This window comes from Phoenix dactylifera, unplaced genomic scaffold (assembly GCF_009389715.1).
Source record: "Phoenix dactylifera cultivar Barhee BC4 unplaced genomic scaffold, palm_55x_up_171113_PBpolish2nd_filt_p 000007F, whole genome shotgun sequence".
NCBI lineage: Eukaryota > Viridiplantae > Streptophyta > Magnoliopsida > Arecales > Arecaceae > Phoenix > Phoenix dactylifera.
The window spans coordinates 521,039-593,127 of NW_024067666.1; the positions used below are offsets into that span (position 1 = coordinate 521,039).

General features: G+C 43.6%; 3 protein-coding genes across 4 annotated transcripts; all 3 read right to left on the minus strand.

Annotated features, from left to right (window-relative positions):
* Positions 1-488: 488 nt before the first annotated feature.
* LOC103705400 lies at positions 489-1,522 on the minus strand. Its single transcript, XM_008789096.4, has one exon. It carries the CDS (start codon positions 1,253-1,255, stop codon positions 644-646), a length of 612 nt encoding a protein of 203 aa, XP_008787318.1. The 5' UTR covers positions 1,256-1,522; the 3' UTR covers positions 489-643.
* Positions 1,523-2,269: 747 nt separating this feature from the next.
* LOC103705399 (DExH-box ATP-dependent RNA helicase DExH6-like) lies at positions 2,270-32,692 on the minus strand. Of its 2 annotated transcripts, none has more exons than XR_603786.4 (15): positions 32,396-32,692; positions 27,665-27,755; positions 25,139-25,454; positions 24,943-25,017; positions 23,205-23,249; positions 14,259-14,349; positions 14,107-14,165; positions 12,391-12,552; positions 8,635-8,687; positions 6,885-6,918; positions 6,666-6,755; positions 5,573-6,577; positions 4,419-5,495; positions 2,720-3,523; positions 2,270-2,634 (listed from the first exon to the last, which is right to left on the minus strand). XR_603786.4 is itself a non-coding variant. In XM_026803991.2 (15 exons), the coding sequence occupies exons 1-15, from the start codon at positions 32,514-32,516 to the stop codon at positions 2,553-2,555; spliced, it is 3,708 nt and encodes a 1,235-aa protein (XP_026659792.2). In that variant the 5' UTR covers positions 32,517-32,692; the 3' UTR covers positions 2,270-2,552. The 2 variants fall into 2 exon arrangements, 1 of the variants encoding a protein (XP_026659792.2); XM_026803991.2 differs by having other exon boundaries at positions 3,117-3,523.
* A 5,387-nt stretch (positions 32,693-38,079) lies between these two features.
* Positions 38,080-40,979, minus strand: LOC103705398 (fe(2+) transport protein 1). The gene is made up of 3 exons (XM_008789093.3): positions 40,246-40,979; positions 38,723-38,872; positions 38,080-38,612 (listed from the first exon to the last, which is right to left on the minus strand). Exons 1-3 carry the CDS (start codon positions 40,876-40,878, stop codon positions 38,307-38,309), a joined length of 1,089 nt encoding a protein of 362 aa, XP_008787315.3. The 5' UTR covers positions 40,879-40,979; the 3' UTR covers positions 38,080-38,306.
* Positions 40,980-72,089: the final 31,110 nt, after the last annotated feature.

Genomic DNA, 72,089 nt, shown 5'->3' on the forward strand with positions numbered 1-72,089 from the left:
AATTATAAAGCAATCATATAGTCCTCATGAATAGTACTCCGAATATAGCAAGGCACTCTTGCAACAAGAATACTAGACTTTTAGCTACATGGCTTATACTTTTGCTTTAATAAACTCCTTTGCATTTCAAAGGAGATGCTAATAGACTTTTTTATTGATTTTGATGTTTGGCCAACATGTGAAATGCTCAGAACAACACCTATGGAGAAAATGGTGCCCAATCTCCATAGCTCAATTGTCCAGGCATGCATCAGATCAAGTGGCAGTGCTGCCCAACTTAGTCTTATTTTAATCGAAGTGTTACCTAACTTATTAAGAAAGGCTATTGGTGATTGTATGGGTGCATTTAAGTTAATCCTGCTGCCATTCCATACCCAAGAAATCTAACCAAGGACAAAGCTTTTTTCTTTCTTTCTTTCTTTCTTTTTATTTATTTTTTCAGAATGTTCTTAGACAATTTTGTTCAACAAACTCTTCCATGTAATTTTGAATAAAAAATAGAAGGAAAGAAGACCAAGTTACAATAAAAAAGTTTCTTTGCGAGGATTAATTTTTCAATAAAAAAGTTTACAATCGGGTCACGTGACACCTCACATCCACCCCAAAGATTAAACCAGGAAAAAAAACGGGAAAATCTCCGTGTTTAGCCATGAGCATTAGACCGAATAAACTCCACGACCGCCGCCGAGACCTCCTCCGCACCGGCGGCCGCCAAGGTGGTGTCGACGACGAGCCTCGGCACGTCGCCGACATCATAAACCGTGCAGCCGCCGTACCCCTCCACCAGACTCCGGAGCTCCGCCCAGCTGGCGGGCTTGTGCCAGCCGCCGTCATCCGCCGACGCGGCGGCACCCCTCGACTCCAGGCGGCGGCGCCACTCGGCCTCGTCGGACGGCCGGCACTCCACGACGACGACACCGGCGCCGGCGCGGCGGGCCAGGTGGAGGAGGCGGTCGAGGTGGGTCCGGCGGGAGAGGGGGGAGTCGACGACGACGGTGAGGCCGAGGCGGAGCTGTGTCTCGGCCATCCGCCACAGCACCGAGTAGGAGAGGTCGTTCAGCAACGCGGCGGCGCCGCCGGCGGAGGAAGTGGCGGCAGCGAGGGATTGCTGGACGGGGAGGGTGCAGTCGCGGACGTCGTCCTTGTCGAGGAGAGGGCAGCGGAGGGCGGCGGCGACGTCACGTGCGAGGGTGGACTTGCCGGTTCCAGGGTGACCCTTCATCGCCACGATCAACGGCCGGCATTTCTTCTCCATCTGTCTCCAGTCTCCACCCTTTACCCCTCTCTTTCTCTGAGTATCTATCTGGCTTTATTCCACCCACTCTCCCCTTCTTTAGCGTCCACCGCACAAAAAAAAAAGAACGGGTTTTGCGAGAGAGTTTTAAATGATATTCTGTTTCAGCCGTCCACCAACCTTTTACCGGCTAAGATTTGTTGAGACATTAATATATGGTGCAGTATCAAGATGGCTAAGATTAGCATTTGGTTGGGGAATAAAGCAGATATAAGACCTGGAATAAGTCTCTGTCAGACAATTAGAAAGCAGGCATAAGTAGAGAATAGTTATACCATGCAAATTTATTCATATCAGGCATAATTATTCTAAGAAATAGCTGTCATAACCTAGCAATATATATATATATATATATATATATATATATATATCGTTTATAACTTAGTTTATTTTTTTTATAAATAAAAAATTAATTCAAAAACTATTCTAAAAATTGGAGCTGAATAAAAATTTAAACAATTCATGACATAATTGTAGACATAATACTCGAGCATGCCATTATTTACATAGACTTGAGCTTGTTTGTATACCTTATGCAATATGTGTTAACACAAGCAAGGATCAAGTGAAGATAAAATGGGATTTGGAGTCAATATATGTCTTCAGGAGTGCAAAGTGAGGTCGCACAACTCGAGCAGCTTCCTTTCTTAAATTTTGTTGTAAGCTGCCCCACCTACAAACATCTACTGCATATGAGAGTGTTGATCATGGGTCAGGCTTAGGCACAGAAAAAGTCGAATTTTAAATAAGCCCAGCCTGAAATTCGATAAAAAATGAATAGAATTTCGACATTTCGGCCTAGAGCCCGGCCTGTGATCAGCTATATGCATGAGCAACTTCAAGCTTCCATGTTTCCTGGTTTCTTATAATGCACATAACATGGTCCAGCATTCATGTACACACCACCTGCTTATGCAAAGCACTGACCAGAGAACATCTCTATATGGCTGGAGCATCCCATGAACACAAGGTTCATAATTTGAGAGGAGTGCAGATGATTCCAATTGAAAACAGTCATTCAAACAATCTTCATAGACATGTCTAAATCAAGCTTTAGCCAAAAAATTTCTAGGTTAATAAATAGTTAAATACCATATTAAAAAATCACCTAGACAGGAGAAACATTTTATAAAAACTAGCCTAATGAAGGAATAATAAATACATAGTATTCTGCAAGTATTTCTTCTTTTTTTTCCAAATGAAATTAGTCCAGCTGAAATCAACAATTGCCCTGTTCTTTCTTCTGGTCCTTTCTGTTTCAGTACTTTGTTCTTTCCTTCATGAGATGGTCAAAGTCTCCATATCTGTTAGCAAACCTTGCAAAGATGTAGATCATGTCACTGCATCAACAAATTGATTAGTGTTAGAGATCCCAGCACTTTCTCAAATAAGGTGGACAGCTCGACCAACTTCACAATGTAAGACCTTTAGCATGCTGCCACAAAACATTCTTGACCGACGCAATCAAAATCACCAGATCAGTAGAATACAAGCAAGATAGGGAAAAACCAATTGCTATACAATACGACACACTGGTGAATCAATGTCAAAGGCAATCGCTTATGTTGCAGCATGCAAGTCTCCTGAACAACTTAAAGCATTTACCATAACCATGTTCCTTCAATCATTGATGCTGAATTAAGTCCTGCTGTACCTCAGAAGATAACCAAAGAGATTCATCAGATATGGTGGAATAATCCATTGCTGAGCCTTAGACTTATCCAATTTTACATCCTGTGGATCCCTCAAAGGGGCCTAGGCATCAAGCCAATATATTCGAAAATGACTAAAATGGGCCTAAGACCTATAACTTCCTTCTCACCGGGACACATTTTCACGCTGCCGTTTGGAAGGCTGGATCCTTGGTGTGGAACCACCTGAACCTGGTCCATTTAAGGGAGGTCTTTGTTGTTGGAACCTTTCAACCGGGGCATGCGGTGCAGAGTATGGCAAGATGGCACTACCATGCATTGATGCCCTCATCTTATGGAAATTAGATTTATTTTGGGCTTTATCTGACACCAAAGATCTAAGGAACTTGCCAGGAGAAATATAGCCAATTGCTCTTCTTCCCTGCTTCATGTCAGTAGCATCTGCCTTTGATGTTTGGGGTTCCATCGATTCATCGACAGGGACTATACTCGGCAATCCATCATATGAAAGAATACAAGCAATGGTGTACATAGATGCTCCAAGAGCAGGAGGCAGAACTTCCTGTGGATATTTGACCTGCAAAAGTGTACTTTCAGTGAGGATTCAACCAAAAGGAGAAAAATAAGTGGGTAATTTTAAAGAACTACACATAGAAAGGCCAAGAATATTGTACCAATATCATGATATGCTGAACCGGCCCGTACCAGCCGATTCAGCCCATACCGGATCGGTCCGGTCCCTGACCAGTTCGGTTCGGCCATGAAAAACGGCACCTGCCTATTCCAGCTTGTACCAGCTAGGCTAAATTTTTTTGGACTTTTGGAGGCCAAACCAGTGGTACCGGTTTGGTACCGGATCGAACCGGTCCGAACCAGTTCGGTGGCCGACTGGTATGCCTAACGGTGCCAATTCGGCGATCCTTGACCGATATACACACAAATTGAATTCATCAAAGCATACAAGTCATTATTACAACAGAAAGGTCACATGCTCATTAAAAACTTGGTGCCATATGGCCTCATTGCTATGATTGTCAGCTTCATACTAAGTGACAAATATTACAAAGAGGTTCAAACCAAGCTATGCCATCCAAAAAGTAAAATAAGACTGGGATGCGGAACATCCTCCATGATGTAGGAGTGTGATCATTAAGGCATCATCCAATTCACACTTCCAAAGCACAATTATTCAGGATAAGTTGTCATAACTATTTTTATAACGATTCATGGAAAGGTGGGTCTAAATGCAACAGGACCTAAAAGTACATTCTGGACTTTGCAAATAAACAGAACATTTTATAATTCACTAAAAAAAAGTGACAGGATTTTAGCAGGATTTTTCTAACATTCACTTTAGCCGGTCAAAATCTAGAAGTTCAAAGATGTTAGCATCAAGCAAAGAAAAGGGCAAACTCATAGATCCTTGCATCCCTAACGAATGCAAAGTTATTGACAGATGAGTGAAATCTTACTTTGAATAAGATAGCAGCAGATAGCCGTTCTCGTAAGCAGTAAATCTGAGCAACATCGAGTGCAGTTGACTCAAATCTTAGCCATCGGTCAGCAATGACTAATACAGTGTTATCAGGAGAAGACATAATCTCCTCTCCATGCTGCTCAGATAATGTGTTCATCTCCATCTCATCTTCCTCACCACTGGAAGATTCTTCATCTTCATCACTTTCAACATCATCATTTGCAGGAGCAACAAAAATCTCCATTGCAAGCAACAACAATGGATATGGCCCAACCAGAGAACAGTTTTTTATGTACATACCTCCATCTCCGCGGGTAATCTCATCATAAATTATAAGTGGGCTACCAGCAGATTTACTAAACGATAAGTTGAAGTTGGAGGAATGTGGATGCAAGCGTACTTTGGCGCCGCTAGCTGTCTCCACAATAGCTCTTTTACCACCATTCTTGCGACGGGGGAGCAATCTTCCCACCATTGGATAAGTACCAGCCATGAGGACAGCCTGCAGGATACCTGGATCTCGAGCATTTAAACTACAACTGGATATATCCGAAGGAATAAAACCATTTTTTGCCAGTTCGCTATGAAGCTGCTTCCGCATGCTAGACAACATATTCATGGTGTTTGAAGAGACAAAATACTTAGAGCAGAACTGAGATTCTTGACCTCTATCTTTTGCACGCTTCCAACAATCAAATGCTGCAACTACTGCAAGCTGATCACTATACCCACCATACAAGGAAGCCAGCTCAAGTTTGGCCACCGCAGCTCTCTTCCTCTCATCTGGAGCCATTGGCAGAATAAAGGGCTCCCTATAATCTGCTGCGCATGCTAGTGTTAATGCAGGTTCTAGGCAATTCATCAAGATAGCAAATAATAGCATCTTGCTAGTTGATGGATGAACAGGAAGGGAACCAAGCTTTTCCCCAAGATCTGTAAGCTTTTCATCATCCGTTAAGGCACCAATGTCTTGAAGAACAATGATTGCATTACGGATAGTTTCTGGAACTGGAGGGTCCAAAGTTCTGTGCAAAAAATTTACTATTCTATAATCGGGATCAAGCAACTTGACCTGCCAGGAGAAATGATATAACCAAGTCACTTTATATCAATCATAAATGGAAAAGGAAAAATGAAGTAAAAGCTTGCCTGCAAACAGAGTTCCTCAATTGGCATCCGCTTTATTTCAGGAACTTGGTACTCTGGCAGAGATGCTGCACGTGTTCTCGAGTACAGATGGTAACAAGTTCCTGGCTGGCAACGACCAGCACGTCCCTCACGCTGCCTAGCACTAGCTTTTGAAACCCAAGAAGACTGCAGAGTAGATACATTGTTATAAGGATCATAACTTTTCTCTTTCATCCGACCACTGTCTATGACATATACAACATCATCAATGGTAACAGCAGTCTCTGCAATGTTAGTTGAGAGGATGATTTTACGAACTCCAGCAGGTGGACATTTGAAAACTTTCTTCTGCTCTGCAGATGGAATCATAGAATGGAGAGAGAGTATCACAAACTTTGATGGATCTCGAAAAAATGGAGATGCAAGCAATCTCTCTCTAGTTTGATTTATGTCATCCCATCCTGGAAGAAAAACTAGGATTGCTCCTTCCTTGGAATCAGTACATATTTTTCTTAATAACCTCTCTATTAGTATAGTGTCAATGTGCACTGGGTTAATGCTTGCTAGGTATTTGCTCAGTAGCTCCTCCTCCTCTGCTGACTTCGATAAAGCTTTCTCCATGTGTTTTTTAATAATTTCACAGACATGGAGATGATTCTCTTGCTGAGCCCAATCCAGTGCAGTGCTTCCATCATTGGCACATAAAGAGCAGTCAGCACCAAATGACAGGAGCATGCATACATCTCCTACTCTACCTTTCCCCGCAAACACCATCAATGGTGACGCACCAGTCAATGAATGCTGGTAGTTGTAGATTTTTGGTGTTTGCTCGGTAGAAATCAGTTCTAACAGTGGGTCAAATTCTTCATTTGCTAAAGCTAGATTGATTGATTCATCTAGGGCATTTTTGTAGTCTTCTGTCAATGGAGTACCTTCCTCCACACCACTTATGGCCACAGGATTCAGATGATTATCATCTGTAGATTTTAAGACAGAAAGCACATCCTCCAAATAGAAAGTTTTGACCTGAAGCAAAGGTACAATAAGATCACAAGATACTAATATATAGCCTCAAGCTTGAATAATAGTTGAAAGGCACATCACAGATTCTTACAGGATATGTGAACCCCGGGACCTGAATAATGGGGCATCCACTGAAGTACTTCGAAAATCGTTCAGCATCAATAGTAGCACTCATGAGTACCTATGGCACAGATCATTTATCAATGGTACACTATATTCAAGACATTTATCTTTACAAAAATAACTATAATTAAATTATGCAATGAGCTTATCTGGTAAGAAAATTAAGACAGAAAGAAATTGTGCTCACCATTCGTAGATGAGGGTAAGAAGGCAGGAGGTCTCTGCAAATAAGCCCACATGGCAGGGAAAGAAGTTAGGGAATAAGTATTTTTGTTATCCAGAAATTTGAAAATACTGCCATTTCTTGTGTCTATTACTCAAATTGATAAAATATTGTGGTGATAACCATAGTTTGAAGTTCCACCTGAAATTGTGGAACCAAAACAAACACATTTAGGTTTCGCCTGAAACTGATCGATTTAAGTTTAGACTGAAACTAAACTATGAGGCCAAATTCTTCGTAATATTATCTATGCCATTTTTTGCCATTCTCCATTTCTTTCAATCTTTAAAGCATTTTCTCTATATTATACTTAGATTTTGCAGGTTTTGAGAAGACTTAGAAGCAAGATCCGCCGTACTGGTACAGCAGTCGTACCAGCCGGTTTTTCAATGAAAAGCTTCCGGTATCAGTCCCTGCCTGAACCGGTTCGTACCGGCATACCCTGCTTAGAAGCATTGCAATATCATGTTCCAAAAGAGGTTTCACGGGAAACAAAATTTTTGACATAGGTTTGGCTATACTTAGGCGAAAATCTTATTGCCTCAACTTTCATATGTTAGATTGTCATCAAAGATTAAAATGATATATTTTATTCTCTATCTGATATTTTAGCTTTATCTTTCAAAAATAGTAATGTTTGACTGTCTTGGTATGAAACCATCGAAAAATGATGCATTTGAAGGTCTGAAACAATATAATGTGTTCAAACATATCTTATTTATTTTCTTGACTTTCTTAATTGTTTCTAACCATTTCCCTCATATCAACTGATATTTTAAAAAAAATCAACCAAACTGCCGAAAATGAAAATGAAACCACCGGACTCATTAAAGCCAAAACTTGTTTGGCCCAGTCTGAACCAAAAAATTGGAACAAGTTTCCAACCTTTAGTTAAAGAAGCGCCAAGCAAATCAAATAATGTGTACAGAATCTAAACCAGAACTCATTTGGCCGAGTCGGAACCAAAATTAAGACAAGTATTCCAACCTTTGTGCTAAATAAGTGCCTAGCAGATCAAAAAATAGGTACACAATATAGTATATCGGGATGCTTAAAATGATAAACATTAACATCCACAGTTACATTAAGGCCAAATGGGTCATGCATGGTGTTTGAATGCCTGAAAGTTCCAAAAATCACCCTCCCAGACTATATTGAATAGTAAGGATTAATGGCACAAGTCTTTGTCAATGTGAATTCAATGATCGGGAAATAGATAGATTAAATACACTTTTATCATAATTATAAAAAGAAAAACATTGCCCATATATTTTTTGGATAGCAATCCAAAAGGATGCCATTATGGTACAGCCATCCTAGGGGGTACTTAAATTTGTCATCCAGACCTTGGAATAAGCTCAGCAAATTCCTAGGTAAGGAATTCTTGCCTGGTAGATGCACGCTCCTAGGGCCTGGTGTTTATCACACTCTTGTAACGTTGGAACACAAAAATACAAAATAGGAAAGGGAGGGAGGGAGTGGGGCATGCATGTATCTTAAAAAATAGTGTATTTGTCAAACCCTATTAATATTAATTTATGTGATTATATTCCCTTTTATTCCTATAAAGGACTAACTAAACCTCAGAACTTCTAAAATTTCTACATGATAATGCTAAATTTATGCTAAATATATATTGCACATGATATAAACTTTAGACAAAGTCTGACAGCTATACTTGTATCTTTGGTGAAGTAACTTGATTTTCAAGTACCTGAGAATTGCCAGCATAAAATCAGAAAACCTGTCCCTTTCATGAATTTCATCCTGGAGGGCAAAAAAAAAAGAGAGAAAGAGGAAGAAAGGGAGAGATCAGCCATGGTCAAAGAATATTGCAAAGTGAGATAACAAAGGATAACAATAAATGCATGATATTTGCAAGGAAAAAGGTGGTTTAATAATATGACCACTTCCAAATTACGAAATACAGGGACCATTGCTTGGTGCCATAGTAAAGGCTTGGGCTAACAAGCGTGTGGCACAGGTTCAAGTCTTGGGCTTCTGCAGATAAATATCAATGGCTAGGTCTATCTCTAGTTCGCCCCTCCAAGGACCCTGGATTACTAGAAGCATGACTTGGTAAAGAAATTTTTCTTTTAACTTTGAAGTTACAAAATGGATACAAATCTCCTATTGTTAACATGAACACTACCACTTCACAAATGCAAAATTATATATCAATGCCCTATCTATATCTGCATGCAATTGCGCAACCATCGCCACTAAACGGAATTAGGGATTGATAATTGCACTCCCATTTTCTGAAAAAACAGCTCACAAAGGTGCTTATGTCTTACAAAGGACATGTCTCTCTTTAAAAAGGAAGTCTATTTTTAACTCTCTACTTATTATTGTCAAGTGAGACTTCCCAAGATAATCTTTTCAATCATATATATATATATATATATATATATATATATATATATATATATATATATATATATATATATATATATATATCATGAGAGCAACAAGCCACTGCACAAATGTTCCAAGGACTTCTACAAACAAGTCAAACACCACCGAATTGGATACATATGTACAAAATAAATTAGAAAGAATGGTTGGTTGTGCTGCCCAAACTGCCTAGCTCGGGGCGTACTGAACCAACATGGAACCGGGATGGTTCACCTTATCAGCCCGGTAAATAGGCCAAACTGGCTCCAATTTGATTAACCCCTCCTAGTTCAATTTAAAGCCCATCCGGCTTAGTTTTTCGACAAACCCCCTCCCCCCCTAAAGCTCAGTTCACGATCTTTCGAGAGGCCCCTCTCCCTCGCCACTCGCGATCGTAGCCCCTCATCCTTGCGTTCGTGCTCGACGTTGCTCACCCTCCCCCGCCATTCGAGTGTTACCAATAAGAGTCCCTCCCTCCACCCTTCTATGTCCCCCCTCTCTCTCACACACTACTAGGGTTAGGGTTAGGGCTAGGGTTTCCCTCGCCCCCCCCCCCCCCCCTCCTCTCCCTCTCCCTCCCTCCCTCGCTCCCCCAAGAAAGGGAGAGATCAGCATGGTCTAAAATATTGCAAAGTGAGATAACAAAGGATAACAATAAATACACGATATTTACAAGAAAAAAAGTGGTTTTATAATAATATGGTGACTTCCAAATTACAAAATATAGGGGCCATTCTTGGTGCAATGGTAAAAGCTTGGGCTAACAAGTGCAGTTAAGGTTGCAAATGGGTCGGGTTGACTCGCTTAGACCCAACTCGTCCCGCTTAGACCCGACCCAACCTATTTTGAAGGACCCGTGGGGCGAGTCGGGTCCTAAAATTGGACTTATTCCATTTTTCGGATCAAGTCTGGGTTTACTAAATTCAGACCCGACCCGATCCAACCCATTTGAAATTTGGATAATTTTAGAATTTCAATCCTACGACCCGACCTGACCCTGATCTATAAAATTATTTGAGCCCACAGGGATGCAAACAAGTTTTGAAGCCATGGATGGGTTGACTCGGCCCGGATCCGAACCAAATCCGAATTTTTCGGGTTAGGTTCGGGTTATACATGGAACCAACCGGACCCGAATGACCCGTTGGATCCAAAATTGTAGTGGTGGACCCGACCCGACCCGACCCGAACTTCTATTGGGTCGGGTCTGGATCCAAAATTAGGATCCGAATAAGGAACCGAGTTGGGTCGGGGTCACTCATGACCCGATCCGACCTAATCCATTTGCACCCCTAAGTGCAATCGCACAGGTTCAATTCCTAAGGTAGCTACCTTCTGTAAAAAAAATGCCAATGATTAAGTCTATCTCTAGTTCACCCCTCCAAGGACCCTGGATCACTAGGAACATGACTTGGTAATGAACTTTTTTCTTTAACTTCAAAGTCACAAAACAAATTCAGATCTACTACAGTTAATTTGAACACTACCACTTCACAAATGCAAAATTATAAATCAATGCCCTGTCTGTATTTGCACACATTTGTGCAACCATCACCACTAAACGAAATTAGGGATTGATAATTGGCCTCCTATTTTCCAAAAAAGCAGCTCATAAAGGTTCTTATGTCTTACAAAACAACATTTAAAAAGGAAGACTACTTTTAACTCTCTAATCTCATCATTGCCAAGTGAGACTTCCCAATATATCTTTTCAATCATATATATATCATGAGTGTAACAATCACTGCAAAAGCGTTCCAAGGACTTCTACGAACAAGCCAAACACCACCGAATTGGATGCATATGCACAAAATAAATTACAAAGTATGGTTGGTCGTACCACCCCGAACCGTCCAGCTCGGAGCGTACCGAACCAACGGGAAACTAGGATGATTCGCCCTATCGACTCGATAAATAGGCTAAACTAGCTCCAATTTAGTTAAACCTCCCTGGCTCGATTTAAAGCCCATGCCGCCCCCGCCATGTCGCTTGCAATCGTAGCCCCTTCCTCCTGCGCTCGCCACTGCTCGAGCTTGCTTGCCCTCCCCCTCCCTCTCCTCTGAGCGTTATCGGTAAGCGTCCCCACACCCTACTCCACCTGCTCTCACTCTACTAGGGTTAGGGTTTTCCTCGGCCCCTTCCTCCTCCTCCCTCTTCCTCCCTCTCCCTCTATCACCCCCCCCCCCCTCTTCCAACAACAGCCGATGAAGGATTTCGAGCCCTCTCTCTATAGCTCGTTGTCCCTCCCTTTCTCTCCCTCTTATTTTTCTCTCTCCTCCCTCTCTCCATCCCTCTTCGACTCCCTCTGTATCAGTACACCCCGAAACAATATGGTACAGATCCAGAATGGCATGGTACAAACCTGCACCATGTCGAACCGATCACAGGCCAATACAACCTCCAGTACCAGTTCAACAAACCTTGTTACAAAGTGTATAAAAAAGATACATCATCAGTAGCAAAATAAGAATTTAACTCATCTAATATATACTCATGGTAAGGTGCTCTCTCACTCTCACTCGCAGACATGCACATACCCCCACACCCACACCCACCACATGCCCCCAAGCAAATGTGAATCAGCTGGGGTTAAGTTCTGAGTGGCTGTCACTAGATATTATAGAGCTTTTGTGTTTCCTTCTACAATGGCACCCAGAAAAGAAAAGAACAGGGTGCAGATATTCCAAAGATGATATCCCAACTTGTTTCAAATGGGCCTCGCCCTTCTATTGCGAAGCTGTAAACAGGCATCTACTAGGGTGCAGGGAAACAACATAAAGCAAGTATAGATTATTACTTTCGCTAATTCTCTGTTTTATTGTCACAAAAGGATAAAGTGACAGTTTTATTTAGAAGAGTACCATATGAATTCAACATAAAGACTTAGTGAAACAGAAGCTCCTCTTTGTTTATTTGCATATTATAAAAGAGATAGATTTCCCCCATTAAGTTCCAGTAAATCTGATCAATCTAAATCAGACTAGCTCTAATACTCACCCAGATAACATCAAATATACAAGTAGCTTCATAAGGAACAGATTTCACAATTTCATGTGATAGATATACAACTTACCACAATAATGTGTGTTATTCCCATGAGACTATCCTCCAATGACCTGTTTCCTGTTTCTGCCTTGGATGAATTTGCACCTCTGCTAACCAATAATCTCAAAAGAACTCCATTAGTGCAGAACATTATTGATGAGTTTTTCCCGCCTTTAGACTCCAGGCGTATCTGAAAGTTTTGCAAAAAATATTGAACCGTTGAGCATATATCAACTGCATATTCATGCTGTTATAAAGTCCTCATCCTATATGAGTCTTGAGGTAATGAAATGTAACTACAATTACATGCTAGGTACCTCTTTTTAAAAACAAAAAAATCCAATCAAAGGAAAAGACAGGATGCAAAAGATACCAATTCTTAGATATTTGAGTAACCAACTATATCATATCAGCGAAGAATTAGTATGAGTTAAAGAAAAGAAGTTTCACAATCATAAGGGTAATGCAACAGTTAGGAATCAAAGTGCATTTTATGTGCCTCATGCCAATGCTTAAAATTCATGGCAGTTGATACAGGAGTTGTTAGCCATTAGCAACTGATATAGAATGGCATGCTCTTGATTTAAAATAGTTCATGGAGCCCAGTAGGTGATACAGGAGAAGTTAGCCATCGACTGGAACAGACTGGTACCAACCAGGATGCCTGCTTTACTAGATCCTGACATCCTGGATGTGTCCCAGGAGTGGTTCCTCATCGGTGCAACCTAGAACAGATTGGAAGAACCAGGTCCACAAACCTTGGTTATAACAAATACATTCTTATTGAGATGGCACGTTATACTTAATGGAGTACCTTATAGTTAATCAAGGAGTATCTACTGTCAATTTGAAAAGTTGAGCTTCAGTTTCTACATTACTCCCTAAAACTCAGGGCAACTTATAGAATCAAGAGGCATATGGTTATGGTGCTTAAGCAGAAGCAGGCAATTGTAATTCAGTAATGTGTGCTCGACTACAATTTCATATTATTTTTTATTGGATAATAATCTACATCACTATGGGTGCAAGAGGATTATAAGTTAGTTGTTAATGTTTTTAGACTTAATTACATAGTTCATACATTATATATCAGACCCTGGTCCACTATATAGATGCCCCAGGTGCGTAAAGCAGCCTGGTGTGTGCCTCTGTCTTCAATCCTCTCTTTTGTTTTCTCTCCTTTTATTCAATCCATCTACACTACTTTCTTCCATCTAGCTTGTCCTTGAGCCACTTTTGAACATTAAACCCTACAGACAGGGATCTTTGAGTCCCTACACTTCCTCACAAAGCTTTCTTTTGAATGTGATGTGATAATGGGGAACCGGTGATCCTTGTGCTCCTTGCTGTTTAGCTGCCAAGTTGATAAAGCCATCTGGATTTGCCATATAAAATTACCTGACTAAACAGTTTCAGCCAAGTAAAATTGCTATCTAGTCATTATATTTGACTTTTTACCATGCACTTTAATGTGATAAATGTATGGCATAACTTGGCACCATTATGTTCATCAACTCTAGCTGATCTTACTTGATGCAGGTTACTTACTGTCTTTATTTTTAAAAACAGATCAAACTTTCATCACTTGGACAACTTCCAAGAATGTTTGTGGATGGGTATCCCAAACAATAGATAAACTACAAACCGGAAACTTGTGCTAGAGACCCCTTTTGATCAGGACATAGACAAGTATAATGATCATTTAATTAGTACTTCGAAGATATATTTAAGTAAAATCAATTACCTTATATCCAACATTTTCTCCAACAGTTTCCCCTCTTTCATAAGCAATCCTCTCAGCAACTGCACATCCAATTACCAAAGATAAACACAAGATTCACTAATCAACATGTAAAAGAGAATTATTTTGAACACAAGATGGTGAGGTGAAAGCACCGGAAATGGCTGATATGCGCCTGGGTTGTGTGCACACAATTTTACAAGCCTCATCTTTTCCCCACATATGATCCAAGATATATTGAGGGACCTGCATTTTGTTGGAGATAAATTACTCAGCCTTGCAGGAAAATAATGTCCAAAAGGAACTACAGTCATCATTTTGCATGGGGGATGGGGCGCTTAAAACATATCCATGCAATAACCAAAAAGCAAAAGATCCATTAGTGCTTTCGTTGTATTTTAGCATATTTGGTTATTGTCATAGATATCAAGTTACTACAATCAAAGATAAAATATCTATGATACTAAGAACAAATATATAAAAAGCTGAGATGTTTTAGGCACATCCATAAGTGACAGACAAAACCTGCACATGAAACATTCAAACATTTTTAGGTCAATACTAGATTCATTATATAAACTGGTGACAACATCTTCTCAAATGAAAGATTCACTTAGAAAAAATAAAATTTATGTCGCAGTGAAAATATGAATATAGCATGCACCAAGGTATTTAAATAAAAGCAAATACCTCTGTTACGGGGGAACTTAGCCACCATGCCCCACGTGACCGGCACGCGCGCCCAGGAAGACTACGGCAGCCCCTTGATCCAGCAATCCGACCCCGAGTCGGACATCTTCGGCTCCGCAGCCCGACCCCGAGTCGGCTGCCCCTTGATCCAGCAAGCCGACCCCGAGTCGGACATCTTCGGCTCCGCAGCCCGACCCCAAGTCGGCTGCCCCTTGATCCAGCAATCCGACCCCGAGTCGGACATCTTCGTCTCCGCAGCCCGACCCCGAGTCGGACATCTCTCGACAACGACAGGCTATTCCCCAGAGGCACGCCGCGGCCCTCTGCTCCACTACACCCAGCAACGGTCGTATCCGGCGCTGCTCCACGATCCCCTGTAACAGCCGTACAAAGCGGAGCTCCACTACGCCCTGTCATGGCCGTACCCAGCGCTGCCCCACGACGCCCTGTAACGGCCATGTCAGTGGCAGCTCCATCGTGCTACACGATGACCAACCCCCCAAAAGGACCCCCCAGCCTGGTATATATGCGGCTGGGGGGAGAAGGGGGGGTAAGCAAGAACTTCCAGAGCATTCTCTTACTTGCTACTATTATCTCTCCTTCTCCTCCAATCTCCTCTGACTTGATCGTCGGAGGGCCCCCACTACCCCAGTAGTGGTGCGAGGCTTGCTTGCAGGTTTTCCGGTGGAAGGTGGAGCGCAATCAACACCAACCAAGGCAACTCAAACGGAACCCCGTTCACACCGCTGTGCCAATCGTTCTCGGTTTGGACCACCAGCAACAGTTGGCGCTAGAGGAAGGGCCCGAATCTCAGAGCGATCGTAATGGCACGGCGAGGTGGTCGTGGAGCTTCCAACGCCTCCGGTCGCGGGGCCTCTCGCGCCTCCGGCCGGGAGGCCGCTGCGTCTCCAACACATTCTCAGCAACACTCCACCGCTCCACCTCCCATTCAGATGGTCGAAGCCGCTCAGTTCGACCAGTTAGCCCAGCAGGTTCGCACCCTCGCGGAGGCAGTGCAGAACCTGCAGGGTGTGATGTCTCGGGCGCCGCAGCGGGCCCAGGAGCCGCTGCTCCCTGAGCGCTCACCTGTCCTCCTCAACCCGCGCTCCTTCCTCTCCCATGGGGAGGAGCGCCGGCGCGAGGAAGATTCTCGAGCGCGTTCCATTCTGCCGGGACCTTCTCATCGGAGCTGCGCGGGGTACGAGAGGCGGACCCGGGCGCATTCCCAGACCCCCCAGTCCTCGAGGAACCCGCGCTCCAGGCGGTCTCCCTCCTGCCGCTCCTTGTCTCCCGCCCACCGGTCGCGCTCCCTGGACCGGCGGGTGGACGATCTCCACCGACAACTCCAGGTCCTGAAGGGCCATTCCAAAGATCCCTTCGCCGACTTGGAGATCTCCTCCCAACCGGCGCTAGCCTCGAGGATCCTGCGGACCCCGAATCCGCCGGGGTTCAAGATGCCGGCGATCGAGCCCTATGACGGGGCAGCGGACCCGCGGGATCACGTCGAGAGTTTCAGGACCCTTATGCTCCTCCACGGAGCATCAGATCCTCTCCTCTGCAAGGCTTTCCCAGCAACCCTCCGTGGCCCGGCAAGGGCGTGGTTCGCCGGCCTGGAGGCTAACTCAATCCAGTCCTTCGACCAGTTCACTCGCCTCTTCATCACTCATTTCACCGTCAGTAGCCGGCGGCGACTGGTCTCCGACTCCCTCTTTGATGTTCGGCAAAACGAGGGAGAAAGCCTGCGGGATTATCTCACCCGCTTCAACAAGGCTACGCTGGAGGTCCGGAACCTGAGCCAGGAGGTAGCTCTTTCAGCCCTGAAGCGCGGCTTCCGGAAGGGCAGACTCACCTTCTCCCTGGACAAACGCCTGCCGAGAAGCTTCCCGGAGCTGTTGTCCCGGGCGAACCAGTATGCGGACGCCGAGGAGGCGGCCGCCCACCGGAACAAGAAGGCCGCCGAGATCCCTCCAAAGCTTGGGAAGAAAAGGCGAAAAGAGGCACGCCAGAGGAGGAGCCCGACGCCCCAGCGTCGGCGCAGAAGCCCGTCGCCGGCGAGGAACCACGGCGCCCCCGCCCTCGTTCTCCGCCCCGACGTTTCAACCGGTACACCCCTCTCCTGACTCCCCGGGCCCAGATCCTTATGGAGATCAAGGGGCGGGAGGACCTCCCGGCCCCGAGACAGATGCGGAAGATCCCTGGGAGGAGGCCCTCCCGGGCGTACTGTGAGTACCACCGGGACCACGGCCACGACACCGAAGACTGCTTCCAGCTTCGGGACGAGATCGAGGCTCTCATCCGCCGGGGGCGTCTCGGACGATATGTGAACGACCGACGTCCCCCCGCGGACCCGCGTCCAGCCGACCCGGCTCCTCCGGAGCCTCGGGAGCAGAATCGACCCATTGCGGGCGTGATCCACACTATCACTGGGGGCTGCTCACGGCCCGTGAGGAACGCAGGGGGCTCGGCGGAAGCGTCAGGGACGGCCATCGTAAAGAGGCAGAGGGTCGGTAATGTAATCACCTTTTCTGATGAGGATGTAAAGGGGGTTCAGACTCCCCACGATGACGCCATGGTGATCTCCCTCACTATGGCAAACTATGATATAAGGCGTGTTCTTGTTGATAGTGGAAGCTCAGCTGATATTTTGTTTTACGAGGCCTTCCAAAAAATGAGCTTGACCAGACAATTGTTGCACAAAACATCCACCCCCCTCATCGGATTCACTGGTGACGCTGTCCCGGCCGAAGGAGTCGTTGAGCTGCCTGTGACTGCGGGCGTTGCACCCGCAGAAGCCACGGTGCGACTCGGGTTCTTGGTCGTCCGTGTTCCCTCGGCCTACAACGCTATCCTCGGACGACCTGGACTGAACGCCCTTCGTGCGGTGGTCTCTACGTACCACTTGCTCATGCGGTTCCCCACGGCGACTGGGATCGGAGAGGTCCGAGGTGACCAACCGACCGCACGGCAATGTTTCCTAGCGACTCTCAAAGGGAAGGAGCCCGTGGAAGCCCTAAGCGTCGTTCTCCTTAATTGCATTCTTTGTGCAGGACACTCCGGGCGGCATGTATCCCTCGGTCCACGTATCTCCGCTCTCGCCCAGGCCGCATCCGCCTCGAAGAACGCGCGTATCGCGGCCGCTTAACTGACACTCCTTGCAAGCAGCAACTGGCGGTCCGATTTCCCAGGTAAAGCTTCAATTAGCATTTAATGCCCTTCTGGTGTTCCCCAGGCGACGCTTGGAGAGGAGGAGAAACACGATCGTAGCTGGACACGGAGAAATTCCGTCGAGTGGCAAGCGACAGGCGCGTGACCAACGAGCGGAATTTTCCGAGGCTCGGCCCTCGGATGCCAGGCTAACCCGATGACCATCCCGGGAGCAGACTAGCCTGAAGCCCCGACCGGTCGCCTCGGCTTGCGCCCGCCTTGGCCGACCAACGAGCGGAATTTTCCGAGGCTCGGCCCTCAGATGCCAGGCTAACCCGATGATCATCCCGGGAGCAGACTAGCCTGAAGCCCCGACCGGTCGCCTCAGCTTGCGCCAGCCTTGGCCGACCAACGAGCGGAATTTCCCGAGGCTCGGCCCTCGGATGCCAGGCTAACCCGATGATCATCCCGGGAGCAGACTAGCCTGAAGCCCCGACCGGTCGCCTCGGCTTGCGCCAGCCTTGGCCGACCAACGAGCGGAATTTTCCGAGGCTCGGCCCTCGGATGCCAGGCTAACCCGATGATCATCCCGGGAGCAGACTAGCCTGAAGCCCCGACCGGTCGCCTCGGCTTGCGCCAGCCTTGGCCGACCAACGAGCAGAATTTTTCGAGGCTCGGCCCTCGGATGCCAGGCTAACCCGATGATCATCCCGGGAGCAGACTAGCCTGAAGCCCCGACCGGTCGCCTCGGCTTGCGCCAGCCTTGGCCGACCAACGAGCGGAATTTTCCGAGGCTCGGCCCTCGGATGCCAGGCTAACCCGATGATCATCCCGGGAGCAGACTAGCCTGAAGCCCCGACCGGTCGCCTCGGCTTGCGCCAGCCTTGGCCGACCAACGAGCGGAATTTCCCAAGGCTCGGCCCTCGGATGCCAGGCTAACCCGATGATCATCCCGGGAGCAGACTAGCCTGAAGCCCCGACCGGTCGCCTCGGCTTGCGCCAGCCTTGGCCGACCAACGAGCGGAATTTTCCGAGGCTCGGCCCTCGGATGCCAGGCTAACCCGATGATCATCCCGGGAGCAGACTAGCCTGAAGCCCCGACCGGTCGCCTCGGCTTGCGCCAGCCTTGGCCGACCAACGAGCGGAATTTTCTGAGGCCTGACAACCCTCAAATGCCAGGCTAACCCGATGATCATCCCGGGAGCAGACTAGCCTAAAGCCCCGACCGGTCGCCTCGGCTTGCGCCAGCCTTGGCCGACCAACGAGCGGAATCTCCCGAGGCTCGGCCCTCGGATGCCAGGCTAACCCGATGATCATCCCGGGAGCAGACTAGCCTGAAGCCCCGACCGGTCGCCTCGGCTTGCGCCAGCCTTGGCCGACCAACGAGCGGAATCTCCCGAGGCTTGGCCCTCGGATGCCAGACTAACCCGATGATCATCCCGGGAGCAAACTAGCCTGAAGCCCCGACCGGTCGCCTCGGCTTGCGCCAGCCTTGGCCGACCAACGAGCGGAATTTCCTGAGGCCTAACCCTCGAATGCCTGGCCTAGCGCCGGAAGAATTTCCTGAGGCCTAACCCTCGGATGCCTGGCCTAGCGCCGGACGAATTTCCTGAGGCCTAACCCTCGGATGCCTGGCTTAGCACCGGAAGAATTTCCTGAGGCCTAACCCTCGGATGCCTGGCTTAGCGCCGGAAGAATTTCCTGAGGCCTAACCCTCGGATGCCTGGCCTAGCGCCGGACGAATTTCCTGAGGCCTAACCCTCGGATGCCTGGCCTAGCGCCGGACGAATTTCCTGAGGCCTAACCCTCGGATGCCTCGCCTAGCGCCGGACGAATTTCCTGAGGCCTAACCCTCGGATGCCTCGCCTAGCGCCGGACGAATTTCCTGAGGCCTAACCCTCGGATGCCTGGCCTAGCGCCGGAAGAATTTCCTGAGGCCTAACCCTCGGATGCCTGGCTTAGCGCCGGAAGAATTTCCTGAGGCCTAACCCTCGGATGCCTGGCTTAGCGCCGGAAGAATCTCCTGGGGCCTAACCCTCGGATGCCTGGCTTAGCGCCGGAAGAATTTCCTGAGGCCTAACCCTCGGATGCCTGGCCTAGCGCCGGAAGAACTTCGAGAGTCAGGAGTCGGCGAGACGCTACCAAGAGTTAAAAAGAGGAAGGATGTCCGCCGAAATCCGCAGACTGCCAGATCAGCGACAACCGCTATACGCCATAAAGGAGGCGGGGAGCTCGAAGCGCGCGCACCTTTCCGAGGGATGGCGGCAATCTCGAAGCATCACTCCCTTCACCCGTTCCCCTCCTGGTTCCAGGCTCGGAAGTGGGGGGCTACTGTTACGGGGGAACTTAGCCACCATGCCCCACGTGACCGGCACGCGCGCCCAGGAAGACTACGGCAGCCCCTTGATCCAGCAATCCGACCCCGAGTCGGACATCTTCGGCTCCGCAGCCCGACCCCGAGTCGGCTGCCCCTTGATCCAGCAATCCGACCCCGAGTCGGACATCTTCGGCTCCGCAGCCCGACCCCGAGTCGGCTGCCCCTTGATCCAGCAATCCGACCCCGAGTCGGACATCTTCGTCTCCGCAGCCCGACCCCGAGTCGGACATCTCTCGACAACGACAGGCTATTCCCCAGAGGCACGCCGCGGCCCTCTGCTCCACTACACCCAGCAACGGTCGTATCCGGCGCTGCTCCACGATCCCCTGTAACAGCCGTACAAAGCGGAGCTCCACTACGCCCTGTCATGGTCGTACCCAGCGCTGCCCCACGACGCCCTGTAACGGCCATGTCAGTGGCAGCTCCATCGTGCTACACGATGACCAACCCCCCAAAAGGACCCCCCAGCCTGGTATATATGCGGCTGGGGGGAGAAGGGGGGGTAAGCAAGAACTTCCAGAGCATTCTCTTACTTGCTACTATTATCTCTCCTTCTCCTCCAATCTCCTCTGACTTGATCGTCGGAGGGCCCCCACTACCCCAGTGGTGGTGCGAGGCTTGCTTGCAGGTTTCCCGGTGGAAGGTGGAGCGCAATCAACACCAACCAAGGCAACTCAAACGGAACCCCGTTCACACCGCTGTGCCAATCGTTCTCGGTTTGGACCACCAGCAACAACCTCTTATTAATACCATCTTCTAGCTTTTCATTCTTCTATCCTCATCATTTAAAACTTGACACAGAAGAAAGTAACCTTTAAGGATACCCCAGAGAGAGAGAGAGAGAGAGAGAGAGAGAGAGTTTAAGTGAGAACCTAACATGATGGGTGGAATATTTGCAATATATCTCACTAGTACATCCTTCAAATGGTTTGGACATATATAACGAGGCTGCAAAATGCATCAATATAAAGGAGTGATTTGATGCATGTAAAAGGAATGATGAGGGACAAGGATGCCATACCAATCGGTATTGGTGTGTACCGACCGTACTGTACCGTACCGATATCGAACCAGTACATGGTACAAGAGGCATACCAGTGTTGGTACACTCAATCAATCTCGCACCAAGCGTACCAAGACAGTAATAGATAGGTACCAGTATGGGGTCCAGCATCGAGATGATGTACCTTGATGAGGGGTAAAGATAGACTGAAAAATACATGGGATGAAGTAGTAAGGAAGGACTTGATATCTCAACATCTTTCAGAAAGTATGACCATAAACCAAGCGGCATGGAGGCAAAGAATTTATGAAGCGGACCCTAACTAGTTTCGGATTAAGGCTTAATTATCTCATTAGTACATTGCTTATGTTGCAATCTTTGAAAAAGAGGGAACCTTCATGATGTTTTAAAAAAACAAACAAAAAATAAATCATAGGAAAGGAATACTCAAGTATGAAAAAAAAAGAAGCATCGGAATTTCTTCACTTTTGTAGCATAGGCACTGCTTAAAATTCTTCATGATTAAATTCTACTAAATGCTGAGCCTTAAAATTTATTTCAGAATTCTAGGTTATGGAGCCAATCATCTTTAATGCCACAAACATCACCCCTACAACTAGAGTAACATCGAATGGCATTCCACTGTTACTAAAATCCAATTAAAGTATTGGAAGAGGCTCAGGCTCTCAAGAGACCACAACTGCTTGTGTTGAGAACTGTAGTTTTTTTTTCAGTAATCCATCACATGCACGTGACTAATTCAAGTTTAAGGAGTATTTGACCCAAGATGATCCCATCAAACAATGAAATGCTTGAGACTAGGGTTTTCTTCCCAGTAATACAATTTATTTATTTGAAATATGTATCAAAGCAATGCTGATGACTATTTAGCAGGTAGGCTTGCTCATTATGAAATGATACAAACCAAGCTTTTACATCTTGATACCTGGTCTGGAACAAGTATCTTAGTGATACGATGCAGCACAGTATGGTATTGCCACCATATAGATTCATGGCAGTGGTGCTAAATCGACACATCACCTATACCTTGTGTTCGTATGGTACCTTATCAAAAATTCAAACCCCTGAACCATACTGGTTTCCTGCAATATGCCTACTACAGTCCAATACCTAAAACATTAACACAAGAATTATCTATACAATTTCCAGGTTACAGTTTACAATTCTCCAATTATGATAAAGCTGAAACATTAACTGAAACTCAGAGTCATGCATGTACTGTAACTGACTTTAATAGGATAAATTCTTCACATTGTGAATCAGCAGATAATTAAGAAGACACCACTGCAACAGGACACTTCTTCCAAAATAATATGGATCTGGTGTTGACCATCCAATATCCGGCATCTAACTAAGCATAAGATGATGGTGATGATCACGTACCACCAAGGGTACTAATAATTTATACTCCAGAACCCTTTGGTTAGCATGAGATGCAAACCATGCTATTCCTTGAGAAAGAGAAATATCTAATTTTTGCCCATCAGGGTTGTCAGTCATGTGAATGTCATTATATTCCACGGCTAGGTATTTATAGATTCAATACTGAAAATCCAGCATGGTGGAGAATTAACTGGTCTCAAACAACAAATTTCTTACTTCCTTCATAGAAGCAATAGCTTTTTGAAAAGAAATATATATAAAAGAACAAACAGTGCCAACAAAACTCATACATTAGGACACTGTTGCAATAGGGGAGAGGAAATAAAAGTTGGACTAAGAGGATAAAATCCGCACATCACTGAAATGCAGGTATGGATGAAACAAACAAGGAAGTGATGTAACAAGAAACAATTTTCTGCACTAGTTTCCTATGCGGAATACAATAAATGTCCCAGAAAGAAGACAAAGCAAATAACTGGCAACCTGAGTAGTTTTACCGCAACCGGTCTCACCAGATATCAGCACCACCTGATATTTGAAAAAAAAAACAAAAATGAAGCTGTCATCAGCTATTATACAAAGTTCACATAATCAGTACTTGTATATCTAAAATTTGATTAAAAAAGAGTATAACATCAGGGGTTATAAAAAATGTTAAAAAAAAAAGCTCAATAAAGTCACTGGGTAAATAGAACTGTGAAACAGCATAATCATGATTTTTTTCAAGCGAGATCTATTAATGTCATGCTTATCTACAGAATCATCCACCTTTTGGTAATTGCAATGCTCCTTTATATTAATGGCTTAATGGCTTATCCATCTCTGTTGCTACATAACCTGGTGAAAGCATGCATAAATGTATATTCTATGTTATGTGCTTGCACTTTTCTAAGTGTTAAGTACACTAGTTATAATGCACATGCAGATAGACATGGCTACTACTAAAGATTTTTAGTTATAGGATACATTTTAAAAGATTTTAGTTTGTGAAATTATCCAAAATTAATTTATTATATTATGTTCTTAATATAGACAAGCTTTAAGTTTTGCTAATGATGAGCAAATCACTGTAAATTTGAATTTTGAAAGATATGAGACTCTTATTATGCATATAATCATAGAATTCCCAAGATAAGGAGAGTTTCCCTTTCAGACTCTCAGTAGTCCAACAATGCCAAGATCCTTTTCTATAAAAATTTAGCTTGGTTTAAACCTCCAAGAAAAATTCTAATTAGGGTTATATGAGATTTGAAAAATTAGAAAATTAGGTCCCTTTGTTTTCGGATAAACAGAAATTCTCCTAAGACTGTCATCAGACATCCTAGATCAGTCCTGAGGCTCCAATCAAATTTCTAGATAATTTTATGTAGTGTAAAGTGGAAACTTTTTCCCTGCTAAGCCCACTTATTTTCTTCTTTTTTTATTTAAGAAGACACCTGCAAATTTTGTACAGGGAAGGAGTCTTTCTTTCTTTCCTTTTTCTTTTATGCTTAATCGAGATTCAACCTTTCTTGCTCTATGTCAGCAGACCAGAGAGTTTTAAGCACTTGATAGGCACAAAACTTCTTCTACTTTATCACGTTCGCATGGAATAACATGATAGTTTCACAAAAAGGCAAACGGCTCACAACTCCATAACATCCTGTCTGGATGCTTGGCAGGTAAAGAAAATGGAATGATCAAATGGGGGCACATAATACTTGTGTTGACAGAAAACCATGGCTATATCACCCAATTTGAAAATCCTTTTTTCATTTCCTTATTTCCCAAAAGTACATAAAAACAAAGCATAATGGAGTCCATGCAATAATGGCAGATATGGATCTTACAGTAGATCTTCCAAATGCAAATATCCATTAGTTATTGATACACATGTACAATTTAGTAAATTTATTTGACAATATTATGCAATCTAGTTTAAGGCATGAGCATCTTTTTTTCGGATAAAACAAAATAGAACTACTGATTTAAGGAACATTATTGCTTCAGAATTTATTCATACAAGACAATTACATCATATACAAACATTTGCTAAAATTTACTACAGGTTACCTAACCTTTTATTGTCATATTGCCCAAGAGGAAAAGAATATGAAAACCAATCAATACAACCCATCAAAAACTATGTTAAATTGGTGTCATAATCAATCTGAGAGGATTTGATATTCAAGGCTGAACTTCATTTAAAAGAGAAGATAGACTGCAACAAGAATCGAGGGACCTGATCAGTTTCCAATGTTGATGTGATGACATCCTTGAAGTATGCAATTGGAAGTTTAGCTCTGTCTTCCATCAGCTGCATATATTTCATAATTTGTCAAATCAAACTTTGAAAAGCTGCTTAACAATACATTACTTAAGCATGAAGCAGAAGAAGAATTTGGAATAAGCAATTAAATTTAGCAAAAGAGGAAAACCTTTCTCAGCTGTGCAGACTCATTTATTTTAGATGCGAGCAGATCCACCTTCTTTGCAATTTCAAACTTGTGCATCGATGGCTTGCAAAAGCCAGTATCCTGCTTCCATGGTCGTTTACCAGCCTTTTCACTAGAATTCCTGAGTGCTTCTTCACTCAGCTCTCCATCACCAGGAGGAAAACATGTAAATAGGTCCTGTAAAACATTTTTTGTTTCTTCTGAAAATTTCAAGCAAGTAACAGTTTCTTCTTCATTCTTGACAGCTCCCTGTTTGTTTCTGTTTTTGTAAACCGAAAGGCATCTGCGTTCTCCATACCTATCAAAAATTGATATTGGTAAGTCAATTTAAAGTTCTATCAGCAATCTTCCCCAGTAAAAGTCTAATTACAGAATTCAAGAGATAGTATATGCAAAGCTGTCATCCTTCCATCCGTAAAATCAGAATGCCAACTTGCATATGGAGAGAAGACGTGGATTATTTTCAAATGGATGCACAATCTGCGACTTTCAACATTAACATCTGAAAAATATTACAGTATTTGTGTTTACAGAAGTAGCCTATATTCCAGCAAGAGATAAGCAGTAAGAAGGAAAAGTCATCAGAAATTGCATCAAGACTGATAGAGACATGCATGAGAGGCGACTAAAGCGAGAGAACAAGTAGCTGTTAAAAAAGTGAGACTTTGATTAAAGGAAGCCTGTATCAAAGGCTGGCCTTAAGCCTCAATCTAGTTGCATGTGTAAAGCAACTTGTAGATGACGCACTGCTGTACTTAGTTGTAAATCACATAGTTTTTTTTTTTTGATCAAAAGTTGTTAAATTACATGGTTTTCCAACCACCTGCTTTCATAGGTGGTGACCCTCATAAAAGAATAGGCGAAATGCATACACAATTAGCAAGAACTTGAAGTTTTGTATGTATGCGCATTCATTCATATATAAATATATGCATGTGGATATGTATCTACATATATATGCATAAGATCGTCAAAAGCAAAAAGCAACCTTAAGAAGACAGGACTTTTATATTGCTTGAGGCGCCAGGCACCAAAGAGGCACTCACCCAAAGAAAGTAAGGCACTCATTTATGAAAAATTCAATAAATGCATCAGAAATAAATACTAAAGGTATATGAAAACAATACAAGAATTACAAAATTAGTTATTCAAATTTCAACATCAAAGATCATAATAGTCTTGAACATAAGACATCATGTTTCAAATCTTTCGAAACAGCCCATCGAAATACCACTTCCCATGTCATGTTTTTAAACAAAAGTCAGCAAAAATAAACCACTAGACTTCCTTTAGTAGCTTCAAAATTAAAAAATAACAGCAAAACACCACTTCTCAAGACATATTTGATGTTTATAACATTCTAGACTAGCCTTTTATCTATAAGGACTCCAATAAACCAAACAAAACCAACAAAGCTCTAAAATGTTTCTGACATTCTTTTCCTTGCTTTCTTTTTATTTTTAATTCTTCTTGACTTGCAGTATTTTTTTTTTCTTTTTTCTTTGGGTCAAATATAACAGTGTACATGCTAGTTTATGGTACTACTTCCTATGCATTCAAACAGCAAACATTAAAAAATTCCAGAGAAACAATTTCCTTGGGATTCTATTGCAGCATCAATGTGCCTTTAAAAAAAAAAATCCGTAGTGGTTTCTGTCCATGCATCCAAACAGGCCCTAATGGTTCCAAAGTTCCAAACAGTTCAAGCAACCATGGAAAAGCCATCTTGGACGCCCTAGACTTGGAAAGAAAGAGGCGAGGATGGAAGGTTATGTATTGAAAATTTCATCCATAAATCAAGCACATATTACAAGACATAGAGCCAAAACAATGACATAATCTGTCAACAATTATGGACTTTCTTACAACTTTAGGGTGGATTTGACTTTCTCAAGCATATTTAAGTTTATAAATTGTGCTCTGTAAGATTATGTCATCATTGTGTACTTTCTAGAGATGAATAGAATCTTCTAAGCTTTACTTGATTTATATGTTACAATATACAGTCGGATAATATAAACTAGTCTGAGGATCTTATACCACCCATGCGTCGAACATCAAAGCTAGGAAAGTCCCAGACTCAAGGATTATCTTGCATGCATGTGATTACATGTGTCTATGTGTGTGTATACCACAAGATAATAAAGTAAAATGAAATGGACTCGTTCCTGAATTAAGACTGCAATTTTTAAGATTAAAGTATTTAAATTTAATTTTTTCTAAATTTAATCATCGACCAGATGGAAGGAGAACAAATTATGCAAGGATTTCCAACACATATGCATGAAGGTTCATATTTAGCATGCAGATTAAACTTTAGAGAAACTAGAGAATAAAGAAAAGTGTTTCATCACTAATTTGATAGAAGTCTGTCAATAAAATGAAAGATGCTGGTATAACCCATGTAATGCATTGCAGAAATAAACAAAACATTTTACTGCTTAAAAGTGTGATTGTGTATTACATCTTCCATTTAGAAGTGATTGGCAAAAGTACTCTAATACTCACCCAGAACTTTTTGATACCATGCCCATTTTTCTGCACATTTCATGAATTGCAGCTCGTTCATGTCTTGACAAACCAGGTTCGAAGGTGTAGACTGCAACGCAAGGTAGAAGATTAAAATCTCTATGGAGAATAAGCAATCCTGATAAACTGAAACATTATGATGCACATGCATATGTGGCCACGGATACATGCTAGGGCTCGAACTAAGCCGAGCCAGGTTGGGTTTTCCTATAGCCCGAGTCTGGCTTGGAAAAACTTTGTGTTTGGAGCTAGGCCTAGGCCTAGGCCTAAAAAATTTACAAAAAGTTAGACCTACCTCGACCCAAGCCCAACATAAATCCCACACATGCCCAACCCAAACCAAGCCTGAGCCCGCATGGTGGAAACTTTCAGAAAACCCCAAATTCTCCCCCCCCCCCAACCCCCAAAAAAAACCTAATTTTGCCCTAGATTCTCCTCCAACTAATATGGAGGCCATGGGGGCACTAGTCTCCTACTTCTCTGCTTTGGAGGAGTTGAAGCAGACATCGCCATCCCACTGGAACTCGACCATAAATGCCCCAACTACAACAATGAATGGGGGCCCTAGGTTGAGTGAGCAATGGAGCAAGGCAACCGAGGACACCCTGATCCATGTGCAACCCCTAGCAATGGGATTGATGCTCACCTAGCAAAACGGAGAACTTGCCCACCGACTGATCATCACCCCTAATCCACAGGCAGGCCCTAGCCTTGGTCAGAACAAGCAAGCATTGCATGGACGAGGATGAGGATGAGGAGGATGTGAGGATGAGGATCAGGGAAGATGGAAGAGGAACAAGCAGAGAGGAAGGCAAAAAGAGGCAGAGAATGATGAGCTTGGGAGGTGGCATGGGATGAGAGTGTGGAAAGTACAAGTAATGGGTTAAGGTAATTAAATGGGCTTCAAGGCGGGTCAAGTCGGGTCAAGCTCTGCACTGGGCTTTGAGTAGGGCTCGGGCCAGGCCAAATTTCATTTTGGCTTTATAACCCAAGCATGAGCCCAACAAGTTCCTCTTGGGCGAAGCCCAAAGCCCAACCCGAGCTCATTTCCATCCCTAGTGTGTAAAACTATAAACACACAAACTCGAGCATTATGATGCATATGCACATACAGATATTCATGATAATGGTCTCAGGAAAATTAGTAGCAATAGTGTGTGTCAAGAGGTGAGAGTAAGTAAATTCATGTTAAATGTGATAGAATAATAAATCTTTATTAAAAATTGTGATAAAGAAGAGGACCTACAATATTGATCCACACGTGAAACAAAATCTTTATTAAATTTGCCACGGAGAAGAGGACTTAGAATATTGATCCACACATGAAATGAAAAAAGGCAAGGAATAAAACAGAATATCTCTAAGCAAACTCAAGCTGAGAAAACACAAAGGAAATAAGCAGGAGACTGATGTGTATCCTACTATCCATCATGAATGTCCAAAGATAGAAATAATCAACTCAATATTTCTACTAGATTTAAACTAGGCTATACCTAGTGGTTGCAATACTCCTTTACATGGAAGAAGGTTCTAGGTTTAAATCTTGGGAAGTGTTCCCCAAGGGTTTGGCCTAGATAATTCTGTTAGGTGGTGCTCGCACCATTCTTCTCAGTTTATATGAATAAATTCAAATCAATCCATTTTCAAAGAAACCAATAAAGTTCTAGCTAAGAGTAAAATGATCCCAAGAATGCATCATCCTCACTTCAATCCAAAACTAGGTTACAACCATTATATCATAACACATGCAAATAAGCTCAAGAACGTTGTATCTAAGTTGCATGCTCGGAATCTATATATCCCTAGAATTGGAATAATCAACATGAGATGGATATAAATATGGACATGATGTCTAAACTACAGCAACTCCATATGACCACTCAACAACAACTAAATTTTCTAAAAGCCAGCCTATGCCATTGCATCAGATTCTCTAGTCACAGATAACAGGACTTCAAGTCTCTTAAATCCCTTGAGACATGAATTCTGCAGCTTTCTCGCATGCTTTATGCAGCAGATGATCGAGCTCTCTATCACAGCAAATTCATGTAAACAAATCTAATACTACATGATGCAAGTTAGAGTCAGCACAAAGTTGTTTCTCCCACTGCCACATTTCAATGTAAAAGGGTGCAATACAGCAGCAAAACCAAAGTAGGCAAAGGCAATTAAAGAGAGACCTCAAGACTTAAAAATTTAGTTAGCACGTCTCTAAAACCATAATAAAGTGCAATAGAGCAGTTTCCAAGAATTATTTGTAACTCTATGACTCATACAGCTAGTAAAATCTATCCAAATCGTTCAAATAAGTAATTTTTGCTAACTTTAAATCAGTTGAAGACAGGGTAGACTGACATGGATCCCAGTGACAACCAACACAGGATTTAGCTCCTACTCTATTATACAACTCCATAATTGCACAAGGTGTTTTAACCCTACTTTACCCAAGAGCAAAATGACGACATTTGAGAATGAATGCTAATGTCATGCTGACACCACTCTGCATAAGGATATCCCCCTTCTTTTATTGGTAATAAGTCGCCATTACGTTTTCCTCACAACATTAGAAGTAAATAACAAAGACTCCCTAATTAACTCTCTCAGGGTCAAGGGAAGGAGACGAGACTCAGTTTAACAGAATATTACTCTTGCCACATCAGTAAGTCAGTCCACAAGTTTGATATGAGCTTCAAGTATGGAGACAACATTGTAAATCCTAAAGCAACAACAACATGGCTGAAATATTAGCTAAATATGTGTTACATGACATGGCAGGGCAGTTCCAACCTATAGATAAGTGAACAGCTTTCAAGAGCTGTCTCCAATTTTCAGAATATGGATTTTGCCTCAGCATCTAGAAAAAATCTCTGCTTGGAAAAAGACAGCATATGTCTCCTATAAGGTCCTCTCTCACACTCCTTATAATGCCTTCCAGTGCAACCAAGTAGGTGTCAGCATTCCTAGATCCTTCACATAAAAATTAAGCATAGCCTCTTGGAGATGGAAACCAGATTCTCTGAACAAACTCTACTGAACTTTATCACTGGATTCATGCCAGATGTAGATCTACTTGGCACAAACCAGACATGAAGTGCATTCTTTGAGTAGATCCCATGCAACAAAAAAAAACGCTGCTCGATAATGAGATGTTCAGATCTGATCTCTGTAAGTCTGAATTAACCATTGAAGATTGTTGCTTCCATACAGGCCAGCAAGCAGCGGTCACATTTGCCCTGTGATATATTGAAACAAGTCATTTACCGAGGTTATTGCTGTGAGTATATTGGAGGAAGCTGGTAGAAATATGAGGTCAACTAGGGAGGTGAAGCTGAGCATGAAGACTGCTCCAGAAACATAAAGAGTACCAAGCAATGCCAAATCATATGGCTAATAGTCTCAGAATGTAGGTGGCACCTGGAGCAGTCCAAACTAACATAGTTGCAATTATGATGGATGAATCCCATTGTTGGTGACCACCCCACCCCATGAAACGTTTCCACAAAAATTATCTACTCTTGTATCAACGCGGAATAACCACATCTTCCAAAACCTTATTTGGTGATCGTGTCCACACCACTTTGATTTTGAAGTTGTGTTTGTTTAAGCATGGCAAGATAGGTCCATCCAGAGCACACTGATGGTGGAGTTTGTCTGTGTATCATCCAGCATCTAGCAAGAAGAACACTCTTGGAGGAGAGGGACATTCCACTGACAACTGGGTAAAATGAACTGGTCAACAATGGATAAGTGTTGGAAGCAATCCATATTGCAAACATAGCACACTTGCTCAATGGTTTCTGCAAACCAAATATCTAAACATATCTTGATATTAGCACCAGGAGGGGCGCGCCCCCTTCAAGATGGTGTTTGAACACACGCATTGGATCCCGTATCCACCAAAGTCCACCAATTTAGATGTTTTCCAGACTTTCAAACCTTCTCTGGCTGTAGACTTGTCAATGGCCAATAAGTTTAGAGATAGAAGTCCCAGATTACATCAATGACATTCTAAACACTAGCATGACCCATGATTCAATCTCTCAGTGCATAAACCTTCTATTGATAATAACAAAAACATTAAGCAATTTATATGACTAAAAAATATTAAAATACAAATGAAGTCATCCTCAAGCACATATCCATAAGATATCATCATAGAAGGTGAAATACACCTCGTTAAAAATCATGACCACTATCCTTGTTTTCCCTCCATTAACTAAAAGAAATTCGCTTTTCTTACTCTCCCTATCAATGATGCAATTTGACCCGTAACAGGCTAAATTCCCACATGACCCAATGTTCTGATTTCCTATCAAACCCTAAACCAGCATCCAGAGAAATCTGATGCAACTAATAAAACAGGGAAAGAAACAAAAAAAATGAACTATACTCAATTAAACATCTATTACACGGCCAAAGAAACATTCGTCAACAGCTAAAGGAATAAAAATAACTTTTTTTACAAGTTAAAAGCAAGAATGTTTACCGGAAAAATAAACTCAGTAAGCGCAAAGCGACAAAACCCCATCAAAACCAAACAAACAGAAATACTCTGAAATAAGTATTTAAGTAACCAAAATGCCGAAGCTTGCAAGACTTTCTTTGTTGGATTCAAAACCTAATAGCAAATCCAGCCAAGTATAAGAAAAACTCATACAACCAGAACAAAAAAATCGAGCTTTTTTCTTTAAAACAAGAGAAGAGGAGGACCTTCGGCACCCGAGACTCGGAACTCCTGGAGGACTTTGTCTATTCGAATGCGGGTGTCCTCGGAGACGACGCCCGGCTGCTGCTCCCCTCCCTTCCCCTTCTTCTGTCCCTTCCTCCCCATCTCCCTCCCCTTTCTCTCCCTTTTCTTCTTTACTTCAACCTTGCCTCTGGAAGCGAGCGGACGAGAGAGAGTGAGAGCTCTGAGCGTCTCTCTTGCTTGGTTCTCGGCTTCCTCTTCGAATTCAAGGGTTCTTACGGCCCTTCCCCTCGTCACCGGAGAACAAGAGGGACGCCCCGCCTCTCCTGGGCTTTTATTCCCCAAGAGGGGGCAAACGTGAAGCAGCGTCCAAGCGATACGACGCATGAACCGCCATGAATAGGGTTCGCGCACCGGACCGATCCGGTCCGGACCGGACATGGTCACCGGTTCAGTCCATTGCTTCAAAGCCCTCAACCACCGTGACCTGTGAAACCAAGCTCCAAAGTAGAAAAAACCGTTGCACGACCTCTCTTTTGTACCTAACCCTCAAAAAAGATCTCGCTTTAGGACTCGTATACAAATAAAAAAAAAAAAATCTTTTCTTTTTTGCTGAAACTCATGCAAATGCCTTCATTCAGCTTGAGCAAGCTTTTACTTCTAATTGCAATCATAACATAATTAAAAACAAGGATTTACATATCAGCCAGTATTGTCCATGCTTTACTGCATCGACAAGAAAGCGATATTTGGCAACTGTTGAATCAAATTGTGCACAAACTGCCAAGCTTTTAAGGGGTGTGTATATATAAATCCTATTGTGGCAACATATTTTTAAGTACACAGATAAATACGCACACTTATGTCACTATAAAAAAAAATTACTTTTTTCCAACGCTTTTTAAAGAATATACTGACGCTCATAAGCATTAGTAATTTTATTGCCGACACTCACTAAAAAACATCATACTTTCTGCAACGTTTGTTAGCGTCGTCGTACCTTTATGCCTGCCGACGCTTTTTTGAAGCATCGATAAATTTTAGCACCAGAGAAAAAATTATCGATGCTTCTACCTAGCATCGACATGTATATATCGGCATTGTCTCCTTTTTCTATAGTGTCTCGGCCATTACAATGTCGTTTTTCTACCTCTCTCTTTGGAGGATGGATCAGATTCAAAGCCAACGATGTTACAATCTTGAATTGTTAGTCAGGAATATTATGAACTTGTACAAAGACTTAAACCAAACTTTACAACATTTCATAGCATTTCATGACATTATAGCTATCATTGGGTTGGACAAATTAGCATATAAGAAAAAAAAAATATGATAATGCATCTCTACACAATAAGCAAGCACTTTTCTCATCCAATAAGTTCTATGTTACAAGAGCTCTACCGAAAGGAGTAAAGATAAAGCAAAAAAAAAAAAGAGTAGAGATACTTGTGCAATGTAACTTGAGCTTACAACCCATTTTTATGGAACATGGTTGAATGGTGCCTTGCGGTTGTTGTAGAATAGCCTTGAATACCATATCATTTTTCCTTGCCCCTCTTATTGGTAGCAGCCTCATCACATAAAAGCATAAATATATTGCCCCATTCGGAGGCCTAATATATCTACTTCCATTTTTCATTGTATCAACTTAAAGCTACAAATAAGGGTAGAAACAAACCTACTATGAGCCATGCTAAGCTTAGCTCTACCTCCGCGTGTTTTACAATCGAGCTAAACTCAAGCTGACTTATTTAATTTTGAGCCAAGCTCGAGTTATTTATGAATATCTTGTTAAAGAAAACTAATAAAATTTTGAGATCATTTGAGACTTCCATTTACATAATTTGGAGTATTAATCATGATAATGTTATTGATATCATTTTAATATTTGAATAATCATGATAATGTTTCAATTTTATTTAAAAAGCATTATATTCTACATACTTTATATCAATGTATAATGAATAATTATAATATGACTAGTTATATAACTAGTAATAATTAAAATGATATCTATACATAAAGATTATTCAAATATTACTATTTTGAGCTAAATTCAGTCAAGCTCGAGCAAGCTAAGATCTAGCTCTAGCTTGTCTTGTTTCTTAACCGAGCAAGCAGAATTCAAGCCAAAATTTAAGCTAGACTCGAGCTAGAATGGCTTGGTCATTTGCCAACCTTAACTACAAGAGAATATGCAATTACATGATGCAAGCGAGCTTGTTCATGTCATTTCGCTCAATACTTTGGCATAACTTTTGAACACCACCACTTAAAAACTACAATCTCATTGTCCTCTCAATCAACATATTGAAGTGTTACCAAATTACACAGAATTAGTGCTCTAAAGATTCTTGCTATGACATCTTGGATGCTTCTCAGGCATGGTTGCAATAGCCGAACAATTCTCATTCTTGCTTACTCCTAGTCTGCTATCATAAGGAATTAAGTCGATGCAGTCCTGCGACGCCCCCCATTGGCCATTGTTATAATACCCTTTTACCTAATTTGGTATTAATTTAGAGAACCAACATTTATTTTTGATTTAGATGACCATTAACCTCTATTTTTTATTGCATGATGAGTAATAAAGATGGCCTATCTCTATTCAAATAACTTCTCAACTCAACTATCTTCATGGATGTGTATGCTATCATGCCTGAGCCATCAGCCATGCATATGAACGTTAGCTTTTTTTGTAATCCAAATTCCCACAATTAACACCTCTCATGAACATGCCTCATCTTCATTAAAAGAGAAACCATGTTGTTCTTGTTTGCCAGGAAATGGCAACGCATCCCTCAAGCTAGTAAAATTATTGAAAGCAATCACTTGTTAGCCTGTATGAACTCACAAGAATTCCATGCCATCAAAGTTTAAGATGAGTTCCGCAGCATTTTATATTTTTAAAAATAAAATTACAATTAGGGCCCGTTTGGACGATTAGGTTGAAAATCCTAAAATTCGTGGGTTAAATCAGTACAACCAGCATAATCATAGGAATATAAACTGGGCTAGGTCTATGTTCATATATACCCATGAGTACTTTTGGAGTAGACCGGCCGAATTCAATAGGGAGAAAAAAAAAAAGACCTGCTGAAAAGAATGTTTATGTTCTATATCTTTGATTATTATTTTATTTAATATTATGTGAGATATTAAGATTTAATGTTATATTCTTTTTGCTTGATTGATTTGTGTGCTAAAAAGATTTTTGCAGCGAGTCGGTGGCAGGCATGCATTTTCTCATCATAGGATAGATGCATGCAACGGCATGCTCGTCCCATGCCTCCTTCTTTGTCATCCCTACTCGGCAAACGAAAGCCATATATGTAATGGTCGCAATGCAGCAAAATTTTTTGTATGGTAAGTTTTGACCTACACGAAAGGTGTAACAAGAGGGAATTATCTAAGAAAAAGGCTTCGTTCAAAAAATAATATTATATTTGTTGGAGTTTTAATTAAAAAATATTTAAATTTTTTTGTCCTCTAAATTTTCATTGTTTTAAATATTTTTAAAATATTTTTTTGTGAGACGTCTTTAGTTGTGACTCTTAATTTGAAAGAAAACGTTGATTTTCGAAAAGATACGGTGTTTCTGAAACATGATGTATCTTTAGAACCATCGCGTCTTTTCGGTCTTCTAGATAGAATCTATAAATAGGCTCCTCTGGGATTAATTCAAAAACAATCTGATCTTTTTCTTTCTCACTGGTACTATTTCTCTCAAGAGTTTCTTCTATATATAAAGAGTTCTTCTATCCTTCAACTTTTTGCTTTCTATTTTTTTAAAAAAAATTTTAGGCATCTGAAGGAGTTGGTCAGGTCAAGCCTCCCCAGCAATCATGCTCATTAGAAGAGGACTGGGCTGAGCTGGGTTGTTGTACTTTGGGGGCGAGATCGCCACAGACCTGCACGTAGGGAACGAATTACGTTCTTAGGGCTGTGTATATCATACATCTCAATCTAGACAAGCTCTTTTCAATCTTCTAATTTTATTCTAGTAGGTTATTCATTTATAATATTTTTATATATTGACGAGAAGATAAGCTCTGGAGAGAATACTAAGTCAAAGGAGACCAGTACAGCTGGAAGAATTGAAACTGATTGCAATGCTAACAAATAATTGTTAACAAAACAACACTTGTTGTAGAGTTTGTTTAGTTAACAAACTTTATTATAAACAATATTATATATGTGCATTCAATCAATGAAGAGTTGTGAGGTTGAAACCAATTAAAAAAACGTGCTCCCCTTTTTTTATTATAAAACAAGAATATAATAGTTTCTGGGCATAATATTTCCAACATTATTTAATATTAATAACTATGGTATGTGCAATAGATGTTTGAGCAAAGGAAGAAAGAGCAAATAATAGAGCTCAATTTTTTCAGAAGTCAAATCAAAAAGTTTAATTTATTTAGGAGTTAAATTAGAGAAAGAATAGAGCCTAATGTATTTAGAAGTTTTATGAAAATACCTTACTTAAGGAAAGAGAGCATGTGATGGTTAACACAGAGCAAAAATTAATGAAATAATTAATGTTTTAGTATGAGAAATGATAGAAGGAATCAAAGAAAAATATTTTAGGTTTCAAAACTATTATTTGTATATATGGTAGAGATAACTTCAACTTTGTCAACTCTATGAGCTTGATCTCACTTCCCACTCCTAACCATCTCACCCCACGCACATACATGCACACACACAAGAAAGAAAAAAGGTTTTAATAGATGTGTCCAATTTTAAGTAGTTGTTGTCAAGTTTGGCTGCATCATGAATACATGTTCTATAGTAATATAGGCCGAGCTTGAATAGCTTATTACTTGGCTTAGCTCATTTGCACCCTTACAAATGATGTTCTATTACATAATCTGATGGAGTTATTATTTAAGAGAATTAAAATGCTAGAAAGCCCACCCTATTGCCAAAACAGGTGCTGTTGGAATCCACTACGCTGTGAAACTGGTGCGATTAGTTGCTGACTTTGAGATTCATGTGGTTTTTTTTCAGAAATTGATCATAACGTAGCTATTGCTAGTCCTGAAATCCATTGGAAGGATGTAGGTTCATTGCCAAGCTACAAGTTTTTTAATTTGCAATGGACCTAAGTCATGCCTTACAAGAAATTATTATTGCACTGTTGGCATTCCATATGGTGTCTGGGAAATAGAGCGCTTGCCAGTTGCACCAACTCATAGGCCCCTAAAATTAAGCTAAAGGATTTCTTTAACAACCATTTGGGATTTCTAATCGCGCCTGGAATCTCAAACTTACCATCCTATGTATGCTGAAGAATATTAGTTACTAATAGAGGAACTAATGTGGAGTTCAAATTTCTTAAAAATATAACCATGGTATGTCATACCGTACCAAACCAGATAGTACAGAGCATATCATACTAGTTCGGTACTAATATATGATACAGAAGACGTATGGATGCTCCGTATACCAAATCGGTTTTCATACCGGATGTACCTATATAATGATAAGATGACATCAGTATGGAGCTCGATACCGACATAGTATATTTAGATATAACACCGGAGCTTTGCTTCATTAAAAAACTTACTGTGTCTCTTCAGCTGATCCCTCCACTACATATTTTATTTGGTGCACTAGAGCCTTCTCTCCAAGAAAAGAAAAGAAATGACACCCAAGTTGCAACAAATGGAGATTGTGGGCCATGCAATTTTCAATTGCTCAGTTGCTAACAACAAACTCTTGCATTATTATTCTTTCTTACATGCTGACGTACAGGACTAGTTGCTTGGGACAATTGCTAACACATCACCATGAAAACGCCAAAAAAAACAACTACAAACAGCGTGCCAAAGTCTCAGCAGTAACCCTCAGTGAGTGCCCTTCTGACGAAGGCCACAGCATTACTACTTGCACTAGTTGCAAGCTTAGAAGGCATGAATGGCCTCTTTTTTAAGCCCACTTTGACATGATGGACATGCCGCCGGCACCAAGGAACACTGCTGCGTAGGCCCCTAGCTGAAGCTTGACACTGCCCTGCAGCTTGGGACCCATGAAATCAGCTGCAAGGAGATCGACCAATGCCGTGTAGTTGAGAAGCCCCGCCGAGCATGCATTCAGTACCCCGACGACGATGAGAGCGGTCGGGCTGTTGTCTTTGTAAACATTGGACAGGGCGATCCCGAGAGCCACCCCGAATGGCGTCGTGGTGGAGAAGAAGAAGACCAGGACTGCTCTCATCTTCATCTTATATTCTGCCTACAAAACCACTCCAAGCTTTCTCATGGTGAGAATGCTGCTATGAACTTGGTATTATTTGACTGACTTCTCTGCTATATAATTTCTTAAGTATGCAACCTTTGATTTACCTGGAGAATGCAACCACCGAGGCCCATTCCTTCAAACAGTTGGTGGAAACAAAGGGCAGCAACCAGAGGTCTAATGGTGCAGGGATTCTGAGAGGCCCCCATTGATAGACCTATCACCACCGAGTGCACCACTATTCCCATCTCCAGAACCTGCTTATCATAACATGAATCAGAAAAGGTTATGCTTGATGATTTACCTCTACCTCTATCCAATTCTTTTTACCAAGTTTCAAGGAATGCTAGATCTACTCATGCACATGAAAGCAAATGCTGACACGCCTGAGCTGAAATGTAACATATATATATATATGGTAGCAGAGGACAGTAGGCAGTATACTATATCTTATCCTCGAATCCAGGAGGTGAAGGCAGTATTGTTCACATATCACTTGGTACAACTATTAATGACCTACCAGCTTATTTAATATAGATAGTTATTATAAAAGGATTAGAGAGAATTATTTATCGCAAAGTGGGTAGAGGCTTCATCATGATTCATGATTCTATAAAAATTTTATAGCCCATATCAATGGGACAGGTTTGAGGTATTTTTAGCATCATTTGTGCAAACCCACAATTGTAGGCTAGCCGGCAAGCATCTTCTAAAAGATTTAACAATTTTTTTATAATCTCCTTCTAAAGATAGCTGACTAGCAACTCGCAATAGGATAAACGTTTTCTCAATCTACCCTCGCTAACTACTACCTTACCAATCACCGTAGGCTAAGACTTTTTTTAATTACTCTTCTGTACGAACTTTGACCTAATAATGGCTAATGATCGGGACGGGGCACACGGAGTTGACCTCCAAGCCATGGGAAAACGAAGTAGAGAGAGAGTGCACGCAAAGTTTGGCCAGGGAAAGGTACAAAAGTACGTAAGGTGGGTCCCACAGCAGAAGGTGGACTCCGCTAATTTGAATCGAAATGGATGTAAGTGAAACTATAAGCATGACTATAATTAAATATCTTAGTTTTATGATTAGAAAGTTTAATTATCTAATTAATATCCACATTTGTATCTATATTTTCAATATCTAAGTTATATCTGTATCAGTTCAAAATAAATATGGATATAAATTTTTGTATCCGACTAGAATCAATAGCCATATATATATATATATATATTCGTCAAACAAAATAAATATGAATATAGTTATGCTAGTATTCGATCCATGGCCGATCCGATTTTTGCCCAACTATAGAGGAACTAAAGTCTAATTAATTCTATAATCAGAGAGTCGTACAAGACCGATGATTTATCCTCCTTACCATGTGCAACCCTCTATCATTATTTCTTGGATGAAGCATGCTGTTTAATGCTAACACTGGATCTGATCATGAAATAATAAAATATACACCCTCCTCGCTCGCTGATTCATTCAAAACTTAATGATGGTATAGACTTTCTAATAAACAGCTCAAAAGTTTTATCTCATTATTAGTTAGATCTATCATTATACCCAGCGATATTAATTTAACTGGCTTTTGAACGAGATTTTATTGACTTGTTTCGAGGCTAACCTGCACGATGACGCGATTCCGGCGCAGGGCCACCTCCGCCCCTTCTTTGTCATCCTTGCCGTGCTGCGGCGGCCCGGAGTGGCCATGGCCATGCGAGACGGGCACAGCGGCATTCATCGGGCTCTCGTGGTCGACCACCACGGCACCGCCGCCCTTCTTCTGCCTGTTATAGAATGTAAGCATTAAGGAGTCCATCATCAGAGTGAGGACGGCCGAGACCATGGCGATGAAGGCGGTGAACGGGAACTGGGACCACGGCTTCTCGGGGAGGCACGGCGACGTCAGGCTCTCGAAGGAGTCGGGGAGCACGTGCATGTAGCCGGTGGCGAGGATCACGCCGGACGCGAAGGCCTTGACAAGCACGAAGAGGTTGCGGTCGGGACGGAGCGCGGGGACCGACCGGGAGAAGAGCGGGAGGCAGACGCCGATGATGCTGGAAACTAAGATGGTCGGGATTGCGATGACCTTCAGGCGCAGGGCCTTCGGCCGGTTGTAGCACTCGCCGCTGTGTGCCGTGTCGCATTCGGATGGAGAGGAGGATTCCGGAGCGTCGGCGGCGAGCGTAGAGGAGGAGAGGAGGAGGAGGACGAGAAGGAGGAGGAGGAGGAGGGTGTGGAAGGTGATCGAGGCCATGGTTTTGGAAATTTAGTATTCCCTTCGTTTTGGACGTGTGTTGCTGCTTTGGAGCCCGGAGTCGCGGGGGGATGGATTTATGGGGTGGAAATTGATGGTGACGTCCTGACGGCATGGATGATGGGTGTTCTCATGCTGCTTCTTGCTCTTCATGCCATGGCGGTCCATTCTCTACCGTCCGAGCTGTTGGAATTTTCTAAACCATGGTAATATCCAATACTTTATTTGATTAGAAAATTAGAATGGAAATCTTTTATTCTGATTTAATATCTCTTGGCCGCGTTGGATCTGGCAGGCGCTGGCATAACATGCGGGGATTTGGACTTACCCTTATCGTTGTAGTTCAGCAAGGAGCCAAGCTATGGCCAAGTGGGAGCATGAGGCTGAGTGCCGATGTGGCTGCAAAAGACTGTCCATGCATGAAGCCCACGTAGGCAGCTAATTACATACCGGCACCAATGGACATTTTCTAGGTGGCATTTGGTGATCCAAATAGGATCATCGAGGTGATCTTAGAACATTGGTGACTCTTATTCTGAAGTAATCTAACATCCGATGATTTAAAATTACCGTATTTGGTATGCTATATTTCAATGATTAAAGATTTCCACATATTCACAAGTAACATGTTTGGTATTTCACAAAAATTACCTCTGATATATTCTAAAAAATATATTTATTAATCATATAAAATATATTATAGTAAAATATTAATTTATTTTAAAAAATATATTTATTAGTCCTATAAATTATTGATACTATAAATATATTTTTATTATTATTATAGAATCGATATTTTTATTTATACTTGCAATATATTATCTTTAACACTAATAATTATTTTTATTAGAAAAATAAGGTAAATAGAAGTAATATAGTAAATATTTTTATTATGTAAATATAAAGTATATTATATATTTCTACTATAATTTAAAATTATCATTGAATAATAATATGAAAATAATATGGTTAATAATCTAGTGTAATATAATTAATATATCATAAATATAATATATATAATATTTGATATAATATAGTAAGGGTATATTGATAGGCCAATCTTTTTTTTTTGTTAGACTGAGAGATATTTTTGTTTTCAACTTTCAGCCTAAGGTAATCTTGGATTTCCGACATCAAGGCATTCCATCACTAGGTTAAACTATGATTTGAGGAATGGGGTGATTTGGGATCACTGCCACGTAGGATCGCTGTGGTGTAACCAAATACGGTGATCTCATCTCCTCCACCTACATCATCCTTGATTTTCGGTTGATCACTCCATACTAAATGCCCCCTCATGCTTTTCCTCATCACTGAGGTTGCATCGAGGTTGGCAAACATGTTCGGAGGCTCTTTTGCACCATGCATGGCTCTCAACAAAAATATTCTATGGAGGATTCATGTTGTATTTTTTGTATGAAAAAATGATTGATCTTTTTTTTCATGGTGTCGACCATTGGATTGTATCTTGCATAGATCTAATTGCACTCTGAACTTTTTCTTTATCTACCTGCATAGATCTCAAAGAAACTATTGTATGATGCGAAGGACGATGAATTCTTCTTTTGTGGGAAAGATACAACCCCAGTCCTCTCATAGGAGCTCGAAATATTCTATTTAAAAACAAAATCGACTCAGCTTGCTAAAAGCTCAATTCAAAGCTTGGACAAGCTGAGCAAGAACAACAAGGGTTCAGCACAGGTTAAGAGTCATCCTTGGGTAGCTGTATGCCAAGCCTGAGAACAAGCAGCTTAATACTTGGTCTGTCTCGGCCTATTTGCTGTACGAAATTTATGGTACTTCAAAACTGGATTTATAACCTTTCCCAGGAGGTTCCTGGGTTCATTCAACTGGGTTCAGAGCTGTTTTTTTTTTTTTTTAACCCTCGGAGGTTGCTGTCGGGGATAGTAACTGAATTATTCCATGCAGCTTACTCCTAGGAAATTTCCCCGTAGGAGCATCTTAGGTGTAAGAGGTTTGGCGCGTGCCAACCACACGAAGACCGCAAGTTGGCAGGCTCCGTACACGTGCCGTACGAAGCCGTCCTTTAGGGCTCGTTTGGTTCGCGGGAAGTATTTTTCCTTCGAGGAATATGATTCCTGGGAATTAGATTCCTAGGAAGAGGATACCTAGGAAAGTACTTTTGGCATGTTTGGTTAACCATGGAAAAGTGACAAATTTCCAAAGTGCTTATGTTTGGTTGACCATCCACTTTCCTGGGAAAGTTATGTATAATTCCTATTATGCCCTTAATAAAAATTAGATCTTTAATGCCTCTTTAATGCTTCTTTAATGCTGAAGGGTCTTTTTGGGAAAAAATAAAAAAGGAGTAATTCCCACCTCATGGGAAAGTAACTTTCCCATGTTTCTCATGGGAAAGACTTTCCTATGAAATGTGGGAATCATATTCCCATGGGAAAGTAACTTTCCCATCTCTCTCCTTTGAAAACTCCAACCAAACAAGAGGCATTTCATTACTTTCCCGTTGACTACACTTTCCCCCCTCCTTTTCCTGCGAACCAAACGAGCCCTTAGAGGCATTTTAGGGGCCGAAAGTGGCAGGCACAAGCACGGAATTCGTACAATCTTTTTTTTTTTTTTTGGGGTCCACTTGACAATTTTTAATGAAAATGATTCCGTTGACATTTGATGGAATACTTTGAGGGAATGACGCCGAAGATGCTCTAGGAATTGGTCATCCTCAATCTTGATATTATTACAGATTTAAATAATGCAGGTTAGGGCTTGACAATTACGGTTGAGCTTAGTTCCTTTGCGTGATTTAATTGTTTTGATTGGAAGGATGAAATTCATAGAAGATTTAACTAACACTTGTAAGCTCAATTGGTTGGTAACTTCATTTCCAAATAAAAAATTTTAGAGTTAAATTCATGCAGTGGTAAATAATCACTATATTTTCGAAAAAAAATATATATAAGAGTTTTATGACAAATTGTAAGAGTATAGCTTTTTATCTATTTTTTATTTTAAAAATAAAAATATAAAATCTGATGTGAGGAAGATATTTGGTTTTTTTGTTTTTATTTTGTATTTTTTCAAAAATAACTTTCATAATTTATAAAAAATAGAAATATATATTTCTTATTTTTAAAATTATTTTTAAACCATGAAATTAACCAAGTCTAAGTTTTCACAACATCTACTCAGCTTGCTAAAAGCCCAATTCAAAGCTTGGACAAGTTGAGTAGTAACAACTTGGGTTCAGCACAAGTTAGAGTCGTAGTGAGGAGCCGTACGCAAAGTCGAAGACAAATAGCTTAATACTTGGTTCGTCTCGGTCTATTTGCTCTACCAAATTTATGGTACTCAAAAACTTTCCCATGGTTCATGAAACTGAGTTTGGAGCTTTTTTTTAAGGTTTTTTTTCCATACATATCTTTCTCAAAATTCAAATTTGCATGAATTCCTCTTAAAATTTATATTTATTTCTGTATCCTAATATAACGATTCTTCTAACACCATTAATAAAAATCATATTTATTTTAATTAAAAATAAAATAAAATTTTGAAATCATTTTTTGCATATCTATGCATTAAGATATTTTAGTCATTTTAATTTAGAAATCGTTAATTTTTTAACGGCGTTAGATGGCGTGGGTACATATGCAAAAATGAGGATAAAAAAGGTAGAATAAAAACTAAGTGTTTTATGAGGATATCAATGTAAATATTAATTTTGAGAAGATGCTCATACAAAATTTGATATTTAAAAAGATATTTATGCAAAAAAATTTATATTGGCGTTAGGAACGGTGACTAAATTATGGAGAAAGCCCATGCAGTCTACATCGTACAATGCCATACGGATCCATCCTTTAGGGGCATTTAGGAGCCGAAAGTAGGAGGTATGGAGTTCGTTGACAATCTTTTTTTTTTCTTCTTGGTACAATTGACATTTTTTAAAGAAAATGATTCCGTTGACATTTGATGGAATAATTTGAGGGAATGATGCCGAATATGCTCTAGGAATTGGTCATTGCCAATCTTGATATTATTACAGATTTAAATAATGCAAGTTAGGGCTTGACAATTACGGTTGAGCTTAGTTCCTTTGTGTGATTAAATTATTTTGATTAGCAGGATGAAGTTCATAGAAGATTTAACAACACTTGTGAGCTCAATTGGTTGGTACCTTTATTTTCAAGTGAAAAATTTTAGAGTTAAATTTGAGTAATGGTAAATAATCACTATATTTTCAAATAAAAAATTAAAGTTTTTATGACAGGTTCTAAGATCTTGGTATCACTTTTTACCTTTTTTTAAAAAAAATAAAAACATAAAATCTGATGCAAGGAAGATATTTGGTTTTTTGTTTTTATTTTGTATTTTTAAAAATAACTTCTATAATTTATGAAAAAGTAGAAATAATTTTTTATTTTTGTTATTTTTTAAAAATAACTTTTTGGCCCATGAAATTAAATCAAGTCTCAGCTTTCACAATTTATATCTCTCTTTGGTCGTCTACGACTTCCACCCCACCTACGTTCGTCTTGCCCTTCAATCTCTTGCCTCCTTGCATCCCCTTTTCTCCCTTTGCTACCTCTTCTAGCTCTTCTACCTTGACGCCGCTCCTTTAATGCCCCCACAGCCTTCTCCCTCTTTGATGCCTTTGCCTATATCCATGCATGGTAAAAAACTGCAAGAAAGGTTTACCAGATGATCACAACCTTGAATGAAAGAGCTCCCTAGTCCCTACCCACTCTTTGTTGTCGAAATAAAAAATAAAAACAGTATTGACTAGATTTTTATTGTCAAAAATTTAGAAAAATAGGAACATATTTTATGTTTTTATTTTTTTTAAATGACAGTATTGCTAAGTATAGCCTAAAATTCTTGTTTTAACAAAAAATAAAATTTTAAATCTTCAAAGGGCTATTCTAAGTTAATCATTTATCAAAAGCACATGTATTTCCTCCTACAGTAGAAGGTACTCTTTATTTCCGATTTGCCATCCAATGGACAATCCACAAGCGAAAACTAACAAAGAATGAACCAGGCACCTGTATGAAAATTATCATTATCCACTTGGATTTAGTTTTGTGGATGGTTCATACCATTCAGTAACTTTGATAACTTGATTTTAGCAAAAATATTCAAATAAGTACCTTTGTTTCTTTTTTTTTCTTGAGCAACATCACTATTTCGGTCCAAGAGATACTATTAAATATGCCTATACTAAAGCCTGAAATTCACGTGCACACCCTATCGTCAAATTAGATTTAGTTACATTAATTTAACCTTATATTGATTAGGTTAAAAGCTAACTTTTTTTATTTTTTTTTTATTAAAGCGGGTAGATCATACCTGACGAGTACAGATGTACCCAAGAAAGCCAGAAAGCAAAATACCTTGGAGTGCCTAGGGTGACCCCCCGTCTCCAGCCCACAAGGTACTATTGGAATGACTGGCCACATAAGCAGCCACCTAATCCGCAGCCCCATTGGCTTCTAGGAAAATATACCTGGCCTGGAAGGCTCCTCCGTCCCTCAGCATTGGCAAAACATCTCAGAGCAATGAGTGGTCGCGACCATTACCCCTTGAGCCCCCGACCCTCCGAATCCAACTGATGACTGTGGGCGAGTCATCCTCGAGGATAATAAAGCTGGCTTGTAAATCGCGTCGGGCATGATGAAGGCCCGCCCAAGCAACTCTCAACTTCGCATTGGGAACCGAAATGTCGAATAGCTGACAGCCACCTACAGCCACCATCTTGGCGTACGGGTCTCGTATAACAAAAAGCGCCTCCCCTCATGCCTCCGTCCAAGACAAACCTGATGACCCAAAGATTGATTCATAGATTGATTTTGATGATCACAAAACCTTGAAGTATAGATACTAATGTTTATGTTGCAAGGAGAAAGATATTTATTTTGCAAGGAACATAGCAAGTTGGAAGAACACAAGAAGGCCTCCAAAGCTCTCAAGTTGGAAGAAAGCTACAATTTATTGGCCCAAGTTTAAAGTTCAAAGGATTCAATTTGGAGGAGTAAAATCAAAGAAAAAATTCAAAAGAATAGTCTTCGAGTCGACTCCTGAGGATTTCGAGTCGACTCCAATGTTTACCGAGTCGACTTCGGAGAAGTTTGAGTCGACTCCTAGGAGTCACAGGCAGAAAAGTCAGAGAGCAGTTTTCGGGTCTGAGATTCGAGTCGACTCCAGTGGAACGCGAGTCGACTCCGATGGTTGGTAGGTCGACTCCAAAGAAAGCAAGAGTCGACTCTCAGCGGAACACAAGGAAAAAGTCAGAGAGCATTTTTGGGACTCTGAGATTCGAGTCGACTCCCGCATTGCACGAGTCGACTCCGAGACTCCGCGACCATCAACAGACAGAAAACCAAGTTACTGCCTCTGAGATTCGAGTCGACTCCCAGACAGCTCGAGTCGACTCCAAGACAGCTTCACATCAAAAAGGCAGAAGACCAAGTTTCGCAAACTGAGAGCCGAGTCGACTCCAAGGAAGTTCGAGTCGACTCCAAGACTGGACGAGCCAAAAGACAGAGGATCGGGAGTTCGGGCTCTGAGATTCGAGTCGACTCCCAGGACAGTCGAGTCGACTCGAGAGGACAAAATTCAAAATTGGATCCACGGACTTCAGTGGATGAGCCGACTCCGAAATTGCCAAGTCAGCTCCAGAAGTTGGCGAGTCGACTCCAGGTTAAGACGAGTCGACTCCCAGTCGAGGCAAGCACATTAATTCAAATTTGGAACAGTGGCCGAGTCGTCTCCGGTAAAACACGAGCCGACTCCTGCAACAGGCGAGCCGACTCCTGATCGCGCGAGTCGACTCCGATCCCAACGGTAACATTGTCAGGAAATGCAGACTGTGTCCAACGGCTCTTTTTCTTGTCTCTAACGGCTATATTCTTGTTTCCACGCCATCTAAAGCTATAAAAACAAGAAGAGAGCTAGGGGAGAACTCATGGAAGTGGGAGAGATCATCTAGGAAAGAGATCTCAAAGAGATTACAAAGGAAATCTCCCATAAGCACAAAAGGGCCATCCAAAACGAAATAGAGAGAAGAAGAGCATCCAAGTGAATCCGAAAGCTTCCTCTCCATCCGTGTGCTGCCTCGGGGATCCTCTACTTCATGCCAAATCAGAGGAGGATCAAGTAAAGAAGAAGCCGAGCTCCTCCATCTTCAAAACTCGTTTGAGGGCTTCTCTTTACTCTATTTGTTTATATTATCATATTTGCTTGTTTAAGAAGCTTTGTTTTGTCTTATACTTTGTTTTAATATCTTGTAACTTGATTCAATCAAGGGATTGAATCAATGGGTTAAGGTTTGTTGGTGAGCCAAAGAAAAACCAACGGTGTTAAGGTTTGTTGGTGAGCCGAGGGTAAAACCAACGTGTAAGGGTTTGATTGTGAGCCCGGGAAAACAATCGGAGGAGGTTCTAGTCGGTGAGCCTGGGAAAACCGACCGAGTTCGTTGTGCGCTCGTAAAACAACAAGTTGGGTTGTGAGCTTGTAAAACAACCGGCTGTAATCGGTAGGATTATAGTGAAATTCCCAAGAGGTCTTGGGGAGTGGATGTAGGTGCTGGGGTGCACCGAACCACTATATGTCCTTTGTGTTTGTAATGCCTCTAGTTATTGTCTAACTAACACACTTACTTACTTAGATAAATTGCTTGCTTAATTCTTATCCGCACATCCTTTAGTTGCAAGCATATTTAATCAAGTCGAAGTCTATACATCAAACCCTTGCTAAGTTTAACTTTCACTGCGCATCTATACAACTTAGCATAGTTAATCAAAAAGTTTTAGAAGTAGCATAAAAGTTTTAAAAGACCCAATTCACCCCCCCCTCTTGGGTTGTATCTACTGGGCAACAAGTGGTATCAGAGCGGGTGCTCAAATATTATTTGTAGTCTTAACCAACTAGAGCCAAAGATCATGACAACTCAAATAGATAGTTTTCTAGGAGAAGGACAATCAATTGATACACCTCCACTATTTAATGGCATAAACTATACACATTGGAAAATACGCATGCGCATTTTTATACAATCAGTTGATTATAATTTATGGAGCATTATAGTCAATGGAACACACACAAACACTAGTCATAATGAGAAAATGGCTCAACAAAATTCAAAAGCCATGAACCTACTATATTGTGCACTAAATAGGAATGAGTTTAATTGCATATCTTCTTGCATGACTGCTAAAGAAATATGGAATATGCTTGAAGACAAATATGAATGCACTAACAAATCTGAAACATCATGTGTAGAAGGAGAGCAGTATCACATTGAAAATCCATGCTTGGTGGCACAAGAGGTACATGCTGAAACTGAAAGCAATTTTACATTTGATGAACTCCATGATGCCTTTTCTGATTTGTATTTAGAATATAAGAAATTTATTTGTAAGAACAAAAACTTGAAGATTGAAAATCAAATTCTAATAGATGAAAAACTGAAACTAACCAGTAAAACTGAAATCTTAATTAAAGAAAATCAAGAACTAAATCAAAGAGATCAACTTCTCACTGAAAGTCATGATAAACTTAAGAAAAACAATGAGTTACTTTCAGAAGATAACAGAAGATTAACTAAAGAAGTTGACAGATTAAAACCTGTTGTTGAAAGATTTACCCTCAGCTCTGAAAAATTGAACCTAATGATAAATAATCAAAGAGCTGAATTTGATAAAGTTACATTAGGATATCAACCTTGGTACACCCAAAAACCTTTTAAGAATATGTTTGTTAAAACAGTTTTTAATTACTCTAAAACGGATTCTTATAAACAAAAGCTAAGTAAAATCTCTTCTGTTGTTCCTAAATCTATACATTACAAATTTGATGAACCAAAAAGGGAGAAACAGAAAATTAAAAGTTTTCCTACTACTCATGTTCGATCTAAGTTTGTTAAATTCAACAAGAGGATACAGAAATACATCCCTTGTAATCCTAAAATCTGTAAATTCATGGACAAAATAGCTATTAAGAGAATATAGGTTCCAAAAGGAACAATTATAGCTAACCTACAAGGACCCAAAAGAGCTTGGATTCCTAAATTGAAAATATGATTATTCTTTCAGCATGCATGTCTAGCTATCCAAGGTTCTAATGAAAGATGTTATCTAAACAATGGGTGCTCTAGACATGTGTTAAAGAATTGAATTTAAAATGTAATTTAAAAGAATGATTTAAATGAAAGAAAGAATGAAATAAGTAATTCTTACATCTTCTCGTATTGAAATTACTTTATTAGTTGATTAAAACATAACTTGAAAGTATTAATCATTTTTGTGATATAAGTGATTTTTTTTTCTTGGGTATGAAAAGAAAATATATTCAAATCACTTCATTTTTATAGTATGCTCCACTCACTATTGGATAAGTTGCTAAATGATTAATTAATTTATTAAGAATAACTCTATGAATTCTCTATATGCTTGATTAAGAATTTGTATCCATGGCATTATTGTTTATTAATCATAAATATGATAATGTGTACTTGGTATGCTTTGGAATATATGCACTATGAATACCAAGATTAAAGAAACCATCTTTGGCATATAAAATCAACTCATGCTAGTATGTACTTAATCTCAAAAGACCTTGCCATAGGCTTACTTAGATTATCTACTTAAAGGTCAAAGTTTTGCTATGCATGCTAACTAAGGAAACAAACAAAAATCATTTCTAAATTTAAAGATGTTGTTTCCATCTCCAAATTTTTCAAAAGCTTACATTGGATTTATTCTTGAAAAATAAAACTGAAGTATTTTTCTGTATTTACTAAATCTTGTAAAAGTGGTTCAAATGATAAAGGTTTCACAGAAAATAATATTAAATCCAATGATTTCAGCACCAAGGACACCATAAGCAAAATAGGATTAATAGAATTCTTGAAGAAATGAAAAAGACAATTATGTATGATAGTCATCTACTTAAATAATTTTTAAAAGACTATCATCACTGCTTGTCATACATATGATTTCTATTTTTGATGAAAATTTTGATCTTCTGAAAAATGGAAAATGAACCATTGCATATCTTTCATATTTTTCAGTCGTACATGTTATTATGAAAATAATGCCAAATCTGATAGAGATATGTCTATCCTTGGATATCATTCATCAAGCAATGCATATAGAATATTCAATGAAAAGATTTTAGTTGCAGAAATATCAATTCATTTTATTCTTTATGAGACTAATGATTTATTATCAAAATACTAAAATCAAATTATATGGTTAATCTTTTACATATGCACTTAATGAAGAAAAATTGATGACTACTAAAAGACTAAATCAAGAAAAGAGGAAATAGATCTTGATAAAGATTCTTGCATGATTAGAAGTAAAGATCATCATTATCATGTGCTTGCTTCATGAGCTTTATATTCTGTCAAATAAATGTGTAGAATTCACTCCTATGTGGTTACTTCATTAAAAAGGAGATCTATGAAAAATAATCACCATATTTAAAAATACACATTACATATATGATAAAGCAATATGTGATTTAGAACAAGCATCAAAAGCATGATATATAAAAGCTTAAGCAACCTTTTTGATAGAAAGTAATAGTGATAAATCTATGCATCAAAAAGATGAATTTGTGATATCTTATTTGCTCAAAGTATGCATTGATGACATCATTTTTGGTTCTACTAATGAAGAGTTATATTGCAAAGTGAGTTTGAAATATGATGAATGAATTAACATCTTCTCTCAAACTCCAAATTAAGACAAACAGGAAAGGGGATCTTCATTGACCAACGTTAGTCCACAAGAAAACTCTTATAAGAAGATTGGCATGAAGAAGGTATATCTATGACCCCATCTTGTAGAATTTGAAAAGGATGAGCAAAGTAGATCTATTGTGTTAAAGCTGTGTTGAAGCATGATAGAATAATTATTTTATCATACAGCTAGTAGACCAGATTGTATGCTCATTATGTGACCTTGTGCAAGACTTCAATCTAACTTTAATTAATCATATTTTATTGATAACAAATAAATCATAATCTGAATTTTGATAGAAACAAATGTTTAAGATAAATTGATTAAAACATAGTTAACATATCTTATTGATAATTATCTTAAGCAAATAGAATCTAAACTAAATTGACTTGAACTATCTTGGGTAATGAATCTATCTCTTTAGTTCAAATGATATGTGCTTGCTTATATTTAGGCAATCTCTTGAGTAAAGTGACTCAACATGCAACTATTATCATATCTTATATTGAGTCATCTAGTTAAAAAATATATATGTTGGATGAATGCTTTGTATCTTAAAGAAACTAATGACCTTCCTTCAAGAAAGAAAAATGAGAAATTTCAACTTGAAGGATATCTTCATGTAAGATACACTAAACATTCACATGCAAACAAGAGAGAGGATCTTCTTCAGCCAAAAGTTCACACATAAGAAATCTAGTTTGGCTTGAAGAACATATAATGAACAAGTAATTCTAGATATCTCTCTCATAAATTAGCTGAGCAAAGTCAATAACTTTAAATCTTATTATGACATGATTAAAATCATTAATTGTTAATCTTTTGATATCATGTCCATATATGTATTAATTGACTTATGCTTTTGGAAATTGTTTCATGGTTTGCTCAAACTAAAATATTTCTATGGATATATCATAACCATGAAATACACAAGTATATGATTAAAACTTTGATTTAGAATGACTTGTGAGAAGCTACGAATTCTTGGGCATAATAAAAATGTTGTTTGCATGATATACCTCTACATGATACATTTGATTATTTCTTTATTCTGCTCTTTCATGTAAATTACTTGAGAATAACAAAATGAAAGAGAGATAAAGAAAAGAAAATGAACATTATTCAAAGAGAAGTAAAGATCTAAGTAAAGGCAAATACTCCAATCTTAAGAAAAAGCAAAACAAGCATAATATATTCAGCACTTATGTGAGCATTCTTTTGGAAGGATAAAATCCGTAATGAATTACACTTAAATAGAGGGAGAGTAAAGTAAATAGTTTAACCTTTCTATATTGCTCATCATAGGGATGGTGCCAATGGGGAAGCTAGTGGTAGTACCCGGCACTATTTGACCCAACTATTCGGTGTAGGGCATATTAGGGACGGCACAAGAGGGAGGCTAGTGGTAGTACCTCGTGCCCCTTCCCAACTCCACCGGATAGGGAGCAAATAGAGTATAGAGCTTAAGAAAGTTAAAAGAAAGACAAAGTAAATGAAAGTATACAAGAAAGAATCAATTCAAATTTTTAGTCACATGGAAACACACTTTAAGGATGAAATCAGTGCAAAATTATATTTAAATAGGGAGAGTTTATTTGAAAAGAATTGATTTTGATACTTGACATGCTTGTTCTTAATATTTTAATGCATGACTTAACACATAATATATTTTGCATGTGGCATGATGTTTTAAATTATGGGTTCTCAATGTTTTACAATGCTTCATGCTTGGATAATTTGATTGAATATTTGGAATACTATATAAAATTTTTTTTTGTATTATTAAAAAGAAATTTCAGATTTGTCATTCACAATCATCGTTAAAATCTGAAAGGTGAATAAATTTGTAAAAAGGAGAAGAGAAGGATATTTCTATTTAGGCAAAATGAATTGAGTTTGTTCTATCCTTCAACTTTCTTAACTTTGGTATATAATGTGCTAAACATAAATACAAATATTCTGAATATCCTCTTGTATGTGTGAAATATGTGTCTTCAATCATAATGATTTAAGATGAGCTACAATGTGGAAGATCCATATCTCAAATTATGACTTTGAAAGCCTCTATTGAAAATCTTTATGAAATTCAGAATCTGATTTTGTATAAAAGCTTAAACTCAATATGATTTCTAAATAAAATCTTAATTTAAGAAAAACAGAATTAATTTTGATGCCTTGGTTGGTTGCTCCGGTACGCATCCGAAACATATCTTTTCTTATCGTTAAAATGTACTAATATTGGTCTAAATGATGTGTCTTTCAATGATCTTGATTACAAGCAATTTTTTTTTAAATATATGATTATATTTTGATATAAAAAAAAATATTTATTGTACTTCATGTATACATTGCTGAAAAACTATGATTAAGAAATTGAGTTCTATAAATATATATACCTCAATGATCATCTATATATTTTTCTCTCCTACATTATTAAAGACTTCCATCAATAGAGTGAATGATCTTAAAGCTAGAAACATTTCACCTCACTCAAATGACTCTAAAAGAAAGAAAATGTAAATGCTTTTGAAAGAAACTGAGCTTCAATTGAATCATTTTCTGATTAATACTTTTATACATTTTCTCTAAGATTAGGAGAAAGCATAACTTGTTTTTGATAGATTAAAAAGGGTGATTGCTATAAATTTTGAATAATTCTTGATCACTCTCCATTCTCGATATCATAGAATTTCAGTTCTATTCACGTTTGTCACTAAAATCTGAAATTCAACAAAAGAAAAGAATGATTAAAGAAGTATGCATCTTTTGAGGGGGAGCTTTAGATTTATCCTAAAGTTACTTCAATTTGATGTATACCTTAAATTTTATGGATTGATTTTGATGAACCTCCTTATATTACAAGACACGCTTTAATTACCTTGAGATGAGTTCTATAAAGGTTGTCTTATCTCAAACCTTGAGTCTTGTGAAAATAAGCTGAAACTTATAGAAAATATAGTTTTGAGATTGACAATTTTATTGAACATTATCTTAGGATTCTAAACTCTTAAATGGAATGATCAATTGAGGGGGAGAAAGAAAATTTCAGAAGGAGAGGTCTTATGGAACTTAATTACATAAATCTGTAGGAGAGGGAAAGAATACTAAATGAAAAGTGATCCTAATACTCTCCAATATGTATCATCTGAAATTTAAATCTGAAAATCTTTATGATACACCTTGAGGCATGTTATTTGGTTAATATATCTTCTGCACAAATCATGAACCAAATTGCAATTCAAATAGTTGATCTTAAGAGCCTCTAATTTAATGAAAAAAGGAGAGAATAACGTGTTAAATTTTCTTGAGTATCTCGTAGAAAATCTATTTTGGAATTCACTAATGAGTCCTAATTGGCTTGCTCTTTAGAACTTCAATATTGTGCCAATTCATATTTTTATATATGTATCAAATCGTGCTTATTTTCTAAAGGAATAAAAGAAAGTCCTTAAAAGAGCTCTAAGATATATCATAAATTGCATGAATTCATATTTTGGTATTTGTGCCCCAATGCTCTTATTATCATAAAAAGAACTTTGAAGTCATGATCCAACATGATGATATGTTTTTCAAGTATATAAGTTTTGATCTTTTACTCTGAAAATCAATTAAATTGCTCTCATGTTAATAAAATACTTAATAGATTGGGCAAAAGGTCTTAAATGAACAAGCTTTCATACTTAGTGAAGAGAGGTTAGATTTCCACTCATATTTTTCCTTGAATATCATTTGTGGTACTTCTTGAATTAACCTAAGCAAGATTCCACCTACACTTGATTAGAAAACTATCTGTGGTATCAAATTAAAAAAAACCTCTTGAATTCACACTCGATGTGTTCTGCTCTGATCTTTGTACTTAATGTTTCACTATCTTTTTGATGTTGTCAAAAAGGGGGAGAAATATCTAAGTATATGCTATATACTCAGAATGCTTTATTACTTTGAATTAAATACAAATCAGCTTAAAATTTAAATATGTTGATTGTGTTAAGCTGATTAAATCTAAAGCATTATCATGAAGTATGTTTTTAAATATATATGTTTTCCACTTCATGCAACTTAGCTATGTATTACTTCTAGAAATCAATATCTTTTATATTGCATATACTCCAAGTTTTGTCATCATCAAAAAGGGGGAGATTGATGACCCAAAGATTGATTCATAGATTGATTTTGATGATCACAAAACCTTGAAGTATAGATACTAATGTTTATGTTGCAAGGAGAAAGATATTTATTTTGCAAGGAACATAGCAAGTTGGAAGAACACAAGAAGGCCTCCAAAGCTCTCAAGTTGGAAGAAAGCTACAATTTATTGGCCCAAGTTTAAAGTTCAAAGGATTCAATTTGGAGGAGTAAAATCAAAGAAAAAATTCAAAAGAATAGTCTTCGAGTCGACTCCTGAGGATTTCGAGTCGACTCCAATGTTTACCGAGTCGACTCCGGAGAAGTTTGAGTCGACTCCTAGGAGTCACAGGCAGAAAAGTCAGAGAGCAGTTTTCGGGTCTGAGATTCGAGTCGACTCCAGTGGAACGCGAGTCGACTCCGATGGTTGGTAGGTCGACTCCAAAGAAAGCAAGAGTCGACTCTCAGCGGAACACAAGGAAAAAGTCAGAGAGCATTTTTGGGACTCTGAGATTCGAGTCGACTCCCGCATTGCACGAGTCGACTCCGAGACTTCGCGACCATCAACAGACAGAAAACCAAGTTACTGCCTCTGAGATTCGAGTCGACTCCCAGACAGCTCGAGTCGACTCCAAGACAGCTTCACATCAAAAAGGCAGAAGACCAAGTTTCGCAAACTGAGAGCCGAGTCGACTCCAAGGAAGTTCGAGTCGACTCCAAGACTGGACGAGCCAAAAGACAGAGGATCGGGAGTTCGGGCTCTGAGATTCGAGTTGACTCCCAGGACAGTCGAGTCGACTTGAGAGGACAAAATTCAAAATTGGATCCACGGACTTCAGTGGATGAGCCGACTCCGAAATTGCCAAGTCAGCTCCAGAAGTTGGCGAGTCGACTCCAGGTTAAGACGAGTCGACTCCCAGTCGAGGCAAGCACATTAATTCAAATTTGGAACAGTGGCCGAGTCGTCTCCGGTAAAACACGAGCCGACTCCTGCAACAGGCGAGCCGACTCCTGATCGCGCGAGTCGACTCCGATCCCAACGGTAACATTGTCAGGAAATGCAGACTGTGTCCAACGGCTCTTTTTCTTGTCTCTAACGGCTATATTCTTGTTTCCACGCCATCTAAAGCTATAAAAACAAGAAGAGAGCTAGGGGAGAACTCATGGAAGTGGGAGAGATCATCTAGGAAAGAGATCTCAAAGAGATTACAAAGGAAATCTCCCATAAGCACAAAAGGGCCATCCAAAACGAAATAGAGAGAAGAAGAGCATCCAAGTGAATCCGAAAGCTTCCTCTCCATCCGTGTGCTGCCTCGGGGATCCTCTACTTCATGCCAAATCAGAGGAGGATCAAGTAAAGAAGAAGCCGAGCTCCTCCATCTTCAAAACTCGTTTGAGGGCTTCTCTTTACTCTATTTGTTTATATTGTCATATTTGCTTGTTTAAGAAGCTTTGTTTTGTCTTATACTTTGTTTTAATATCTTGTAACTTGATTCAATCAAGGGATTGAATCAAGGGGTTAAGGTTTGTTGGTGAGCCAAAGAAAAACCAACGGTGTTAAGGTTTGTTGGTGAGCCGAGGGTAAAACCAACGTGTAAGGGTTTGATTGTGAGCCCGGGAAAACAATCGGAGGAGGTTCTAGTTGGTGAGCCTGGGAAAACCGACCGAGTTCGTTGTGCGCTCGTAAAACAACAAGTTGGGTTGTGAGCTTGTAAAACAACCGGCTGTAATCGGTAGGATTATAGTGAAATTTCCAAGAGGTCTTGGGGAGTGGATGTAGGTGCTGGGGTGCACCGAACCACTATATGTCCTTTGTGTTTGTAATGCCTCTAGTTATTGTCTAACTAACACACTTACTTACTTAGATAAATTGCTTGCTTAATTCTTATCCGCACATCCTTTAGTTGCAAGCATATTTAATCAAGTCGAAGTCTATACATCAAACCCTTGCTAAGTTTAACTTTCACTGCGCATCTATACAACTTAGCATAGTTAATCAAAAAGTTTTAGAAGTAGCATAAAAGTTTTAAAAGACCCAATTCACCCCCCCCCTCTTGGGTTGTATCTACTGGGCAACAAAACCTATCGAAGTTGATCTTGAGGAAGCTCGAGGGTGGAGGCTTCCAGGTGAAAAACACCGTTAAAAGCTAACTTTATTATTGATTCGGGGAGAAAAAAATAATTTTTTCAACCTGCTTATCTCGAATATCTTGAAAAAGTTAGAAAATAGAAAAAAAAAAGAAAACAGGATGCAGGCCAACTTATTTTCATTTTGAATACTAAAATTACAAAGCTTCTATTTGCACAATTCCGATCAGATTTTTCTTCCAGTTAAAAGAGGACATAGTTTTTCAGAAACACATATAGCTAGTGAAAATAATTATAAAAAATAAAATCCTATAAAAAGCAGATCTTAACTTCTATTAATTTTTTTTTCATTCAGTCTAATTCTTCCCGTTTAGGAAATATTTCCGGTCAAGATCTTTCCTAAAAAGGAAAATTTTATATTGATTGACCCGTTTTGGGGCCCAATAATGGAATTTGGCCATGATCGCTCAATGCATCTCATCCTTAATGGGTGGCAAAATGTCATAGAGCTCAAAAAGTTAATCGAGTTAAATAAAAAAAAATATCTCAATCTTATACAAACAAGTTAAGATAAAAGAAACTTGGTACGTGGTTCAACTTCTCGATGTAATAGATCTTACTTCTGAATCTTGTCTAGTCCTCCTTATAGAGGCTAAAGTAGTTCACATCAAATCTGGTGATACTCATGGATCATTGACTATTTTGCCTTAATCATATATCTATAGTACGTTAATTTTTTTTTAGGGTTTTTCCTTGAGTTTGCCAATTTTTTCCTTAGTTGGAATATATTGATAAAATTTTGAGAACACATGTGAGTGTGTACTTAGTTCAATTTTGATTGTGCATTGGGAAGATCTTGCTAATAGAAACCGCACTAATACTCTATCAATATTTTGCTTATCTCATCGGCACTTCGATTGAGGCAATTGAAGATGAATTAGAAAGTTTACTTGATATCAGACATGATGGAGCTATTTTAAGCTTCACATTCAATCTATACTATCTGCTGGAGTGTACTATTTGTAGGAGTTCATATTTCAGGCAGTTGAATATTTTACAAAATTTATACATATAGAGCCTCGTTAGGAAGCGTCACTTTATTTTCCTCCCTCTAATAAGTCTTGGAAGGGTCCAAAGGCCGCTTCGAGGTTATTATGTCAGCTTCCTAAGCCGGCTAATTGCATGAAATGATAAATTAAGAAGATAATTCCTATGCAAAGGTTCAAACCCTTACTCTCCCTATGCTTGTTTTGCCAATTAGGATGTTTGTATCCACATCAAAACAAGAAGGGCTAGGTATTTGAAGTCCAAAAGAAGTCAACAAGGGGCTTTAGCAACTGGGCCTGGAGGCTTTTGACTGATGCCCATCAACTTTGATCTACTCATATTAGAGCTTCCTATTACTAAAGATTTGCTTTCAGTTCTAGATAATCCACCATATTAGTAAAAGCTTCCCATGTAAAGAAAAAAGAGCATGCTCAATTATTTCTAGCTGAGCCTTGCTTTTAATTCTGGAAATGGCCACCCAATCAAATTTTGGACTAATACATGGCATGGACAACATCTACTAAGCATTTGTTTGGTTGGGGTATGCCAGATTATGGGGATAATATGACGGTTGATGGGAATTACTTATCCAAAAAAATGATTGCATGGAAAAATAAATTTTACCATGGTTAGTTGGTGGCCAAATGACTTTGAAAAATAGCATCGGAAAAAAAATTATGATATTTGATTGGAGGCAGTCTTATATAAAAATATTGTCAAATTTTTAACAACGCCCTTGGATAAATAATTCAAGTAATAATATATTTTTCTCAATCTATTTATCAGCCATTTGCAGCCCATTTATCTAGCATCGGTAATATTGGCTATTTCAAATATTAAAATATATTTACGTGAGTTAATAAATATTTTTAAATTAATTATATATATTAGAAAATATATTTATTACTATTGCTGCTGGTGGTCCAAACCGAGAACGATTGGCACAGCGGTGTGAACGGGGTTCCCTTTGAGTTGCTTTGGTTGCGCTCCGCCCTCCGCCGTGAAACCTGCAAGCAAGCCTCGCACCACCACCGGGGTAGTGGGGGCCCTCCGACGATCAAGTCAGAGGAGATCGAAGGAGAAGGAGAAGGAGAAGGTAGCAGGTGAGATGATACTCTGGAAGATATATCTTACCCTCCCCCTTCCCCCCCAGCCTCATATATATCAGGCTGGGGGGTTTTTCCGGGGATTCGTCATCGTGTGGCACGATGGGCTGCCACTGACATGGCCGTTACAGGGCGTCGTGGGGCAGCGCTGGGTACAGCCATGGCAGGGCATAGTGGAGCTCCGCTTTGTACGGCTGTTACAGGGGATCGTGGGGCAGCGCCGGATACGGCCGTTGCAGGGAGTAGTGGAGCAGGGGGCCGCGGCGTGCCTCAGAGGAACAGTCTGTTGTTGTCGAGAGATTGCCGACTCGGGGTCGGATTGCTGGATCAAGGGGCAGCCGACTCGGGGTCGGGCTGCGGAGCCGAAGATATCCGACCCGAGGTTGGATTGCTGGATCAAGGGGCAGCCGACTCGGGGTCGGGCTGCGGAGCCGAAGATATCCGACCCGAGGTCGGATTGCTGGATCAAGGGGCAGCCGTAGTCTTCCTGGGCGCGCGTGCCGGTCACGTGGGGCATGGTGGCTAAGTTCCCCCGTAACAGTAGCCCCCCACTCCCGAGCCTGGAACCAGGAGGGGAACGGGTGAAGGGAGTGATGCTTCGAGATTGCCGCCATCCCTCGGAAAGGCGCGCGCGCTCCGAGCTTCCCGCCTTCTTTATGGCGTATGGCAGTTGTCGCTGATCTGGCGGTCTGCGGATTTCGGCGGACATCCTTCCTTAATGGCGTCGATTCGCCTTTGAGGCGCGAACAAACTTTCGGCAGCCAGGCGTCCTCTGGCGTCACCGAGGCGTCACCCGCCTTTCCGCCTATTTAACCGGGGGCCCTCCCCCGTCCGCCTTTCTCTTCACAGGCATCTTCAAGTTTCTCCCTTGTGCCGCTGCCGTTGCCGCCGAACTGTTCGTTCGCTCCTCCTTTGACGCTCTCGGAGCCGTTCTTCCTTCCTTTCCGGTGAGTTGCCCCACTCTTCAATTTAGGGCTCTCCGTACTTTCTCCTTTCGTGTTAGTGTACTCCAGTCGTTCCGGTGCCTTCCCCCCTCTTGACCCCGTCCTGACCGTAGGTTCACTGGCCATTAGGGATGGACGAAGTAAGGGCGGACCGCATTCAGTCGGAGCTGGTCCCTGAAGACCTAGATAGGTTCGTGGCCCGGTACCACCTTCCCGAAGCCTGCAACATTACGCTCCCGGGGCCTGAGGAGAGGATGTCCCATCCTCCTCCAGGGAAGGTCGCCATCAATGAGGACATCCTTCGGGCTGGGTTCCGCTTTCCCCCCTCGGACTTAGTCGTGCAGGTGCTTCGGGGTTTAAGAGTGGCGCCGACGCAACTGGTGCCGAACTCATGGCGCACCCTGACGGCCTTCCAGGTTCTCTGCCGCATGCATGAGGTTCCCGCCACCCTGAATGTCTTTTGGGAATGCTACGGCCTGAACGGCCACCCCCGGGACAGAGGGTGGTGGTGCTTCGCGGCGCGGCGAGGGTGCGGCCTCGTCAAGGATGCTCCTTCCTCCATTCACGGCTGGAAGGAGCGTTTCTTTTTCATTGACGTAGATCCCTCTTGGGGAATCGGGACAACCTGGGAGACGCCGATGAAGTCCCCGATCGGCTTATCGAGGTTGTCGAGGGAGGAGTCCGATGGCGTTGCCGTCTTGAGGGGGCTGGTTGCCGAGGGCCGGCTTCCCCCGGTGGCCCGCCTTATTTCCGAGGATGCCTTGGTGAACGTCGGTCTGAGCTCGGTCCCCGCCGACCGTGAGCCCGCCACCACTTCTTTTTTAGCTCTTTTCTCCTCTTTCGTTTCTTCTTTTCATCAGTTTCTCAGTCTCCGACCATCTCGTCCTTTTTGCAGAAATCGACGACGTCATGCGGTCGGACAAGGCGATGGCTGTCAGTAGGGCGTCCCTACTGGAAGCGGTCCGGAGGAAGAAACGGACTCCTCCGAGCGGGGTCCCACCGGCGAAGACGTCCCGCCAGCAGGCGACTCCGACGCCGACAGACGGGTCCGGACCCACCGACCAGGGGGACGCCGCGGGCTCGGACCGACAGTTGACGCCGTATCAGCCCTCCGGTGACAAGACTACCGCTTTTCCGGAGGCGTCACCCGGGCGCGCCCGAGACGGCCGGGTCGGACGCGATCGGTCCCCAGCCCGGCCTTCGACTCGGTCGGCTTCGGATGATACGAGAAGGAGCGCGCCGAGGCCCGGCCGAGCGGGACCCTGTCGATTTCTGGAGCGGCCCCCGCCCCGAGCACGGTCAGCATGACTCTCCCCCAAGCAATGGGTAAGGGTAAGGCCGCAGAACCACCGTCCGGCTCCGGGGCGAAGTCGGGGTCAGCCTTCACTTTCGCCGGCGCCCGAAACCTCATCGAGACGGTGCTGTTGGAGAGTGACCATAGGCGGGTCCGGCAGATGGGGATCCCTGACGTCGGAGCTGCCAGCTGCGTCTGTCTCATGTCGGTGAGTGTTCTTCTGGCCGCTTTCGTCATTTATAGGCTCTATTGATCCCCGCCTGACGCCCTCATTTTTCCTATCTCTTAGCTCGCCCAGTACATGATCCGTCTGGAGGAGAGCCACGAGGAACAGGCGAGGCTTCTGGCGAGGGCCGAGAGCCGACTGAAAGCTGTAGAGGAGGGAGGCCAGGCTGCGGCGGGGAGGACGACCAGGGACCTCGAGACGAGGCTCCAGGTGGCCGAAGAGCGGGTACTCGGCTTCGCCGCCCTCGAGAGGCAACTGTTGGAGACTCAGGAGCAACTCAAGGTTGCCTCGGGTCTCGAAGGCGAGATCAGGAAGGCGGAGGAGCGGGCCGAAGAGCAGTCCCAGAAGGCTGCCGACTTCCGGGAGAGGTGGGAGAAGGCCCAGCAGTCAGCCGACAACGCCCGCAACCGAGCCCGATCTCTTGAAGCCAAGCTGGCCGAATTGGAATCGGCCTTGGAGGAGTCCCGCGCGAGCAACCAGGAGCTTCATTCGCGCCTGGAGGAGGCTGAGGCTGCTCGCGTTGCTGCCGAGGCGAAGCACATGGAGGCTCGGGCCGATCTGCTGAGGGTCTCCTCCGAGGCGGACGACCGGATTGTGGCGAAGGTCATGGAGGCGAAAGCTCAGATTACGGAGCGAGCGGAGGCGGCGCTGGCCGAGAAGAGCGCGGAAATCGGGTGTCAGGCGGTACAGGCCTATCGTCAGTCCGCCGAGTTCATCCGTGACATGTCGGACGCGGGGTCCGACTCCTTTGTCTTAGGCTTCGATGAAGGCCTGGCGAGGGTGTCCGCTAGATACCCCGAAATTGACCTGAGTGGGGTCTCCCTCCTCGACTCCCCTTCGATGCCATTGCCTGCTGATTCTCCAACTGTCTCCCTACCCCTTGCGGGTGTGCTCGCCGTTCCCGACCCAGGGGTTCCTCCAAGCTGACCCTCTGTACTTTTCTTTGTTCTTTTCTTTGTATGTTGGCGTTTTGCCATGTTGTATGGGTCTCGGCCCTGGTGCAACGAAAGTTAATGCAAACAGAGTGTTTCCTTATTTCACTTTCATCCTTCCTCTTTTTAACTCTCGGTAGCGCCTCGCCGACTCCTGACTCTTGAAGTTCCTCCGGCGCTAGGCCAGGCATCCGAGTGTTAGGCCTCAGGAAATTCTTCCGGCGCTAGGCCAGGCATCCGAGGGTTAGGCCTCAGGAAATTCTTCCGGCGCTAGGCCAGGCATCCGAGGGTTAGGCCTCAGAAAATTCATCCAGCGCTAGGCCAGGCATCCGAGGGTTAGCCCTCAGGAAATTCTTCCGGCGCTAGGCCAGGCATCCGAGGGTTAGGCCTCAGGAAATTCTTCCGGCGCTAGGCCAGGCATCCGAGGGTTAGGCCTCAGGAAATTCATCCGGCGCTAGGCCAGGCATCCGAGGATTAGGCCTCAGGAAATTCTTCCGACGCTAGGCCAGGCATCCGAGGGTTAGGCCTCAGGAAATTCTTCCGGCGCTAGGCCAGGCATCCGAGAGTTAGGCCTCAGGAAATTCTTCCGGTGCTAGGCCAGGCATCCGAGGGTTAGGCCTCAGGAAATTCTTCCGGCGCTAGGCCAGGCATCCGAGGGTTAGGCCTCAGGAAATTCATCCGGCGCTAGGCCAGGCATCCGAGGATTAGGCCTCAGGAAATTCTTCCGGCGCTAGGCCAGGCATCCGAGGGTTAGGCCTCAGGAAATTCTTCCGGCGCTAGGCCAGGCATCCGAGGGTTAGGCCTCAGAAAATTCATCCGGCGCTAGGCCAGGCATCCGAGGGTTAGGCCTCAGGAAATTCTTCCGGCGCTAGGCCAGGCATCCGAGGGTTAGGCCTCAGGAAATTCTTCCGGCGCTAGGCCAGGCATCCGAGGGTTAGGCCTCAGGAAATTCATCCGGCGCTAGGCCAGGCATCCGAGAATTAGGCCTCAGAAAATTCTTCCGGCGCTAGGCCAGGCATCCGAGGGTTAGGCCTCAGAAAATTCCGCTCGTTGGTCGGCCAAGGCTGGCGCAAGCCGAGGTGACCGGTCGGGGCTTCAGGCTAGTCTGCCCCCGGGATGGTCATCGGGTTAGCCTGGCATCCGAGGGCCGAGCCTCGGGAAATTCTGCTCATTGGTCGGCCAAGGCTGGCGCAAGCCGAGACGACCGGTCGGGGCTTCAGGCTAGTCTGCTCCCGGGATGATCATCGGGTTAGCCTGGCATCCGAGGGCTGAGCCTCGAGAAATTCCGCTCGTTGGTCGGCCAAGGCTGGCGCAAGCCGAGGCGACCGGTCGGGGCTTCAGGCTAGTCTGCTCCCGGGATGATCATCGGGTTAGCCTGGCATCCGAGGGCCGAGCCTCGGAAAATTCCGCTCGTTGGTCGGCCAAGGCTGGCGCAAGCCGAGGCGACCGGTCGGGGCTTCAGGCTAGTCTGCTCCCGGGATGATCATCGGGTTAGCCTGGCATTCGAGGGCTGAGCCTCGGGAAATTCCGCTCGTTGGTCGGCCAAGGCTGGCGCAAGCCGAGGCGACCGGTCGGGGCTTCAGGCTAGTCTGCTCCCGGGATGATCATCGGGTTAGCCTGGCATCCGAGGGCCGAGTCTCGGGGAAATTCCACTCGTTGGTTGGCCAAGGCTGGCGCAAGCCGAGGTGACCGGTCGGGGCTTCAGGCTAGTCTGCTCCCGGGATGATCATCGGGTTAGCCTGGCATCCGAGGGCCGAGCCTCGGGAAATTCCGCTCGTTGGTCGGCCAAGGCTGGCGCAAGCCGAGGTGACCGGTCGGGGCTTCAGGCTAGTCTGCTCCCGGGATGATCATCGGGTTAGCCTGGCATCCGAGGGCCGAGCCTCGGAAAATTCCGCTCGTTGGTCGGCCAAGGCTGGCGCAAGCCGAGGTAACCGGTCGGGGCTTCAGGCTAGTCTGCTCCCGGGATGATCATCGGGTTAGCCTGGCATCCGAGGGCCGAGCCTCGGAAAATTCCGCTCGTTGGCCACGCGCCTGTCGCTTGCCGCTCGTCGGGATTTCTCCGTGGCCAGCTACGATCGTGTTTCTCCTATTCTCCAAGCGTCGCCCTGGGGAACACCAGAAGGGTATTAAATGCTAATTGAGGCGTTACCTGGGAAATTGGATCGCCAGTTGCTGCTTGCAAGGAGTGTCAGTTAAGCGGCCGCGATACGCGCGCTCTTCGAGGCGGATGCGGCCTGGGCGCGAGCGGAGATACGTGGGCCGTGGGATACACACCGCCCGGAGTGTCCTGCATGAAGAATGCAATTAAGGAGAACGACGCTTAGGAGATCGTGGGAGGATACGCCTCGAGAGCTGGAACGGCTCCGGATTCGGTGCGCCCGCCTTTATTGGAGCCACCCGCATCGGAACGACCGGGGGGCCACAGTTTGGCTATAAATATAAGTGCAGGTGCGGTGGAGCCTCCCAAGCCGGAGCTATTCAGGTTGCCATGGATCGTGGACCTCCTCTCCGGCGTGTGGCTGGGAAACCCCTGCCGGAGGAACGGGAGGCGCGCCCCTCGCGACTTCCGCCAACTATCCGTTTCATCTGGGATCAACAAGGAGGTTCTCCCCGGCGGAACTCCGCTCTAGGCGTTTCATCCGGGATCACATCCCCCCTCCTTTCAGCCCCGCCTCCCGATTGAGCTCTGCGCCAGACGCTTCATCCGGGATCGCGCCTCTCGCGCTCTTCTCCCTTGTATTCCTTCCCTCCCCTTCTCCTGGGAGGACCGGAATATCCCTTGGAGGTGGCGTTCCTCTGGAGGCAGCGGGAACTTCTTCTGCGGCGGCTCCTCATCTTTTTCGTGAGGCGTCGATGGCGCCTCCGGGGGGAAGCACCCAGCCCGGTGGGATTGCAGCTGCTTCGGATGGAGGGTTCGGGATCCCAGATCTTCAGCTCCACGGAGTCTCCACCTCTTTCTTGTTTTCTTTACTCCCCAATTCCCCTCTGGGAATTCTTTGTAATCACACGAACACACCGTTGTAACCAGGAATTATTGAAATGAAAAGAATTGTACATTTTTCGAACTGTCTTCCTGGCTTTGTCGTTCTACTGGTAATACGCCCGCAGGTTAGCGGAATTCCAGCTCCTCGGAATTTCTCGACTATCTAGGGCCTCCAACTGGTAGGAGCCAGGTCGGTTTACCCAGCGAATCCTATACGGGCTTCCCAATTTGGCGCCAGCTTTCCACCTTCCGCGGGTTGAGATGCTTTGGCTCGCCTTAGCACCAGATCTCCGATTCTGAAAAGTTTCGGTCGGACCTTGGAGTTATAATATCGGGCCACCCTCCGCTGATACATCGCCATCCGAACCTGCGCCATTTCTCTTGCTTCTTCCAAGAGGTCCAGGTTCCCTCGGAGTTGCTCCGAATTGGCCTCGGGTTGGTGCACGGCCACCCGGGGCGAGGGGAGTCCGAGCTCCACGGGAACAACCGCTTCCATGCCATAGGTTAGGCTGAAAGGTGTCTCCCCGGTAGGGGTCCGATGCGTGGTCCGATACGCCCAAAGGACATTCTCGAGTTCTTCGACCCAAGCTTGCCCCGTCCGACCGATTCGCGCCTTAATTCCTTGGAGGATTGTCCGATTTGTGACCTCGGCCTCACCGTTGGTTTGGGGATGCGACACAGATGTGAACCGATGCTCGATCCCGAACTCCTCGCAGAAATCACGGAAATGCTTGTTGTCGAACTGTCGACCATTATCCGAGATGAGGACTCGGGGTACCCCAAATCAGACAATGATGTTTTTCTTCACGAACATCCGGACTTGCGCCTCCGTGATAGTGGCCAGCGGCTCTGCCTCCACCCACTTGGTGAAGTAGTCGATTGCAACAATCAAGAATTTCCGCTGGGCTGAAGCGACGGGGAATGGTCCGAGGATATCCATTCCCCACTGTGCGAAGGGCCAGGGTGCGGTGATTGGTGCCAAGGGGACAGAAGGGACTCTCTGGACGTTGGCGTGGCGCTGGCAGGCGTCGCATTTCCGTACATGATCCTTTGAGTCCTCCAACAAGGTAGGCCAATAATAGCCTTGCCTCATGATCTTGTGCGCCAAGGACCTAGCCCCCAAGTGCGATCCGCAAACGCCCTCGTGGACTTCACCGAGGACGTAGGCCGCCTCTGAGGGGCGGAGGCACCTTAAGAGGGGGGCGGTAAACGAGGTCCGATACAGCCTCCCTTCATAGAGTACGTAGTGGGCGGACTTCTTGACAAGTCGCCGAGCTTGATCTTCGTCTTCAGGGAGGATCCCTTCGGCGAGGTAGGCGACGAGCGGGTCCATCCAAGACGGCTCCGGATCAATCGCCATCACCGCTCCAGCCTCGCCGATGCTCGGGGCCTCCAGGGTCTCCAGGTAGATTGCCCTCGACAAGTTGTGCGCCTCTGCGCTCACCAAGCGGGACAACCTGTCGGCCCTAGCATTTTCGCTTCTGGGGACCTGCTGGATGTCGACACTGCCGAGATCGGGAATGAGTGCTTGCACCTTCCGGACGTAGTTCTGCATGGTCGGGCTCCGGGCCTCGAACTCCCCACGGACCTGCCCGACCACCAGCTGGGAGTCGGTGAAGACCTTCAAACGCCGGATGCCGAGCTCCCTGGTGAGTTTGAGTCCCGTGACTAGGGCCTCGTACTCCGCCTCGTTGTTGGTCACTGGAAATCCAAATCTCAAGGCATACTCGGCTATCACTCCATCAGGACTGGTAAGGACCAGCCCGGCTCCTCCACCCTCGGGGTTCGACGACCCATCGATGTGAAGTGTCCAGGTCGGGAGGTCAAGGCTGAGCGTTTCCGGCGGTTTAGGTTCCGCCTCCTGCACCGTGCACTCAGCGAGGAAATCCGCGAGCACCTGGGCCTTGATGGCGGGTCGAGGCTGGTAGCGGATGTCGAACTCACCGAGTTCTATTGCCCACTTCACCAGCCGTCCCGCATTCCCGGGGTTGCTGAGGATCTGTCGTAGTGGTTGATCAGTTAAGAGGGTGACAGAATGGGCCTGGAAATAGGGGCGGAGTCTCCTGGTCGCGGTCAGCAGCGCGAAGGCGATCTTCTCAGCCTTCGTATACCGCGTCTCGGCATCCCGTAGGACCCGGCTGATGTAGTACACGGGCTTCTGGAGCTTTGCCTCTTCCCGAACCAGCACCGCACTGACCGCGGTTGGGGAGACCGCCAGATAGAGGTAGAGCATCTCCCCTTCTTGTGGCTTGGACAGTAGGGGAGGAGACGCCAGGTATTCCTTGAGCTGGTCGAATGCTGCTTGACATTCGGCCGTCCAGAGGAAGTCTTTCGGGCGTTTTAACACCTTGAAGAATGGTTGGCAGCGTTCGGCCGATTTTGCCACAAATCGTCCAAGCGCGGCGACCCTTCCAGCGAGCTCCTGAACCTCCTTTACTTTGGTCGGAGGGGACATACCTTGGATGGCCTTGATTTTGTCCGGGTTGGCTTCGATACCCTGCTGGTTGACAATGAAACCGAGGAACCTCCCGGCCGAAGCGCCGAAGGCGCACTTCGCTGGGTTCAGCTTCATGCGAAACTTTCGCAAGGTGGTGAAAGTCTCCTCCAAATCCGCGATGTGCTGGTCTGCATGGCGGCTCTTCACCAGCATATCGTCCACGTACACCTCCATGTTCCGGCCGATTTGCTCTTTGAAGATTTTGTTGACGAGGCGCTGGTAAGTGGCGCCAGCATTCTTCAGACCGAAGGGCATTACCTTGTAGCAGTACAGCCCCCGGTCTGTTATAAAGGCAGTTTTCTCCTCGTCCTGTGGGCCATCATTATCTGGTTGTAACCGGAGAAGGCGTCCATGAAAGACAGCAGCTGATATCCGGAAGTCGCGTCGACCAGTTAGTCTATTCGCGGAAGCGGAAAGCTATTCTTAGGGCACGCCTTGTTCAGGTCGGTATAGTCGACGCACATCCTCCACTTCCCGCTCGCCTTCCGGACAAGTACAACATTTGCCAGCCACTCGGGGTAGCTTACCTCCCTTATGAATCCTGCCTCCAAGAGCTTGTCTACCTCCTGGTCGACCACCCGGATCCGATCCGGGGCACAGTGTCTCTTCTTCTGCTTTATTGGTCGGTGGGTCGGGTCGACGTTGAGGGCGTGAGAAATGACCTCCGGGTCGATCCCAGGTACATCGGCCGCCGACCAGGCAAATACATCGGTATTGGCTCGGAGGAATTCCACCAACCGGGCCCGAGCTCCCGGATCGAGATTGGCGCCGACCCGGACCGCCCGGTCGGGGCGGCCTTCCTCGAGGGGGACTTCGACCACACCCTCGGCCGGCTCCCCCTGCCGCAAGGCCACCTCGTCTCTGGCATCAAGGGACTCGACGCTTAGGGCTTCCACGGGCTTCTTCCCTTTGAGGGTTGCTAGAAAACATTGTCGTGCGGTCGGTTGGTCACCTCGGACCTCTCCGATCCCGATCGCCGTGGGGAACCGCATGAGCAAGTGGTACGTGGAGACCACCGCGCGAAGGGCGTTCAGCCCGGGTCGCCCGAGGATAGCATTGTAGGTCGAGGGAACACGGACGACCAAGAACCCGAGTCGCACCGTGGCTTCTGCGGGTGCGACACCCGCAGTCACAGGCAGCTCAACGACACCTTCCGCCGGGACAGCGTCACCGGTGAATCCTACGAGGGGGGTGGACATTTTGTGCAACAACTGTCTGGACAAGCTCATCTTTTGGAAGGCCTCGTAAAACAAAATATCAGCTGAGCTTCCACTATCCACAAGAACACGCCTTACATCATAGTTTGCCATAGTGAGGGAGATCACCATGGCGTCATCGTGGGGAGTCTGAACCCCCTTTACATCCTCATCAGAAAAGGTGATTACATTGCCGACCCTCTGCCTCTTTACGACGGCCGTCCCTGACGCTTCCGTCGAGCCCCCTGCGTTCCTCACGGGCCGAGAGCAGCCCCCAGTGATAGTGTGGATCACGCCCGCAATGGGTCGATTATGCTCCCGAGGCTCCGGAGGAGCCGGGTCGGCCGGACGCGGGTCTGCGGGGGGACGTCGGTCGCTTACATATCGACCGAGACGCCCCCGACGGATAAGAGCCTCGATCTCGTCCCGAAGCTGGAAGCAGTCCTCTGTGTCGTGGCCGTGGTCTCGGTGGTACTCACAGTACGCCCGGGACGGCCTCTTTCCAGGGATCCTTCGTATCTGTCTCGGGGCCGGGAGGTCCTCCTGCCCCTTGATCTCCATAAGGATCTGGGCCCGGGGAGTCAGGAGAGGGGTGTACCGGTCGAAACGTCGGGGCGGAGAACGAGGGCGTGGGGCGCCGTGGTTCTTCGCCGGCGACGGGCTTCTGCGCCGGCGCTGGGGCGTCGGGCTCCTCCTCTGGCGTGCCTCTTTCCGCCTTTTCTTCCCAAGCTTTGGAGGGATCTCGGCAGCCTCCTTGCTCCGGTGGGCGGCCGCCTCCTCGGCGTCCGCATACTGGTTCGCCCGGGACAACAGCTCTGGGAAGCTCCGCGGCAGGCATTTGTCCAGGGAGAAGGTGAGCCTGCCCTTCCGGAAGCCACGCTTCAGGGCTGAAAGAGCTACCTCCTGACTCAGGTTCCGGACCTCCAGCGTAGCCCTGTAGAAGCGGGTAAGATAATTCCGCAGGCTTTCTCCCTCGTTTTGCCGGACGTCAAAGAGGGAGTCGGAGACCAGTCGCCGCCGGCTACTGACGGCGAAATGAGTGATGAAGAGGCGAGTGAACTGGTCGAAAGACCGGATTGAGTCAGCCTCCAGCCCGGCGAACCACGCCCTCACCGGGCCACGGAGGGTTGCCGGGAAGGCCTTGCAGAGAAGGGGATCTGATGCTCCGTGGAGGAGCATAAGGGTCCTGAAACTCTCGACGTGATCCCGCGGGTCTGCCACCCCGTCATAGGGCTCGATCGCCGGCATTTTGAACCCCGGGGATCGGGGTCCGCAGGATCCTCGAGGCAAGCGCCGGCTGGGAGGAGATCTCTAAGTCGGCGAAGGGATCTTTGGAATGGCCCTTCAGGACCTGGAGTTGTCGGTGGAGATCGTCCACCCGCCGGTCCAGGGAGCGCGACCGGTGGGTGGGAGACAAGGAGCGGCGAGTGGGGGACCGACTGGAGCGCGGGTTCCTCGAGGACTGGGGGGTCTGGGAACGCGCCCGGGCCCGCCTCTCGTACCCCGCGCAGCTCCGATGGGAAGGTCCCGGCAGAATAGACCGTGCTCGAGAATCCTCCTTGCGCCGGCGCTCCTCCCCATGGGAGAGGAAGGAGCGCGGGTTGAGGAGGACAGGCGAGCGCTCAGGGAGCAGTGGCTCCTGAGCCCGCTGCGGCGCCCGGGACATCGCACCCTGCAGATTCTGCACCGCCTCCGCGAGGGTGCGAACCTGCTGGGCTAGCTGGTCGAACTGGGCGGCTTCGACCGTCTGAATGGGCGGTGGGGTGGTGGAGTGTTGCTGAGAGTGTGTTGGAGATGCAGCGGCCTCCCGGCCGGAGGCGCGAGAGGCCCCGCGACCAGAAGCATTGGAAGCTCCACGACCACCTCGCCGTGCTATTACGATCGCTCTGAGATCCGGCCCTCCTTCTAGCGCCAACTGTTGCTGGTGGTCCAAACCGAGAACGATTGGCACAGCGGTGTGAACGGGGTTCCTTTTGAGTTGCTTTGGTTGCGCTCCGCCCTCCGCCGTGAAACCTGCAAGCAAGCCTCGCACCACCACCGGGGTAGTGGGGG

Excerpts from the sequence above, each read along its gene's own strand:
- LOC103705399 (XM_026803991.2), bottom strand. The coding sequence starts at position 32,516 with ATGGGGAGGAAGGGACAGAAGAAGGGGAAGGGAGGGGAGCAGCAGCCG. Across the intron at positions 14,166-14,258 it reads GCGCATATCAGCCATTTCCG|TTGCTGAGAGGATTGCTTAT; the intron begins GTGCTTTCACCT and ends TTGGATGTGCAG. Across the intron at positions 6,756-6,884 it reads CTTACCCTCATCTACGAATG|GTACTCATGAGTGCTACTAT; the intron begins GTGAGCACAATT and ends TCTGTGCCATAG.
- LOC103705400 (XM_008789096.4), bottom strand. The coding sequence starts at position 1,255 with ATGGAGAAGAAATGCCGGCCGTTGATCGTGGCGATGAAGGGTCACCCT.
- LOC103705398 (XM_008789093.3), bottom strand. The coding sequence starts at position 40,878 with ATGGCCTCGATCACCTTCCACACCCTCCTCCTCCTCCTCCTTCTCGTC. Across the intron at positions 38,873-40,245 it reads GGAATCGCGTCATCGTGCAG|GTTCTGGAGATGGGAATAGT; the intron begins GTTAGCCTCGAA and ends TATGATAAGCAG. Across the intron at positions 38,613-38,722 it reads TCGGTGGTTGCATTCTCCAG|GCAGAATATAAGATGAAGAT; the intron begins GTAAATCAAAGG and ends GTGGTTTTGTAG.